The sequence below is a fragment of the Ixodes scapularis genome, unplaced genomic scaffold (assembly GCF_016920785.2).
Source record: "Ixodes scapularis isolate PalLabHiFi unplaced genomic scaffold, ASM1692078v2 PGA_scaffold8__174_contigs__length_109621045, whole genome shotgun sequence".
Classification (NCBI taxonomy): domain Eukaryota; kingdom Metazoa; phylum Arthropoda; class Arachnida; order Ixodida; family Ixodidae; genus Ixodes; species Ixodes scapularis.
The window spans coordinates 67,782,742-67,846,320 of record NW_024609883.1 but is presented as its reverse complement, the minus strand read 5'-3'; the positions used below and the strand labels follow the sequence as shown (position 1 = coordinate 67,846,320).

At 43.8% G+C, this 63,579-nt stretch overlaps 5 protein-coding genes across 7 annotated transcripts; 3 read left to right on the top strand and 2 right to left on the bottom strand.

Moving 5' to 3' along the window:
- The first annotated feature begins 2,874 nt into the window (after nt 1-2,874).
- LOC120849822 (ras-like GTP-binding protein Rho1) lies at nt 2,875-14,186 on the top strand. Of its 2 annotated transcripts, none has more exons than XM_042286785.1 (5): nt 2,875-3,027; nt 9,531-9,756; nt 11,153-11,281; nt 12,208-12,393; nt 14,018-14,186. In XM_042286785.1, exons 2-5 carry the CDS (start codon nt 9,574-9,576, stop codon nt 14,054-14,056), a joined length of 537 nt encoding a protein of 178 aa, XP_042142719.1. In that variant the 5' UTR covers nt 2,875-3,027; nt 9,531-9,573; the 3' UTR covers nt 14,057-14,186. The 2 variants fall into 2 exon arrangements, with proteins under 2 accessions (XP_042142719.1, XP_042142718.1); XM_042286784.1 differs by having other exon boundaries at nt 2,878-3,027; nt 11,081-11,281.
- Nucleotides 14,187-21,767: 7,581 nt separating this feature from the next.
- Nucleotides 21,768-33,076, top strand: LOC120839670 (ras-like GTP-binding protein rhoA). 2 transcript variants are annotated; one of them, XM_040209992.3, is made up of 5 exons: nt 21,768-22,413; nt 28,850-29,163; nt 30,834-31,034; nt 31,794-31,988; nt 32,978-33,076. In XM_040209992.3, exons 2-5 carry the CDS (start codon nt 28,996-28,998, stop codon nt 33,050-33,052), a joined length of 639 nt encoding a protein of 212 aa, XP_040065926.1. In that variant the 5' UTR covers nt 21,768-22,413; nt 28,850-28,995; the 3' UTR covers nt 33,053-33,076. The 2 variants fall into 2 exon arrangements, with proteins under 2 accessions (XP_040065926.1, XP_040065927.1); XM_040209993.3 differs by having other exon boundaries at nt 21,770-22,413; nt 32,762-32,988.
- Nucleotides 32,942-45,882, bottom strand: LOC120839671 (transmembrane protein 234). The gene is made up of 5 exons (XM_040209994.2): nt 45,666-45,882; nt 44,502-44,653; nt 43,121-43,187; nt 35,599-35,691; nt 32,942-33,861 (listed from the first exon to the last, which is right to left on the bottom strand). The coding sequence occupies exons 1-5, from the start codon at nt 45,676-45,678 to the stop codon at nt 33,785-33,787; spliced, it is 402 nt and encodes a 133-aa protein (XP_040065928.1). The 5' UTR covers nt 45,679-45,882; the 3' UTR covers nt 32,942-33,784.
- A 257-nt stretch (nt 45,883-46,139) lies between these two features.
- LOC120839672 (eukaryotic translation elongation factor 1 epsilon-1-like) lies at nt 46,140-56,678 on the top strand. The gene is made up of 7 exons (XM_040209995.2): nt 46,140-46,217; nt 46,894-46,993; nt 48,677-48,783; nt 54,179-54,274; nt 54,763-54,822; nt 55,261-55,341; nt 55,407-56,678. Exons 1-7 carry the CDS (start codon nt 46,140-46,142, stop codon nt 55,587-55,589), a joined length of 705 nt encoding a protein of 234 aa, XP_040065929.1. The 3' UTR covers nt 55,590-56,678.
- A 703-nt stretch (nt 56,679-57,381) lies between these two features.
- LOC120839674 lies at nt 57,382-58,658 on the bottom strand. The gene has a single exon (XM_040500765.2). The coding sequence runs from the start codon at nt 58,656-58,658 to the stop codon at nt 57,528-57,530; it is 1,131 nt and encodes a 376-aa protein (XP_040356699.1). The 3' UTR covers nt 57,382-57,527.
- Nucleotides 58,659-63,579: the final 4,921 nt, after the last annotated feature.

The window sequence follows — 63,579 nt, the reverse complement described above, 5'->3', positions numbered from 1 at the left end:
CAACTTGAAAGCTCACTCGTTTTAATTCTAACCTGAGTATGCGTTCATTACGACAAAGGCAGATGGGCGACCTGAAAAGTAAATAATCGCTGAACACGTCTGTCGAACTCCACAGCTGGGAATGTACTTCATCCAGCAAACACAATAAGGTTCGATGGTTGAACCTTCTAGAATCGTGTACAGACCGATTGCAAACCCGGAAGTTGCCAATATGGGAAGGCACGTAACCCATTGTAAACTTGGAACTTTAGAAGCATAAAGAGCAAAAAAAAGAGAGGGGAATGCCAGATTGACAAGCTCTCCCTGAAGCCGAACACTGCCGTTCCTTCGAGAACGTCAGTAGACCGACTGTTCAGCGTCTCCGGAGATGGATTTTCGAGGAACCGGGGAAACGTAACTAACGAAAACTCGGAGAGGCAGCTACTGCTTAAGTGCAACGACTACCGAAAAGAAAGCAGTAAACCATGAAACAAAAACAGTAGTGTATTTGGTCGTAAAAGTAACGAGAAAAGTAACCCGTTACCTTTGAGGTAGTGTAACTCGTTCCTTTCGAGAATCGGTAACGAGTAACGTATTTAGTTACTTTTTGAGCGAGTAACAAGTAATGGCATCAAGTTACTTATGAGGGTAACGTGTGTGTCATGTCTGATAAACAAATCCGGTTATTTTTTCTTCCAAGCGGTCGGTATCTTCTGCTGGCTGTTTTGCATATCAAGTACGAATAGTTCTTCAGAAGAAAAAAAACAGTTCGAAGCTTGAAAAATGACCCTTTGGGGCAAGTTCGATTTATTTGACGCACAAGCGTCAAATTTGACTGGACTGTTCAAAATCACCAAGTCATTGAAATGGTTATGCGCTTAATGTTGTCCGAATATTCGAAATTTCGAATAGTAATTTTGAATAATAAGCTATTCAATATTCACTTCGAGATGAACTTTGATATTCGTACTTTTCGAAATGTTGATCGCGGCGAGTTAGCCCCTTTGAGTGCGCTTCTTACCGAGCATCTGGGCAATGCGGGGAAGCAATACCCGCGGAGCCTCAAGTATTGCTTTCCCGCAGCGGACAAGTGCTCGGTGAGAAGCGCACTGAAAGGGGGCTCATTGCCGCGATTATGCCAGAGTATGTTGTCAACCCGCGCTCATCATTCGTGCTTGTTTTGTTGTTGTTTTATAGTCGAATTTAAGATTGAAGAAAAAATATTTGTATATAGTGAGCGCATTTATAAATCTACATTAGCACTATTGCGACAATTCTGTCCTGTACATAGGCCACTGTTCATAAATATAGCTACATAAAAGTTGACCGAGCTATGGAGTGGACAAGAGGAAGGTGGGAAAAACCTTCGCAAATTCAGCTCAATTTTTACTTATAATGGTACACGGTGGTGAAAGGATTGGAGAAAGTATTCGATATTCGATTCGAAAATATTTGACCGAAACAACTATTCGCTTCAAATTCGTATCAAACTCAAAATACACTATTCGCACATGACTACCCAATTTCCACTCACAAAGACAACGGAATTGTCAGAAGTGCGGTTGTTCGTCAAAGAAACCTTCTGTGACGGCAGTGAAAACTTTCACTAGAGCCGCTAACTATAGTCAGCGTACAATGAGTGACAACAAACACGCGGCTGACAAATCTCCCACATTGCTTTCATCTCTTCTTTGCTTGTTGTTGCGTCCACGTAGTTTTGTTTCTACGCGCGTTACGATCAAAGAACAACACTGCTTGCTGTTGTTTCTTTGCGTGCTTGTAATGCATCTGAGGAAAATATTCGCTCACTATCGCGTATTCCAAGAGCTTCCAACAATGAACTGGGGCTTGCGTCAGACTTGTTTCGCGCTATCCTATTTATGGGTGCGGCGTAACTGTCGCTCCAAGTTGCTAAGCGAAGAAAAATATGTGCTTCGATTACCACAAGTGAAAGGTTGTCTCCATCGACTGCCTATCTTCGCACGCAGTTATTTCAGTACACTTATTATTGCACGCTCGAACGACGTCGACAGGAAGCTCGTCAATGCAGGCGCGACCATACCACATATATTCCCGTTGCAGAGGCAACGCGCCAAAAATAACATCCTAACGGGCGAATCATTCCAGCGTAGTGTTACAGTTCGATGTCCGTCAGATCCTGTACGAGGTTCGTGAAAGAGACACGGTGCGTATTCGCCTTGATCCCAGCTTCTTTATTAATTTCGCTGCCCGCCCTCTTAGCCAGTGGCACTTTATTCAAGAGGCAACACACTAAGAGTCATAAAGTAATCCCACGCTTCATGCATGTTTCAGTTTCACTATCACCGGGCCATTACAATATGTAGGCTCACAGCAGCGCCCTAACTGCACTCTCGCCAGCACGCACACACGCGAAACAAGTCGAACGTTGACGCAATACTCGTTTCCAATTTGTGTACGGTGGAAATTACGCCTAAAAAACACGGACGAAGAAAGAAAATTTGCGTCTTGCTCGATCTCAATGTCATGACGTCGAAATTCCAGTACGCATGCTTTGATGATTCCAGGCGGGGTTGGCAGGGTACGCTTATATAAATCACGCTCTGCTCTGTTGACTCGAATCGCGGGCCCGCGCTCTCGCTCGCACATTCATCATATATCTCCCCTTCTAGCCCAACGTAGCTGTGGAGTGGGCACAGTGCACAGGCGTTGTTGTGTCCATTCGGGTATTTCTGAGCGTGTAGACCCCTTCGTAGCGATGAGGTGTCCGTTTGGAGAGTGATGGGGGAGGGGGGGGGCTTTCCGGGAAGTGGCTTGAAGCCCTCGAGCTTCTTCTTATCACCGGAAGTGGGCTGAAGCCAGCGGAAGTGGTAATCAGACTGAAATATCGTTAGCGAGGCCGGACTTGGTTCTGTGTACATAGCGAAATCAACTTTCTTTTCTCAGACAGGGTTTCGGGTTCATTCGGCGGAAGCCCTTTCTGGTGTCCAAGACGACAAGCCGCCCAAGCTGAAAGGTTGGCCATGCGACGCCGCCGCCCAGTTGGATTCTCGAACAGCCTGGAACAAGGTAAATGAAGTGATCAGTGGCGTCAATGTGTAACGACTGAAAAAATTAAAAAAACGTCCCGTAAATTCTATATAAAAATAGAACTGTAAACTTATGTTACGTGAATACCAAACTGATACAACGGAGAAAAAAAAATCTCGTGATAAAGTATCTAGACTAGGCCATCAAATGACTTCACATGAAGTGCTCAGATATATTGTCGATTCAGTTATGAGGATGGAACGAACGCGACTTTTATTTGTTTCGTTAAAAACGACCCCAAATTTAAAATAACATACACTTTTGGCCATGTGGTGTTGGTATAGACTGGGGCACGCGTTATAGGGAGATCCTTTGAAAACGACCTATTTATACAGTAAAAGAATGCAGAAAGCTGACTTCCACTTTTTTCAAGTGACAACAAATATTGGTTTTTCCGGTTAGTACCATCGAGAAATATTGGTGTTCATTCGCTAGTCGGCCAAGCACTTTACTTTTAGGACGTTCGCAGGGTATTTCCAATTGAAACTACAGGTAATAATAACTTCTTGTACTTTTTTTTTTTTTTTTACTGTGCACTTGGGTGGAAAGACTACGTGCTTAGAGTAAGGGGACACTGCACGAGGATAGGGCTTTGTAATGGCCAGTTTTTTTTATATATATAAACAAGTTGTAATTTTTGTAAATAAAAGATTGCTTGCACACCAATATAAAAAAAATAGTGAAATCTTTCCCCGTTGCTGTTCACTTTCGGAGAAAATCGGTTGAGACGTTTTTTTCAGATCAACAAAAATTAATAGACACAAAGAAACTTGGCCCCATCTTATCTCAAGGTGTGTGGCCTTTACGTAGGATTCCGCGAAAATCCCATCTACTAGGGAATCTGGACAGCTGTTCATACTAACAGAGGAATTCAATATCGACGGAGTTGACAACGATACCTAGGATATTTTCTTTTTTCTTGAAAGGGGGGGGGGGGGGGGGGGGGGAGGGGATACAAGCTCGGTTAACAGGGCCTGCCACGTGTTCAAGTACTGGGATAAGAACGACACCTTTACTTTACCTCGGTGTTGAGTAGTTTTCGCAACACTCTCCTTGAAGCAAGCATTTTGTTCCCCTGTTTTAACACACCAAAAGTTGTCTGAGAACAGGAGCAGCCCTGCAGAGATGACAGGTGATCCTCTGCATCATCTTTTCTTGTCGGTTTTCGGCAACAACCTTTCAGATGAATGAATTCGGCGTTTACCTCGTTCACGCGTACGTCTAGAGTTAAAACCAGACGTGAGTTAGGGAATGTATTTAAATCAATATTTTGTTCTTATTTTGCTTCGTATTATATTCTGCTTATTTGTTATGCGTGGCGATGGTCATACGTACTCTTTTTCCTTTGTTCTAAACGCCTTCTGTGTTTTAGTTTATTATTTCATTTATTTACAGAGAAGCCTGAATCGCCGTGAGGCATTTCAGCGGGGGGTGGGTTACATACGTTCATACAAAAGTCACTGGTATATATATATATACAATATCGAAACTATGCAGATAATTTAACCGTACTTTTTCGAATGAATGAATGTTTTGCGAGACTGCCGAAGCCAAAATAAACCGCGGAGCCAGGATTTGCACTCCGGGCCTCCCAATGTCCGGTTGGGCGAGCTAACCACTACAGCACTACACTTTTTTTTTCTTCTTTATTGCTGGGTAAAAAAAAGAAAAAGCACACAGTAATTCACACACGTAAAAGTTGCCTCAGAGCGAATCAGCCACTTAGCGGCGGGTGCGAGTGCAATTAAATATTTTTAAACACACCAACTCATCTAGTATTGGCAACCAATCAGGGGGCCCCGAGAGTGCACGGTATACCTCACAAATATATGCCACACTTCCGATTAAATTTTCTGTTACTGTTTTGGTACTCACATCAGCATTATTAACAATCATTCTTGTCCTCTACAGACTGCGGAGGCCGAGAAGTATGCACATATAGTATAGGAAGTCCTCCCTCGTTTTCCAGGGGCAAAAGGCGGATGCCGTGCGCAGTTAAAGGTAGATCCTTCTTCGGCGTGCGCTGAAAAATGTCCCAATGAAACACCGCGTCCGAACACTCAATAAGTACGCGCTCTATTGTCTCATGTTTCTTGCAGAGGATGCAATTCATTGACCACGGTACAAAAACACCTGTCTCTTCTAGATACGTTTTTACAAGAAATGCGTCGCAAAGCAATTAAAATAAAAAAAAAACGATTTCACCGAAGGTTTGATTGGCATTTTCTTCACCCTATTAAGCACATCCAGGCCTGGACATTAACAGTACAATAACCTATAGGGAGTTATCGGCCACAGTACATCTATTAAATCTTTATGTAATCGTTTTCAGGAAACTGAACTGAGATACTCTAAGGAAAAGCGCACCTTGAGTATTCTAAAAGAAAGCACGACTTCACACAAATAACTTTGTACACTGCAACGTAGTTGATCCCAAGACGACACCACAAACTCAGGAAGTGCACAATTCAATCGCACCTGCATAACAGTACAAAAAAATCAACCTTTCTGGTCACAGAAATACCCCAACCTAGGCGCAATTTGTCGTAGAAATAAATAGGTCCAATCCTAGACCACCATTACCAACTCAACGGAAAATAATTGTACGAGCAGAACGCTTTCAGCTCGAATTCCAGGTGAAAACAGCTAAAAATTAGTGCAGTCTCTGCACGTTGAGACGCGGCATACACAGCACTTGCAAAATGTACCAAATTTTAGCAGTTAGAAATAAATTACAAACGGTAGCGCGCGCAAACATGGAGAAGTCTCTGCCCTTCCAGCTCTCCGCTTTGGCCCTTACCCTCTCCGTCTCTCCACTCCATAATTACCTGCTGTCCCGGTGGTGCTCGAGTGGCACCCCGAGGTACTTCGCAGGTAAGGCTGTCCAGTGAACATTCACAAGATCATCGGGTGCGGTGGCCTAGAGTTACCGTGCCAGAGATTTACGTTTTTGCCCCAGTTGATAGCACTACCCGTTTTCATTCAAAAGGAGGAGGCACTGCGCTGACTACTTCATGAACTCTGTCTTGGTCGACACAACAAACAGCAACGTCATGTGCATACCAAAATAACTTTTACTTCGCAAGAGTGTAACCTAAAACCATGTATACTGTCATTTTTATTCAGTTAATCAGTAAAACAAAAGGGTTCCAAGTAAATCGGAAACAGCAGGGGAGACATTGGACAGTCTTGCCTTCCAGAAGACCGGACCTGTACACTTTCACTGACGTTCTTATTTAGAATGATTGACATCGAACATTTTTCGTATACCATTCTTAACCCGTCTAAGTTCACAGACCCTACATTAGCATGCTCCAAATTAAAGAAACATACGTCATGCGACACACGATCGAATACCTTGTCCAGATCTAGCTGCAATATAGAATCTCCGTTGAAGGCGTCGCAACGTTTTAGAATGCTCCTTACCATATATGTATGTTGGTAAAAATAGTTCGGCCTTTCATACCACGTATCTGATGCGGTCCCACAAGGTCTTTTATAAATCTATGCAAACGTCTAGCCAGGACTTTTGTGTAAATTTTGTAGTCGGCATTAGTCAGACTTATTGGCCTGTAAGAGTCAACAGACAGTAGCTTCACAAGGTCATCAACTTTTGGAAGGAGGACAGTGTGGCTTTTCAAAAAGGATGGCTGTAACTTACTTATGCAATACGCTTCCGATAGCGCCTCGTACAAAACGTCACTGAGGCCATCCGGCCCAGGCATTCTGCCCGCGGTTAATTCGTCTAAGGCACCTTCAAGCTCGCGGACGCTGATCGGCTATTCAAAACTTTCTTGAACATGCTCTTCAAGCGTGGGCATGAGCGACAAAAACTCGGCGTCGAAACCGGCATCTTTTGGTACTCTTTGACCCATCAAATCGGTATAAGAATCAACGAACGCTCGATCGATCGTTTTCTTATCAACGAACGCTCACTCGATCGTTTTCTTATCAACGAACGCTGGGCATACCTTTTCTCGTCGCTCAGCGCCCGCCTCGTAGGTATTTCGCCCATCCATAGCCTCTGGGACCGTGTGCTCATGATCAATGTTGCGCACGATAGCCCCTCTATATCTTTCACATTCTATTATTTCAAGTTGGTTCTTGATATCTCTTATTTCTTGTACAAATTTACTCGGTTTCGCACTTTCTTCGATTAAAAACAAAGGCAATTGACGGCGCAGATCTTTTTTTTCTTGTGTTTCTGATAATTAAGGACACTGCTGCTTTCAACTGCGTTAACTTTTACTTCTTCGAAAAGTTTCCACCTGGCACACCACATTCTCGTGTCGTCCTCGTAACATTTCATAATTAATTCATACACTTTAGATTTAAAAACTTCATCCTTCATAAGCCTACTGTTTACTTCCAAAAGCAACCATTCCCTCCTTAACTTTTTAACTTTTTTTTTTTTACCAAGGGTGAAAATAATTAGTTCATGATCACTAAAAAAAAAGAGGTTGAACGTAGTAGTCACATAGCGGGACAAGACTAAGTGAAACATAGACCCTGTCAAGTCGAGCATGACGCTACTTTTGGCGGTGACGTTAGCGACGTCCTCTTATTGCGCCTTGAGAGCGCACTCAGGGAAAAGGAACAGGATGATGTAGTTTTGGTGGATGGTTTACTTCGACTTCTTCTTTTTCTCTTTATCCGCTCCCATGCTCGCACGCGAAGAAGGATCGTTTTAACCTTAATTTTCAACACTCTAACGCATTTTCAGCGACAATGTCATTCAAATAAAGAGCAATTGAGTCGCGAACCCGGGTTTCATTAGCATGATCCTCTGGCTCAAAAAGAAAAATCGCAAAATACAAAACGGCCAGACGCACACGAAACCATGGCCGTCTCAACGACGCCTAGAGACCGGCGTCGTTGAGGCGTCTTACACGCTAAGGGGCAACCTCCGGAAGTCCCCTTAGCGTGTAAGACGGAAGCATTGAAGAGTTCAAAAGGGTGCACCATGCACCCTTTTGAACTCAAAGGTGGCGGCATGGTGCAGCCACGTTTGAATATATCACTTGCACTTGTTATCATCGCACGTGATGTGTTCAAATGTGGCTCTTGATTCTCGCAGATTATGATGATGCCGTGTCTCTAAATCTCATAAAAAAATACATGTACACGTGACGAGACTAGCAGTGAGAGGATTTCTAGAGCATAATGAGCACTACGTGCTAGCAAGCATCGTACCACGTTCCACGCGGCGGCGTGTGCTTCCAGAACACCACTGATTGGATACATTTCTTTTTCTGTGCATTACAAAGACAGGTAGGAAACGGAAGAAAGTCAAGGTGGAGTGGTGCAGTCGTGGAGTGCTTAGCACACTCAACCGGACGTTGGGAGGCCCCGAATTCAAATCCCGGCTCCACCGTTTATGTTGTCTTTCAGCGGTTTCGTAAAACATTGAATCATTCAATTAAGTACGGTTCATTCATCTGTATATTTTCGATTATGCCGTATATATATATATATATATATATATATATATATATATATATCTACGGGGTGTTTCACGAAAGGTGGACAAATTCGATATTGCGAAAACTACGCGCCGCAACAAAAAAGGCTTATGTCGTTCTGGTTCTGGGCCAGGGGCATATATAGGAAAATTATTAAAGTACGGGATAATTAGATTGTTATTTATTTAAACTTTAAAACCCGTCGAATTTGTACGGTTTTTCAGAAAGCCGTAAAATGCTTCGCGTGCCTTCTATCGTTCTGCAACTTTTTTTATTTACTGTTTTTCGACGATGCTGAGCAATTTTCTAATTGAAACCATGCCCTTAAACACAATATTAAAAAAAAGTTAATTACGCAAAAATAATTAACAACTTAATTATCCCGAACTTTAATAATTTTCCTAGATGGGCCCCTGGCCCAGGACCAAAACGCCACAAACCTTTTTTCGCTGCGATGAGTAGTTTTCGCAGGAGCGATTTGGCCTGCGTCCTATGAGACACCCTGTATATATATATATATAAAACTGAGAAGAAAAAAACCCTTAGTGAAAAACAGCAACAACGGACGATTTAATCTTCGACGTTTCGGCCGGAGTCCGGCCTTCGTCAGGAAGGTTCTTCCTGACGAAGGCCGGACTCCGGCCGAAACGTCGAAGATTAAATCGTCCGTTGTTGCTGTTTTTCACTAAGGGTTTTTTTCTTCTCAGTTTTATACCCACGCCTTCGGCCTCCCGCCACCATGCCCGTTATATATATGTATATATATGATGTTTGCAATTCCGAGGCTCGATCTAAAATGAGCCGTAAAAATCAACGCCTGCACGTAGACATCCAAATTTTTCGTGAAAGGTATATTTCTCAGGTCGTTTTTCTCTTGTAAAATTACAAAGCGTAGCTCCCTTGCTGTAAAAAATAGGGCCAAGAAGATTGCCAGGGTTAACGGCAGACGGCGACGCAGACGACCGAGTCGAGTGGCGGGGCGCGATAACACTACTTCTGTGTTGCTTTTGGTGCATCCAGGAACAGCGTGTGATCACTGCTCTTCGTAACACGGAAGGTGATCATGACGAAAACGAAGATGGCGGACGGAGATCAGCCCGTGGACCGAAAGCTGGTGGCCGTGGGCGACGGCAGCTGCGGCAAGACCTGCCTCCTCATCAGTTACTGCAGCGAGGAATTCCCCACCAGCTACGTGCCCACCGTCTTCGAGACGTACAGCTCAATCGTACAGTGGTGCCAACAAAGGGTGTGCGCAGCGAGCCCTTATTGTTTCTGAAGGTTTCTTAACTATACCGGACCTCTGAGAAAACTATACAGTCCGTTTCGCCTTACGACAGACAGCAGAAGGCACAACGAGCTATCGCGGGAACCAATCCAATGCCGTGTCAATGTCACGTGATCCTCAAGGGGTTGCGAGTAGGCACGTGGTACGATGACAGCACTGGATTGGTTGGATGTCTCGCTGCTACCGCTGCGGTTCATCGTAGGATAAAGTGGAGTATAGTTATCGCCTTAAACTTTTTTTTTTGCTATTTCAGTTTACGAAGCCAACATGAAGCCTATAATCTGACATTCCTCTCGTATTTTCGTAGTTGAAGACAAGGTAGGCACCGAATTCGATTGTTACATCACCGAAGACTAAAAGTGGAAATGGGAACATTACTTTTTGTTGCTGATGATTTTTCTATGACATTTTTCTTGGAATTACGGTATTTGTTTCTATCATTTTATCACGGAGATATGAGAAAGGCATAATACTACTTTCTTTGTCAAACGATGAAAGGCGTATCGAAGTTCGTTATAGTTTGTTTTGTTATTCTCGCGCATCGTCAAAAAACGTTTTTATTAAACAGTTTCCAGTAGCTCTTGAAGACTGCCTAGATATTCACAGCATAGCATTATCCTATGAACTTTGTGAAGCCAAAACGAGCGAACAGTATTGCTCTGCGGGACATATTTTGTGATATTCAATTCTCGTTCGTCCGTCTTGACACATTTTTAATAGTTTTTACAGACACCCTTATCTCTATTGAAAAGACACCAACGTTTAATTTTAAATGATAGCTAGAACGCCATCTTTAATAATCAATATGATCACTTTAATGTAGACAAAGAAATATTTCGAACGAACTATTAGTTGGACCCATGCTATCTATTTAAACTTTCCCACTCTTTTACCCTAGAAATCTTGATGTCAGCACCCTTTTCACTTTAGTACATGGAACTACTTTTAATCCCAGATGTCTCCTCAGGGTTGATATTGCCAGCCGGTCACTGGCCCACTTCATCTCAGTTACACATTCTATGCGGTAGTCACGAAACAAATAACGATAGTTCGAAGTTTCCAGGCTAAAACGTCGTAGCCAGGTCTTACCGAGCGTAGGTGTACTTTGAAAATATACCTTTTATACAAAAATATATCAGACGTTTTGGTTCTGGTTTTATGGAATATATTCAAACCTGTAAGATTGCGTTGCAAGAAGACTAAACTGCCAGATACCAGAAGCCCTTCTTGCGCCCATGTTTCCCAACCTCTTTCGTTCTGATCTCGGACGTGCTCTTATATATAGGTGCGGCTTTCGCTCTGGGACACCGCGGGCGAGGAGGACTACGACCGACTCAGGCCCCTGTCGTACTCCCAGGCCAGCGCGGTCCTGGTGTGCTTCGCGCTGGACAACCGGGACAGCTTCGTCAACGTCGAGTTCAAGTGGGAGCCAGAGATCCGGCACTACCTGCCCAAGGTGCCCATCGTGCTCGTGGGAAACAAGCTGGTACGTGGAGCCCGCCAATTCTTCAAAGACAAAAAAATACAGTTGTATTATTGTGCACACTGCAGGGAAGGCTACAGGTGCCACCTCGTAGCTTTGGTAAATGAACCTGCTGCACGAACTCGCAAGCAGCCAACTAAAACGCGATAGAACACTGGTTGTACGCTGAGGTTTGAGGCAATATAGTTCGTGCTAAGTTGCGTTCACACTGATCATAAGGAGCCGTACCTTATACAGTGGATTCTTGTTAATTTAAACTCTCTTAATTGAAACTCGCAGATAATTCAAACTAACATGCAGGTCCCGTCCTATGTGTTTCTAGGAAGGAAACTCCAGAAAATTTTAAATTTTCATTATTCCAACAAAGTTCAGGTCCCCCTCGGGTTCAAATTAACAACATTCCACAGTATATATATGTATAAAAAAAGACACTGTGTTTGCTGCAGATACGATGAAGAAGTACTTACGCTCCGAACATGTCTGCAGGCAGTTTTTGAATAACCAATGTGGCAGGACAGTCACACAAGGAAGAGACGCGCTTCGGACAGTGGGCAATGTCTGTAGAATATTTGGTATGATGCATTGGACCGCTGCAATCTACGGAGAGAGCTAGGCGAAGAACGAGACAAAAAATATATCTACAGACTAAAAAAAAAAACACTCTGTGCTGTGGCATGACGTTTCACCATACCCAGCGCCACATGGCAGACTGTATTCTTAGGTATAAACGTATTTCCGCACGACCTCAACCGATGAGAGCGCACTCTTGGCTGCGTCGTCATCGCGCGTTCCCTGCACGGTCCACGTGTTGCCTTTTTTGACATTCCGATGCCTCAAAGACGTATTTTTAGAACGCTTGCTCGCCGTATGCATTCACTTCAAAAGTTCCTTCGGTATCGACTTTCATTCCGGTTCCACTGTACACGCAGGATCTGAGGGAGAGCCACATGGTGCCCGAGGTCCGGCCCCGCAACTACAAGCCACCGGTGTCGACTCGAGAAGGCCGGTCCCTTGCCGAGCGGATACGGGCCTCGGCTTACGTCGAGTGCTCCGCCCTCACGCGGCAGAATATTCCTGAGGTCTTCGACGCCGCCATCAAGGCGTCCTTGCAAAGCGTGGGTCGTCGCCTCGAGAATTTTTCACCGCCTAAATGACGCTTTTAAGATGTTATCAAGTTAATTAACACAAGGGCTCACATCAAGCAAAAACTCTACCTGTTCTTTTTTATTTATAGTTTTTTTAATTACAGTCGTCTTTGAACTCCAGTGCCTTAACCAACTTGGATTCTAACTGGTCAAAACTAGGGCTCTGTACTGATTACGTTTTAAAGCGATAGATGTATCCCAACCATCCATGGAAGCGGCGTAGCAGGGAGTGGGAGCGGGGGGGAGGGGGGGGTGGGCTTATGGGGCTTCATCAGCCTACCCCCCCCCCCCCCCCCCCCCCGAAACCAAGGCACATGCATTCTGATAGCCCCTACTCCACTCCGCACCCCAAGTCATGGACATCCCTGCCACCTCAACCCCCTTCCCCCCCCCCCCCCTCCAAAAAAAAAAAAAAAAGAAAATTCCTCGCTACGCAATATAGCTTTACGGGCCATCCTTGCTCGCGTTGGTCTCACCTAAGGCGTCGCAATGTCCTGGGACATCAATTCTCCGCTAAATGTAGTAAGAAAATCGACGTCACATTCGCAAGTTGGGTTGTCTCGTGATACACTGACGTCACGTTACCTGAGGTCACGCGCTGTGGTCACGTTACGTGACCTGACATCACATGAGGTCATGTCAGGCGACATCAATTTCCCCGTTAAATTAAGCGGGCAAATCATTATGGTGACATTTGACTTTCCAGTGTACCCTGTCGTCACAGTGTCGTGTGACATGAGGTCGCACTTTCACCGCTAAATTTAGGGAGGGGGGGGGTATATCCGCTAAATGCCGATAGAATGTGCTGGCTGAAATCCCAGTCAAGTGTTATCGCACATTCATTGCATTTGGCAAAACGTCTAAGCCAGGCGACATTTTTAACCGACCAGTCAGTTACCCTAGTCGATTAATCTGTCAAATGTGGAGGCTGACAGATATATTAGAAGTATCGAGAAACCAGAAACTTATCATTAGTAGGCCATTTGCGTAACACCACAAACCCATTTCGAAACCCCATCAAGCAACATTGGCGGACGCCAAATCATGTTTGTCTTTTTAGACTTAGGCTAGGTGGCGCTAGCTACCGCCCGTTACAAGGGGTATAGCCATTAACATTCATCCACCCTTGGGCACAAAGCGTGTGATTGGATCCGAGTCATCGCCGCATGCTGACGCAGCACTCGTTCTTGATACGAGCAGACCCGCGTTTACGCCGAACGCTGGCGCAGTCCTTGCATCCAATAGTTAGAAAATGTCTTTATTTGCTTCAGGACAGGAAAGGTATGAGTGTTGTCGGTGACTTTCGGGCCGGGACAGGGTGGCATGATCAAACTATCTCGAATTATCAGCACAGCAATCACTAAACGACGCCCACTTTTGCTAAAAAAAAAAGGAAGTACTGGCTAGGTGACGCAAATCGCCGCCCGATTTACAGGCTTCAGCCTCGTCCATCCGTCTATTGCTGAAATTCGTATAGCGGTGCGTGAACGAGTGAACAAAACGTTTCAATGCAGTAAATGTAATTTATTGGTTTGTAAGGCGTTTTCGATCTCACCTAATATGTCATTTTGCCTTTTTTTTTATTGATTTTCAGGTAAAGTACAAGAAGACTTTGCGGTGCACTCTTTTATAGCTACAAACGAAGAAGCGGAAAACATGTAATTCAGCGCCTCGAGATTCATCGACATCTTCACGCATACTCCATTGATCACTCGAGAGCTCTCCTCTCGATCCATGACATAGAGAATAAATCATTAATCAAGTTTCTTATCTGGGAATGACGTTGTAATAAAAAAAAAAAAAAAAAAAAACTTGTCAGGATTTTATGAAGACATAAAAGACAACTTGACACTCAGGAAAAGGTATGTCAATACGCATTTTTTAAAGCGTGTTCATGGGCGTAGATTAAAGTCACCCTACCCACCTTTGCAAAAATATGTTCAGAACAAACATATATGCACCACTTCATGCAAGGTTACTTCAGAAACCTCTATGCCTGTTGCAGAGTTTTGTTTCTTCACAAATTAACCTTCTTCGATCTTTTTTTTTTTTTTTATATACTCGCAGCCTTGAATAATTCGGAGGGTTTGTATTAAAGGGCTGCCGGAATAATGACCAGCGGGAGCATCCAGTCGGCCCTGCATATATATATACGGGACTTTTCAAGTCTCGCTTGAGGAAGAAGGGTCCCCCTTCGAAACGTCGCGGTTTCCGTATAACTTAGACATGTTGAATTAAACCTATATATGTGTGTGTGTGTGTGTGTGTGTGTGTGTGTGTGTGTGTGTGTGTGTGTGTGTGTGTGTGTGTGTGTGTGTGTGTGTGTGTGTGTGTGTGCGTGCGTGTGTGCGCGTGCGTGCGTGTGCGTGTGCGTGTGTGTGTGTGTGAAGGAGCCTCGTGCTGTCGTTTAAGGAGGGAACTCGGCGAATAGCAACTTTTTATACATTTAAAAAACTTTTTATACAAACTTTTTATACATTTAAAAAAGAGTCTGCGATGTGACATTGACCATGACGTTTCATCGCGCTCATTGACGCAACGTAAATTTTCCTGTATTTTTTTTTTTTTTTTTTATGAGACTTACAGCTTTTTCATTCGCCGAAAACCCCTCCGTTGATTGCAGCAATCGTCTCACCGAGGTGCTTCACGGGAAAGTATATAGAACCTCCAGACTTCTTAGGGCCTGCATAAAAATGACTTATGATGTGGAAATTACAACCCCTTCAACGTAGTGACTGACCAAGTGTTGTTGTTAATTATCGTAAGAAAAGACTTCTGACCGCCTCCAATGCGCGGAACGCCAAATGGATCATCCAGAGTCGTTTTTATATTTGTGCAGTTTATATATCGTTCAAAGCAAACAGTTTTTCATACTAAGCGGAAAAGCGTGAAAGTGTAGCGCATTTGTTACCGATTATCCTGTGAAATATTTGAAATTAACGCTAACTTCTACGCTTCCCAATCGCTCCATTCTTTTCTCTTTTTTTCAGCCGAAGGGTTATAAGTATATGTATTGAAAGTGGAGTGCGGCGTGTTTTGCGCACTCTTCATTGATTGGAAATAGGCCAACCCTATTCCACAGCAGCGAAATGTGTATGATTGGTTTAGATTTAAAAGAAACCCAGGGGTAATTCGTCCGAGCTTAATCAAATTAATTACCCCACCTATCCTTTCTTTTTTTTCTTCTTTTTGAAGTGTGTTTAAAATGTTTTTGATTTGAGTTTCAACCTTTCATAAATTTGGAGAGATCAAAATGTCACCAGAGCACTATAGGTACGCGGGATATCTGTCTTTTTTAGGGCGTATTTGTGTTTATTACCTTAAAGCAAAATAAATGAATTCGCCTGGCGTTTTCATAAAAATATATTTTATGAACGTAATTATTCGAAGTATAAAAAGTGACTTGGTACGCGCTGAGAAGCTGACCATTACTAAAACCATGCTTACCTGCCGGTTCTACGAGTATCCACAGTGAAACCGACGGATCTGACCAAACGTTTCAACAGTACTTTAAAAAAAAATCTGTTTCTGAGAGATTTTTTGACGCCCCGTGAGCTCTAAGGAAGCTGGGCATGAAGAACTCTTTCACATCAAAAGAAAGACGTTTACAACTCCCTATAATGTCGAATTGGAGCACAGCTCTTGAAGAGGAGCAGGAGGATGGTACGGAAGGGAGGGTGTGCCACTCCTCTCCTCCTCCCTTTACATTTAGCGGGAAATTTTCGCTACATTTCCCGGTAAATTCAGCGGAAAAAACTTTCCCGTTAAATTTAGCGGGGAAATTTTTCTGATAAATCTAGTGGGGAATTTTTGCCGATAAATTTATCAGGGTAATTTTTCCGAGTTATTTGGAAGGGAATTTTGTCCGCTAAATTTAGCGGGGAATTATTGCCGCTAATTTTAGTGGGGAAATTTTCCCGCTAAATCTAGCGGAAACTTTTTTGCCGCTAAATTTAGCGGAAAGAATTCCCTCATCCTCCACCTCCTTTCTCGTGACGTCACGCGTGACGTCACAAGTGACGTCATTTTGGGAAACGTTCCATAATGCAACTTGCGGTTACACCGACGCCGACGGCGACGCCGCTCAAGCCGGAAACGGGCGCCTGAAAGCTACGCTCTAAATAACCCCTTGTAGGTTTCTCACAAACAACCCTTTTAGGGGGTGCTTAAAGAAACTTTTTAGGGCGCAAAATATAGACAAGCCGACGAACCCCTGAAGGTTCTTTTACGACCAGATTTTTTTTTCTTTTCTTTATAGTGTAGAGGCACACTGATTGCAGCCATCGCGATTTGCGAAATAGATAATAGAAAACACTTAAAAGGGCACAAATATGGATATTTATATCGTCATCTTATGGCGCAAACTCAACTTACGCGTACTATGCCTCCCCGGAAACCCTGAAAAGTACAATCTAGCATGGCTTTTTTTTTATTTCATAAAAAGCATGATTAAATTTTGGGTTACGCCTCTTTTTTAATATATCTTTCAGAAAAGGGAACATTGCGCTAAGTCAGTTCGCGTTTTTAGTAGAGCAAAATGGCACTCATGATTGCAATTTAAGGTTTTCTACGATGCTTGGGGAGCGTAGGTTTGGATTTGTTGTGTCGCTTCTCGTTGCCATGGTGACGCGTAGTAGCATCTCGACATCAGCAATCGTAAGCGGTCGTAAAGCAGTCGGCTGCACTAAAAAGGCAGATGCCTGAACCAGTTACCCTTACTATAGGTCTGATTGGTGTCATGTAGGTTAAGTCTTTAATTTTTCTTCGCTCCTCTGAAGGGAACTACATTTTTAATTGTTTTATATTTTTGTTAAATGAGTTCCGAGTCCGTGAAGCTCCGAGGCATGAGCAAGACCGTTTTGGTTTCAGCATATACCATCTTCCCTACAGGTAATCCTTTTCTCATAGACAGGACGCAGATTCAGTCTTTTGTTCTGAATTTTGGCTCATCTGGTATTTCCGGTAACGTGCGCATACTGCCCCTAAGGTCTGGCACCAATGTTTAGTATTATGGAGTACCTGGCCTTGCACAGCCAGTGCTAACATCTCCATCAAAACTCGTTTATTAAAGAAGATGCCTTAATAAAATTCTGCGGCAGTCAAAAGCACGCTGTGCATGGCCTTTGGGGAGTTCATGTTTCTCCACGAATGCCCAAGTACGATCCTTCGATCCGCTCATGGGATCAAGCGGCCGAGGCTCAGGTGTACAGACAAGCCTATAGCACGTAAAATGAGTAGAAACATTGATGACCTAGGTTGGATACGAATACATATTTGAATAAAGTTTCAACTAAACTTAAATCAAGTTTAAATCAAATATGAATCAAGTTTCAATCGAGTTTGCTGGGGTGGATTCAATCAGGAACAAGGTATGTGAATGGGAGCTGTATCTGGATTTAAAAATATCACCATCGGCAGTTTAATAAGTCTACTTAGTTAGCCCTTAGTTAACTTATATCCATTCAATAAATCATTATCATAATTAATTTATGCCTTTCTCTTTCCCTCAACACAAACGGGGTCCTTCACTATCTGCGCTGATCTAAAGGGGGTCTGCGAAACATCAATGGTTGAGAACCACTGCTTTGCGGCATGTCCAAGCAGAGACTGTTTTCTAGGGGTTCACCAGTGATTATCTTTCCGTGTCACTCGAAAAGATAGCTCCGACCCTGATTTCAGAGCCGCAAGCTTACTGAGAGTTCGAATCCTCATTGACATTGATAGCCCGCCAGACAACAAGACATCTTAACTCCAACCACGTGCATATAATCTCATCTCCTCCTTTTCACATTCCGGCCGCCAGGCCGAGCCCGTTTTCGCTGCACTCTTCAGTACCTCAGTACCCGCTCCTCTTCTTCACGTCTTTTGCATCGCGAAATATGTAGATTACTTGGACATTATAACTTACGTCAATTAGTTCAGTTACCATGAAGTTGCAATGCTCCTCGCAATTCAAGAGCACGAAGAACTCAAGGACTTACACGCACCCTCGGAAGAGGCAGAACCCATGCAAACTTCTAATTAAAACACGCCCCTCACGCACTCGACTCCTGGATAAATCTGAACTATTCTCGATCCTTCAGATACGTCCGGAGAGCACACGAGTGTGTTGTAAGGGCGATGCATTCGAAACTCCCTCAAGCTCCTCGTAAGTTCGTAAGCAATCATAACGAATTATAATGCGGTGGATGCATAATGCCCGCACGACGCATTCTAGGCTCCCCGGATTGGTCTGAAAATGATTGAGCCAAGTTTAAATTTTTTTATTGAAAATATGACGTTGTAATACCCTCACAATAGAGAGTTTTAGAATAGGGGCCCCCAAAGCTTGGGGGCCCCAAAGAAATAGGGGCTCACCACTGCGCATGCGCAGAACCCAAAATCTGTTTGGGGCTTTGGGTTGGCGCTTGGGGTCGGGTTGCGTCGGCAAACATGGCGGCGCCCTTTCTGCTCGCTTCGGAGCAAATTCGTCATGGTCGCTGCAGTATTAGCCCATTTAAATGCCAGTGAATAGTGCTACCGGCTTTCGCTTTGCTTGATCTGGCTCAAACCACAAAGAATGAGCAGTGGGCTCGCCCCATTTTAAAGATCGTCCCCGATTTTGGCCGTTTCTAAGCCTAAACATACGCGGTAACCGTTGACATGGCAACGTATTGCTACTCGGTGGCACGATACCTGCATCTTGAAAACAAGGCTTCAAAGTCGCTCCAGCTCAGATCTAAATAGTGCAACTGCCCGCAGAGTATGCGCGCTCGCGTTCGTCTCAGTCTCGGCATAGTTGAAGGCCAAAATCTTCGGCTGCATATGGTCAAAGCGCACTCCCAAAAATATCGAGAACGAGCCATACCTAAAACAGCGCGCAAGCAAAGGAGGAAGAAAATAGAACACAGGAAAGAGCGCTGACTCCCAACTTATGTATTGTGAAAGAAAGAGAAAGAGGAAGCTTCAGTCATGAAGCCCACGCGCACAAACAAGGTATAAAGAAGAAAGAATAAAAACATATAAATTACTAAGTTGCAGTAGAAAAGGAGAAAACTGGCATTATAAGGTCACGAAGAAAAAAAATATGAGAAAAAAGAAGAAAGAAAAACAACAACGTGGGCTTCATATCTGAAGCTTCCTCTTTCTCTTTCTTTCACAATACATAAGTTGGGAGTCAGCGCCCCTTCCTGTGTTTTGTTATCTTCCTCCTGTACTTGTGCGCTGTTTTAGGTATGTCTTCTATGTACAAGCTAGCTCAACTCTCAATGTTACTACGAGAACAAGCGCGAACTTAGAGCGCTACGGATTGGATTGTTTCGGCTACACCCGAAATGGGATGGCCGAACGAGTCGAGGCCGATCCAAGGCCTCGACTCGTTCGAGGCCTTGGATGGAGGAAGAGAAGGCTTCCGCGCGTTCGCTTCTCGATCGACGATGACATTTATGTGCTACGCGAAATGTATGCCACTAACTCATTCCATTCCAGGAGATGGACTTGAATGGCCGAAAGGGTCCCCGAAGCATTCGGAAGAAATTTCCCCACGCGGGCCATCCGCGACCGGGTCGACCTGCTGCTGGCAGAGTTTAACACGAATGACAGATTTCCCGGTTACTTTTCGTAACTTAACGTGAAAAAAAAAAGAAAGAAACGGGTCTGTGTGAACGAGCCTTTAGCCGCGGAGTAGCAATACGTCACCATGTCAACAGTTACGACGTATGTTTAGGCTTAGGAACGGCCAGAATCAGGTACGATCTTTAAAATGGGGCGATCCCACCGCTCATTCTTTGTGACTTGAGCGAGATTAAGCAAAGCGAAAGCCGGTTGCACTATTCATTGGCAATGAAATTGGCTAATACTGCAGCGACCATGACGAATTTGTACCGAAGCGAGTGAAAAGGGCGCCGCCATGTTTGCCTATATACAACCCGGCCCCAAGCAATTGGGGGCCCCACGTTATTTCTCGAATTTCACGTTGGGGGCGCGAGCCAACCCAAAACCCCAAACGGAGTTTGGGTTCTACGCATGCGCAGTGCTGAGCCCCTAGTTCTTTGGGGCCCCAAAGCTTTGGGACCCCCGATTATAAAACTCTCTATAACTGTCATGCTGCTTCAGCTACAGGATGAGCTAACAGCAAGCTACACCTACCAGCGTCGTGCCTGTGACCGGGGAATGGCCCGTCCAGTTCTCAGATAGTTCCATTGGCTCACATGATAGCCTGGTATTTGAGGGCGTGCACTCTCTTGTTGACCAGAGAAGTAAATCTTTTGATTCAGAGACGGTCGGCAGATGGGCCTTGCTGTGCCGTTCCAACTGGTGTTACCCTCCCTATTACTTGAGCCGCAAGCCACAATAAAGTGTCGTTTCGGCGGAAATGTTTTGCGTTTTAATAATTTTTCACTGTTAAGAAGTTCGTTCGTTGTCCGTAATGGCGTTGCATGCGAAAAAGGCGAGCGTGCCGCGTTGCGTCGTCACAAACCCTATTCTATAAGCACGCTGCGTGAGGTGTCGTTGCGTTGGGTACCCCAAAGCTTTGGGTTACCCAAAGCGTTGGGGCCCCCTATTCTAAAACTCTCTAATATATCACTGGCGCCTATTTTTGGATGGGCAATCCTAATAATAAGTCGCACGCTCACTCGTTGCCGCGGGCAAATAAAAAAAAAAAAAAAAAACGCGAGAATTTGAAATTTTAGTTAGATTGCTTTGGTATGGGGATTTCCCATACGGGAGAACATCCATTCTAAATTAACTACACCGCTATTGCGGGGTCATTTAGACGTTTGCGAACATGGCGTCCCGACTGGTGCCCCATACGTGCAAACACGTGGAGCATGCGTGTGAACGTAGCTTGGGCAGGCTCGAAGTTGCTAGTGCTTGCTCACACGAGCGGAAAAACGGCGGCGGCCATGTTTCCGCTCTCTTTGAAGATTTGTTTGTCCTTTGTCCTCTTTGTCGGATGCTTTGTTTGCAGTCATCTATAAAACTATATTTGTTATTTGTCTTTTCTTTTCTTCAAAGCTATATTTAGGTCTTTCGATAACCTAGCATTCCGATCTCACCAATTCCAAGACCTGACCTCTACCGTGTTGTACTTGCGAACACCACATTCCGCAGCGAAAGAAGCTCTGGCCATTGTTTCGAGCGCTCGCGCACAAATAAAGATAGGAACGAAGAAGAAAACCTACACAACGCGGAAGAAGCTCGTTCCTGTACAGACACGGTCGCCCCACCAACATGACTCAAAACCACGCATCTAGACATCGAGCTCTGGAATGGACAACTGAGTCACACGCGCGAACCGCCGCAAGGGGGTGGAGCGATTAGCTTCGGATTCCTGATATCAGATAACATCTCCGACCGGGCTTTCCGCTTTCTCCCTCGCTGGTGGTACAGAACTGATCGACTGCTGGAGTAGATAGAGTTATCATCGGTTTTATCTGTCAAGCTTCTCTTTCGGCGTAGCGATGACCTCCAGTACCGACCCGCCAGCCCGCCCTCCGCCGACGCCAACATAGACTGTCCCGTCGTCAAACTTGAAAACAAAGCAAACGCAGTGTGCCTAGATTAGAGAGTGTTTCCAACTGGTCCATTGGAATCACGTGGTTGATAGCCGCGTGTGTAATATGAGCTGCGAGAATGTAGTGAAAGCGTCCCGTCGATTGTTTGCAAGTGCCTCAGCTTTGCTCCGTTCGCTATCCTTCTCGTCATGTTACAGCACATGCATTCGCACATCCAATGTACGTGAGAAGCAGCCGCCATTAGACTGCAAAAGTTTTCCATGGTGTGAGTTGCTTCGTCTCTTAAATTTATAGGCTCTCTGAGAGCACGTAGCGTCACAAGGCTGCTCGAGACTGACTTGGATGGAACGAGGATTGTTTCTTCTTGTCCGCATGACAATTCGCCGCCGCATTGCACAGTAACTCTCGAATCACGTGTGAGGGTTGTTTCGGGAGTGGGGCTGGAACGGCGGAGCCGAATTCACCTAAAACAAGCTCTTCCCTGGAATAATAGGTGAGTTATTTTTTTTTCTTCTATCTTTTGATAGCTATTAGCTTTGTTTCACTTGACAACAGAACGACCACTTTCGCGCTTTTTTCGCGTTCAGCTAGCGGTGAGATTTTGAGCTCCAAAGATGGCAAGGTTCTTATTAACCTGCGTTCCGGTTGTTTATTTAGTTTCTTTACTTTCTAGTAACAAATTGTGATCAGACCAGTGTTGGGGTACATATAAAAAGTACTTCAAGAGAAGTACAAATAAAAAGAACGGTTATGTGCTTCAAGTAAAGTAGTAAGCACACTGAGTGCAATGCACTTGAAGTACTATAAATACAGGGTGTCACAAAAATAATGTATATGGTTTCTTTCACCGCAAAAACAAACTAGGCATCGCCGAACGCTCATTTTCCGCCCAAAGGTAGCGCTAGAGGTCACAAGCAGATGCCAAAGTTTCAGCCCGATTTGATAACTTAATTAAAAATTATAAGTGATTTTCTGAAAATTTCAATGGGAAAATGGAGCGCAATTTTTCCCCGTTTTAGGTTTCTGGTGCCATAGAGCCGCCATTTTCGAAAACAACGTCGGCCGCCATTTTCCCATTGAAATTTTCAGAAAATCACTCATAGCTTTTGATTAAGTTATGGGATCGGGCTGAAACTTTGGCATCTGGTTGTGACCTCTAGCGCTACCTTTGGGCGGAGAATGAGCGTTCGGCGATGCCTAGTTTATTTTTGTGGTAAAAAAGACCCTGTCAATTTTCTTTTGTGACACCCTGTACAATGTACAAGTAAAATACAAGTACCTTTCACCACAATCTTTCGTGATGCCCTTTCATTCCCTCATGCAGTGTTTTTTCTTAGGCGCGTGTTTCCGGCTTTAACAGCGTCGCCATTGCCGTCGGCGTAACCGCGCGGTGCATTATGGGTGAATTTCCCCGCTAAATTTGGCGGAAAATTTTCCCCACTAAATTTAGCAGAAAATATTTCTCCGCTAAATTTAGCGGGAAATATTTCCCCGCTAAATTTATCGAAAAAATTTCCCCACCAAATTTAGCGGAAAATTTTCCCCGCTAAATTTAGCGGAAAATATTTCCCCGCTAAATTTAGCGGAAAACATTCCTCGCTAAATTAGGCGGGAAAATTTCCCCGCTAAATTTAGCGGAAAAAAATCCCCCACTAAATTTAGGTCACGTGACCCCCTAAAATTACGTGACCCCCCCCCCCCCCCCCCCCCCCGAGGGGTCACGTGACCCCTCTCCCCTGAGGTCACGTGACCCCTCTCCCCTTTAGGTCACGTGACCTCAGGGAGGCACCTATCCCTCAGTTCCCTTCCATCCTCCTCCTCAAGAGCTGCGCTCTAATTCGGCGTTACAGGAAGTTGTAAACGGCTTTCATTTCTTTTAACTGTTATCTATTGTTCCAGGGGTAATCGGAGCTGTGCAATGTAAAAAAATCCCCCCTCAAAAAAAGAAAAAAATATATATATAGTGTTTTTTTTTTCTTTAGCGCGAAAGTACAATATGTAACGGTGAACGCTCCTTCTCCACCCAAATGTAGCACTATGTCTGAACCAGATGACAAGATTTCAGCACGAACCGATATCTTATTAAAAAGTTCTGTGATTTTCGAAAAATTTCAATCGGAAAGTGGGGTCCTTTTCCGCCTGTTTTCGGTTTCGGGCGCCATAGAGCACCATGTATTCGAAAGTTCCGTCGGCCACCATTTTCCATTAAATTTTCAAAAAATCGCCTATAAATAACTTCTGAATAAGATAACGTTTAGAACCGAAACGTTGGCTTCTGGTTCGGACGTAGGGCTTCATCTGGGGGAAAATGAACGTTCGGCGATACGTAGTTCATTTTTGGAAGAGAAAAAATTGGGGCGGGGTCGAGTTTTGTATCTTAAGCGGCACTGACACGCCAAAGGTCATATTTGTTTTTGTTGCCAAAAAACGGTGCAAGCTATAATCATAACCACATGCAAAAAAAAAAAAATACCAGAACGCTAAATAAAAAAATTTGCGCGCTCGCCTTTTTATTTTTGGAAGAGGGGGAAGGAACGCCAACCAAAAATTAAAAGGAGCCCAACGTTTCGAAACCTGCTTGGTCTCTTCTTCAGGGGCGACTGTGTGCGCGAGGAGCAAGTGGTCTTCTTTTACGGCGGTGGACGTGATGTTTTCGCGATCGTAATGTGGCTGAGCCCGCTGACGTAGTCGGATGGTAAAGCGTTAAGCGACCGATTGATGTTTTGCTGTGTGGTTTAAATGTGCCATGACTCGACGAAGAGCCTCTGCCGGGAATTGGTCACAACGTCGAGGATGCGTGTGTTGTCGAAGTCAATGCGGTGGTCATTCGAGTCACTGTGTTCCGCAACCGCGCTGCGGTCATGATCGAACTTTCGCACGTCGTTTTTGTGCTGGCGAATTCTTTCTTTAAAGTTTTTGGTTTCGCCGATGTATGTGGCAGGGCAATCCGCACAAGGAATCTGGTAAATAATGCCTTGCGCTCTTTCCTTGGGGGTACGATCTTTTGGCCGGGGCATCAGGTGTCCAAGCGTTGACACTGGTTTGGGGGACATCTGGATGTCTTCTTTTGCCAGCACACGCGCGAGCGCTTCGCTGGTTTCCTGGGACGCAGACGCGCGTGGTTGAGCGGGGATGTACGATTTCTTGTGGTCTTAAGGGGTGTCCAAACAGGACACTACAAAACGCACGACTCCGACAAATCGTGAAAATTGAAGCGAGCGCGAAGCGGGCGGGTCCGCTTCAATTTTCACGATTTGTCGGAGTCGTGCGTTTTCTAGTGTCCTCTTTGGACACCCCTTTAGGCGTCGATCAGACTTACGTTGACGACGGGCGATTCGCTGAATAAAACTGCGTGTGTAGCCGTTATTTAGCAGGTCGGACAAAAAAAAAACACTATGTTCCAGAAAGCACGCAGTGCAGTATACTGAATGTGTCACTGATGTCGCGTACGAGATACAGCTAAGTTGTGGAAAAGCTTACATCGGGGCAAACTGCAACCAGTAGTTTTAACGATAGAGCACGAGAGCAAAATCTATGTGTGTGAGTGTGCGTGTGTGTGTGTGGGGGGGGGGGGGGGGGGGGTGAGGCATCTTGCAGATTGCTGTAAGAGATGTGCTGGCTGTAAACCTGTCTTAAAGGCCACAAAGTTTTTTTGTTTTGTTTTTAAACAAAAGATAAAAGTGACAGATTATAAAAAAACCTATATATATATAGATATATATATATATATAAAACAGATGACAAATGCGTTAGCGCGCCTTCTCTTTATCTGCTTCAAAAAGAGTGGCTCTTCTGGATGCTGCTTGTAAGAGTGGCGATTGGTTGTGATGCAAGTCGGGCAAATGGGTACGTGTATATAAGTGACGGTGGTTTCTAATAAAATCAGTTGAAAGTTAGCGCTTCTCCTGGTTTTGTTCGCGCTTTTAAGCTTTTAACTTTTTTTTTACATGTTGCATTCGTTAAATCTAAACTTCAAAAATGCCTTTATCGTCTGATTGAGTAATACTAAAACGATTTTACGACTTTTGTTAAGTGCTAAACTCTTGACATGCTTAACACACGAAACGTGCAATAGCTTTTTTTTTTTTCCTTTCATCAGATGTTTTAGGATAAATTCGTGAAAAATCGAGAAGCACCCACGCTGCGATGCGATGCGGTACATCGCATCGTATCGTATCGTATCATATAAACCTTCGCATCGCTTATCACCCGGGCGAAAAATGCTGAGTCACTCAGCTGCGGACGCATGCGCAGGGTCTGGCACGGTGGGGTCCGGTCTACCGCACAGCAGAGCAACAGCGCATGCTCAGAAGACGTTCCTCAGCCCAGCAGACAAAGACGGCAGCGCGCAGAAGGCGATTTTTGAGGAGGTCTATACGATGCGATGTACCGCGACAGATGCTCCAATCATTAGCCAGCCCAGCGCCTCACGCGTCACGCGTGCCACAAGATTTCACGCTCCGCACGTCGCTCCGCCCCACCTGTAAGGTCGCCTGACACGCGCTCCCGCGCTAGGGATCAGAACCACCAGAAGAAGTTTTCGTAGATGGTTTTCGCCGTTCCACAACGCTCCCCGCAACCCGCTACGATAACCGGAACTCTACATCCAAGGTCATCGGCGCGCAGGCGCAGTAGCGGCTTCTTCGTTGCGGAGGGCTTTGAGGAGGGGGAAAAGTGGTCCACGAAAAACTCCCTTATATTTTCACACCCCAAGTTTACTGGAATGGTTTATGGGGCAGTCTCCAGAAAAAGAAAGAAAAAAAAAAAAAAGCGTCGTAAAGACCAGGGGTCTTTACCTGCTGAGGCTGAGGCTGAGGTTTCGGTCGCCCCAGTCTCAAACGATTCTTCTTGAGATTTCGTTAGATAAGACCAACTGATTTCATTTCGAAAAACACTCCGCGGTTTCACCGTATTCCGTTCCGCACCAAGTCGGAGCGCAGCCGACGTCACAATCTGATAGGACCAATCAAGCAGAGGGAAAGGTGTATCGTCACGGTGCTATCGTCGTCTCGGTGCCGTCGCCACCACCGGCTAATTACCAATCACACACAATTAATGCGCTTTTCTCTGTGCGCGACTGGTTTAGCCGATGCTACCAAGCGCATAATGACGATGCACTTTTCACATTGCTTGATTGGCGGCCCCGTGTATTCACGGCATCGGCTGACCGTGGTTCACTCTCTTGCATTTGACTACAACCAACTGCGCACACCGTTTTTTTTTTTCTTATTTTTTTTAAAGCTTTGTGGCGATTGTTTAGGACCGGCTGCGCTGTTATAAGAGGCCGGTTTTTAGGCCTCTCTGGTCGCAATAATCGAAGCTGCATTTGATTTTTCGTAGCAGGTTCTGTGTAGCAGGCAAAATGTTGGTCTGGAGCAGGAACTGATGCTTTTGGAACAGATTCCAACATCTCTTAGCACATCACCTGAGAAGGAACAAAAAAAAGTCACTACACCTCTAAATGAGTTCATTTTATGATAGTGATTGAGGATTTCTCTGTGATACTTAAAGATATTACTCATTATTGTTTGTGATAAGCATAAAAAGAGCATAAAAGGAACGCGAACTTCTTAAATCAGGCTCTAGTCAGAGTGAGTTTCATTTACAATCAACATTAAAAAATGACTAAAAAGCGAATCATAGCGCAATGCTTCAATGGAATAACTCCTATCTCCCCTCTCCATTTTACACTCGATAGTTTTTTAAGCTTGTAAATATAATTTCTGTAAAATTCCACCAAGAACCAGAATTTCCGTCTCGCTTGCACCTTCGCATTAATTTCACTATCATCATATCCGCTAACATGTATACCAATAAAGATGTCTTACCAACCTACCTACCAAAACTCAAGGCTCTAATATCATAAAATTGCAAATACCACCACCCAAAAATATTAAAAGCCTACACTCTTACTTTAAAGGTGACACTGCTCTTGAACGACGGAGGAACCAGAGTTGCCTCAAAGTTCGCTGCTCTTTCGATCGACAGCTGCACAGGAACTCCTGTGACTACCGTATTTATCCATATATATATATACACCGGTGTTTTCTTCTCTCTCCCTCTCTCTCTCTCTCTCTTATTTTCTTTTTAATTAGAGATTAATTTACAATTAGGACAAGGAGTAATAATCCTCAGCATAATCTGCTTGCCTACCGCGATAATCCAGGCGCTCCCCCAGCTCAGTCGCTGCTCCTAGCACTCCGGTGCAAAACGGTGAAGCTCGACGCCTGCATGCTGGTGACAGGCGGTGTAGGTTCACGCGAGCGGCGCAAGTGCCACGGTACTCTGCAGCCACGGAACGAGGGCATGTGACAGACATAATGATCACAAGGATCTTATCAGGAGTGGAATATTCTGGCTCTGTTTGATCACAGTAGCCGCAATCGGTAATCCTACTATTTTGCAAAGTTTTCTCGGGACTCTGACATGTTGATTTGCGGCATCAAAGCGCAACATCATGGCGTTCCTCACCTCATTGTACATGTTCTTTTATCGGTTAAGCCAATCAAATGCCGCGAATATCCCGTGACTTGCGCTTTTAGTGTGTTGTTGGTAGTATGTGCTTTGACCTTCGACTGTGCTTTGCCCTAAGACGAAACTGTACGGTGAGTAGAGACGCTGTGAAATTCGTATTTATACAATTTTTCTCTCTTACTTCTTTATATACTAAAGTCCACCAATAATAAAATATTGATTTTTTTTTGCTTTGAGCCCTTTTTGGCGCAGGTGTGGCGCAATTCTTAGCAAAAACGGCAGGGCGCAAGATGTGCAGACCTTCGTTCATGGCGCAATGTGGTTCAAATGGCGCAGCACTTCCATCGCTGTGGTTGCAAGCAGTCGCAAGTGTGTTAACCAACCTTTACTGTGAAATGAAGTATAGACTCCAAAAACGAATGACAAATTTGGCAACTCCTAATTCGACGTTCCAGAGGCGAATCAAGAGGGACTGCAGGAAGTGCTTGAACCGGCAAAGATATGAAACGGCGCAGAACCGGCCCACACCCGAGGACGTGAGCGGCTGAGCAGTCCTTGACCTATCCGAGGTGTCTCAAGACTCAAGGGGGCGAAGTGGACCATGTCGGTGAGGAAGGACCTCCCCGAACTTCGGCTGGTCGTGGTGGGCGACAGTCAGTGCGGCAAGACAGGACTCCTGAGCACCTTCGTCTACGACCTGTTTCCCACGACCCACGTGGCCACCACCTTGGATAACCATGCCACGCTCATCAAGTGGCGCCGGCAAATGGTACGCAGTGAGAAGTGTCATTGGTATGACAAACACATCCCGGATAGCAAAGCACTAGTACGAAAACAACGGAGGGACATAGAAGATAATGCGAAGAGCAAGTCGTCTGCTTCTTTCGCAGGAGTGGCGGTAACGTCAAACTCTGAACTCCGATTGACTTTCATTGAAAGGATTTGGGTAGACCTCATGCTAGATGTCTTAAGGTCTATCCACTTTTTTTTTTTTTAATTGGGTAATAAGAGCTCGGCGTTCTGACATCATTGCAACCCCTGTGCAAGAAGCAGACAAACTTGCGCTCCGCATACAGACAACACAGGGCCCAGGCTTTCAACTTGCATAGAAAGAAGGACATAGAGAACAATACACAGTTACGCGGCGCTGCACATATTAGATGCGAACGCTGCGTCGGCGTTCGGCTGGGATTCTTGTACTCACTAAATGAACGCGCGAGTTCCAGCTGAATGTTGACGTAGGCCTCGGTAGGTGACGTAGAGGGTTCAGCCCTTTCTGCCTATAGTAGTCACTCTGTCAGCTTAAATAGAGGGTGTGGACTATTATGTTCACACTTCTTGCTTTCTGACTCGTTCTTTGGTCTCTTTATGGGCTAACACCCCGATCTGATTGGCTGCAGGGAGAGATAATAAGACGTTCGGGAATCGTCCCGTCTCGCGTTTTCTCAGCCGTTGGTGAACATGGGTGGTGTTTTCGCTGACTCGGAATCGTTTGCCTGGGTGATAAGTGCTGCAGCCGGGAAGGTGTAGACATGGCCTCCATATCCGACATCACTGTGCCTTCAAAGAAGAAAACATTGCGCCTAGGGTGACCACCCGTCCCGCGACTCGCGGGACTGTCCCGCATTGAGGGCTTGTGTCCCGCGTCCCGCAAGCGAATTCTCAAATCTTCAAAATGTCCCGCATTTCATACTGTCGTAAAATTCACTCTGCATGCAACTTATGGCGCTGCCGAACAATAAGGCACGAGGAAGCCCGGAGGTCGTTGGTAATCGTGTGAATCGCACTAGTACACCATTTTCTATCCAAGCATTCCGGGAAGCGACCGTCGTTCTTGAAGGAGAACCGACGCGCATGCTCCGTTGGGCCTCTCCCCTTGGTGGCAAATTATTCTAAGAAAGATTGCTCGCCAAAAGTTTCAATATAAAATATTGTAATTACTTTCAAATCGCTCTGTCAATGCAAAAGGGTTGCTGTGGATCTTTGTTTTAGTGAACACAGCCACATAAGGCAGAGCCTGCAACTCGGAACGGTCGAAAAAGAACATCATGTTAACACTTTGCGTTTGACTATGTTGATAAAAGTAAGCGTTGACAGGAAACAATAACCCGTAAGAGATTTAATGTTTCTTATTTTCATTTGATGCATTGAGTTCTGCTACGGTCGATATTTATGTTTTCAACTTCGACACATTTAATAACACATTTACCATAAGAGATATATTAATTTTAGTAAAAATTAATTGAGCTTAATTGCTGCAATACAATTAGCAGGTGTATAAACAGCACATGATGTTAAATGTATTAACAATCCTCGGTTCGTGGTGTGTGTGTTAATAAACTTCCTCTACTCGACCCCCCCCCCCCCCCCCCCCCCCCCCGTGTCCCGCATTTCGCTAGCAGGAAGGTGGTCACCCTAATTGCGCCGCGCGTCGTTCAGGTCCGGCTTTCGCTGTGGGACACTGCCGGGAGCAGCGAGTACGACTCCCTGCGGCCGCTGGCCTACCCGCAGGCCAGCGCCGTGCTCGTCTGCTTCGCGCTGGACGACCGGGACAGCCTGATCAACGTGGAGCAGAAGTGGGTGCCCGAGGTTCGACGGCGCCTGCCCCGTGTGCCCATCGTCCTCGTTGGAAACAAGCGGGTGAGCGCGAAAATACAGAATTGCTTAAAAAAAATAGATGGTCTCCATAGCCACCAAGTAGCCTCGGGACTAAGTCGATAGCCACGTACGCCACTACACACCGGCGAGCACCTCCGAAGTCACGCCGCTGCGGTGGTGTTGCTGTTGGCATGGCACATGTGCAGAAGCTTCACACCACGTGTATCAGGTTTCTGCGCACGTACAATGCCCACACCTCGTGTGGACAAAGGCGGAGCACTATGTTCTTCCATAGACCGACACGTCGCTCTGACGTCAGGTCGCTACAGTGACGTTGCTGTCGGCTTGAGTGAAAACAGAGTGTAGGCCCGTCGTCACTGATAGCCTAAGAAACGCAGGGCGTGACTTCCCATAAGGCTCGCCGTAGGACTGGTGGGAAGGGTGGTGGTCACGTGTCAAACGCGATCCAATCGAAAAGTGGAGGGACAGGCAGCCGTAGAGAGAGGAGTGGGCTTCGAGGAAATTTCACTTCCCCTGCCCAGACAATAGATTGCGCTACCCTCGGTATAGAGGGGCCTTAGGTGAGTCCATCCCCCAGCCCCAGCGTTTGTTCTGCTGAAGTAAAAAGTCTAGAGGGCTTTGCAGGAGCAGCCAGGCGCTGCCATGTTTCTCTTAACCTGCAACAAAGCATATGCGCGATAATAGCTATCGTCGTCACTTCTCTGCGAACCATGGCGAAAAGCTACTGGGTTTTCCAGTTTCCTTGATTCGATATCTATCGCACGTTCCAACGGCACGCAGGACCTGCGAGAGCACCGGGCACCCTCGTACCAGCTCAACCCGTGCCGCGGGCCTCTCATCACAACACTGCAAGGCAAGATGATTGCCGAACACATCAGGGCCTCCGCCTACGTCGAGTGCTCTGCCATCATGCAGCAAGGTCTGGACCAAGTCTTGGAGGCTGCCGTCACAGCCGCCATCGGAACCACCGAGCAGGTAAGAGAAGCGAAGATGTTCACCTCTAAAGCAACAGCCTAAAGTAAAAAAAATATATATGTTGATGCCCCTGTTTTAAGTTTTACTCAGATAATCATGCAATGCTGTGGATAAAGACCTTGCACGCAATTCAGTGAGCTTACTTTACGGATTTCCATTAGAATAACTACTTAAAAAACTTATACAATTAGTTATTTGAATACTTGTGCAGATAGACATTAATGCTCGGCATATTTCAGATTACTACTGCATTTTCTGGAATATAGCTCATCTCCTTCAGTAGAAACAAAGAACTCTCCAAGAATAAGAAAAGATGCACTTGGATATAGGTCGATAGAAGGGAAAAAAATATTAGTGCAAAAATCTATTTCACGGCATTCCTAGCTAAAGGTCGTTCATTTACCGCAGTAGCTACACCATCGTCGGAACTTCTAGGACGGTCAGTCACTTGGCTCCACGCCGTGGCACTCGCGTTGCGCTGCTCGCGTCAAGCTTCCCCGCTTTGCACCAGCGCTCTCGCCTCAAGCTTCCCCGCTACGCACCCGTGTGTGCGGAGAAGCACACCGCGGCGCACTCCAGTTTTGCTCACTATTCTAAGACTACCTTGTTTGGATGTGATCATAAGTTAACCCCTTAGATTAAGTAAGTGCCAAAAAAGAGAATGTCGGTATATCTTTGCATAAATGTGGTAGATAATCTGGACCCTATTTCGAGACACATACACGACAGCGAGACTCGAAAAAAGTGGTCATCATCCTTATTTTTTTTTGCAGGGACCAAAAAAGTCGTCGTCATCAAAGTGCCCCTGCTGTTCCATCTTGTAAATACTCAAATGCCACAGGAAATAATAAAGCAAGAAGTTTGTTTTATATGCACAATTTTTTATAAAATAAAAAGATTTACACGAAAAGAAGAAAAAAAAAAAAAAAAAAAAAAAAAAACCCCTCAGAATGCAAAGTTTTAATTTTAGAGATTTATTTTCTTTGCAGGCACCAAAAAAGTCATCGTCGTCAAAGTGCTCCTGCTCTTCCATCTTGGAAATACTCAAATTCAAAAGGAAATAATGAAGCAAGAAATTTCAATTCTGTATGTACAATGTTTTATAAAATAAAGAGGATTAGACGAAAAACAAAAAACAAAAAAAAACTCGGAATGCAAAGTCTCGATTTTAGAGATTGGTACCACATAATACCGAATGCAATACGTCGCGAAAAAGCACCACATACACTCTTTTTCATAAACAGCCTTTAGAGTAACAATACTCCATTTTACACATAATATATAATGCTGCCAAAGCTGCTGGTGTGGGCATGGGGTTGGATCTCATTGATCATTTGCACATGCTCTCGCGCAGACAAAACCATAGATGAAAATAGCTTTGACAGCGTTGTATATTAAGTATGAAATGGAGTATAGTACGCAATTACTAGAAGTGTAACAAAGAAAACAACTCCCCCAAGTTCTGAAACCAACATGCCCTAGAAGAAAGAAATGCCACACCTTTTCTCTTCTATTTCCCGTAACACCACCTTCATTCTCACCAGAAACGAGCTTTCAATCGAAAAACGGTCCCAGAACAACCAACAAGCAGATGGCACCAAATGCAGTTCATGATGACATCCTCAACGTTCAGGCAGTCTTCAATCGGATGCAAGTGGATGTTGCATCTGAGGCACCTTTGGGGAATGTAGACACATTTTTTTTCCCATTTGTTTTCATCACCTTTGCCATTCCACTTGCATTCACTTGTTTGTTCAAAGCACTTTCTAAAGCCTTGGTTCTCACATCACGGCTCTCTAACCTTGATTCCATGCCCTGTCTGCTATGCACAGCGTGACCCCTGTCGTGACGAGTGCCATCCCAATGTAGGTGCCTGAAAACAGAAGCAGGAGGATATAACGCCATTACAAAGGAACATGGCTACAATCACTTCACTGACCCCGGAAAACTCTATGAAAAACATTCTTTACATTTGGTTATCTGTTTTAGTATCAAGGGGAAAAAGTAGACATGTCATCAGTTGTACTGAATGAAGGGTGCTCGCTATATATTGATTTAAAATTTAAGTGATGCCAAGTTTGAAGGTATAAAATGGCCACCGAGGGGATTGCTACGGAGATGAACAAATGGTTTCAGCTTTGTTATGCATTTGATTGCAAATCGGTCTCTTTGAATTCAATGGAACTGGAGGCAACTTGGAGATTTCCAACATACATACATCTGGACATTCCATAACTCTGATCGTTCTGATAAAAATGAACCAAAAATGATTAGGCTATAGGAGAGGCCATGAAAAATATCTGACTGTCGGTACCTGCCAAACGATAGTGTTGTATGCTCATTTCATTTCAGGGGCTCTAACTCCTTAACCGCTTTGGATGAGCTTAGCTCATTAAGGTGGAGCCGTCCCCAGGTTGTTCAGATTGCTCGTCTGCTTTCCCCCATTCACGCACTCAACTGTTTTGGACGAACGAGGCTCGCTCATGGTTGAGTTTGCGGCTGTTCCAACAAACGGGAGCAATGAATTTTTTTTTTATTTTTGCTCCCATCCTGTTTGTTGCTAAAAATTTGATTTTCAAGGCAATAAATGTAATTTTGAAGACAACAATTAAGCAGTTGAGGGTCAGAAATTCCCATAAATTAAAAACGGTTAAGGGGCTAATGTTCCCACCTTGGTGAACCTTGACACACCCTAATGCCATTGCTATCTGAAACTGCAACCAACCAATCTTAACAATTTGTTGACAGCCAGTTCACATAATTGTAGCCCCAACCATTCTACGCATGTGCTTGTCTTGGTCACCGGTTGGTATCAGCAAAACATTAAAGGGATACTACAACGAAATTTCAGCGCTCATTTTTTGGTCTATATGTGTTCAAAAGAGCAGTATCACATGGAACATACCAATATCTTGTTAAAAAAGTCTCGAAAAGGAATTTTAAAACGAATTAAACGATTAGCAAAGAGCACCTGGTGGATGTCGCTAACGCCTCGTTTGTAATGCTCGTCTAGGAACCTTGACAGCTAGTGACGGAGGTTGTCTCGCCTCCGGCCACGACGAGAGAAGGGAGGAAGGAGGAACTCCCCTCTTCCCGAGAATCCCTTTTGTGTGTCGCAGAAGTCGCTATTGTCCCCCTAGAAGATTATAAAAGATTAACCCGTCACTCAAAATTCATACAAAAGCAGCCGCTTCGGTGGCTGGAACGACTAGGCCATCCTCTCGACGTCAGCCTCGCCGTAGCTTTGCTCGTCTTGAGACGACCTACGTCACGATTGCGTTGGATGCCACGTGCTCTAAGCTGGGCCTTCTCCGAGCGCTTGCCAAAGTGGGCCATTTTTAACGAAAAATACAGCCGCCAGGATCAAAATACAAACGTGCGATTGTCATTTACGGATATTGTGGATCATATTCAACCTATTTTTGAACACGACGGAAATATTTCAAATTTCGTTGAAGTATCCCTTTAAAGCACTGCAAGAAAGAATTTTTCATATATCCGCATAGAAATTGGTGACCATTGGGCCAGTGGGGCTAATGGGCTGGTATCCAGTCTGCATAAATGCGCCGATTCAGGGTGCGTTTAGCTGTTTACAAAGTTAGAAACTCACTTGCGTTTCCCGTAGTCTCTCCGAGAAGTCGTCCAGCCACAGTAACGAAAACGAAATTGAGGGAGTTCGTTAGTGGCACCGCTAAAGAGAGATCTGCAAAGTAAGCGTGCGCGAATTGTTTCAGCAAAATTGTTATGGGCTAGTTTCTATGTTGCTCTGAGGAAAGCGGCATTAATGAAAGTAAATACAGCCAGTGGTTTGCACGGGCACATATTAGTGATAAGCATTAGATCGCAAACTTTGCATGGCGTATGTGATGTGTATAAAGGCTAGCATATGTATGGAGGACTCTGTCAATGAAAATACAACATTTGTGGCACACCTCTCCCTCCTCATTTTATTGGTGCTATTTTCCCTGAAATGACCTTGTATGAAAGATTAGCTGCGATTTAGTGCATTGTAGAGATTTTATGAACTCTGATCCTGCAACTGTGAAACCTTTTTATTATATGTAGATGCTGTACCCTATGTGCAAATGCTTGCTGCACGGTTTGTTTAATTAAGGTGGCCTAAGCCCCTGCAGAAAATTTAACACTTATCCCCGAGGTGTTTGTTACATCAGTAGGTATGTAGCTGTAATTGGGGCTACCAATACAAGAAGATTGCATCATAATACAAACTGCGGTGACACTTTTGAAATCAGCGTGAGTTGCAGCGTAAAAAGAGGTATAGTGTGTGTGCTGTCATTCTTTCCCACTCCTTGGCTCTAGATTAAAAATGTTCCAAACAATTAGAAATCCTGTCTTGTTGGGTGCACTAACACAGTCGGTCTGGTTTGTGACACTGGGAGAATATTCCCTACTTGTCGGGAAAAAAAGGTGGACCATTCAGCACTAAGGAATCTCTTGACATGACATTTGGGGAAGTCACACTAAGCAAAAGCTTGCAAGCTTTACAGTGATATTAGCAGCAGACCACTAAAGCAAAAGTCAGTATGAACCTCCTATTCCAAGTACTCTGCAATTCCAGCTCCCTGTTCCCTCCCTCCGTCCTCTTCTTACATGGCAAAGCCAAATACTTTACCAGGAAGAATACATTCCACTCCGCTTGTCTGCGTCGACAGTGTGCCTACATTACCAAATCCTCTCCTTGCGCACCCGTTTCAACAGCACAAAGCCTGCTGTCTGCACCAAGGCCATATTGGATTTTTGCAGAGCAAGATATCTTCGCCAAGCAAAGTATATGACGAGGCTAAGAATACCAAGTTTCCAGGTAAGCATCAGCATGTGTCAAATGTAGGCAGATTTTGCCCCTTCCTCAAGCGCAGTCATTGCAAAAAACAAAAAAAACAAAAAACACGCTTACTCTTTAGGTGAAATCCTGTATATGCATGTCATCAATTCAACAATACCATATACACTATAAACTCATTATAACAGACCTTGATAGTCAAGAATATTTTGGTCTATTGTAAAAGGAGTACGCAGAATGCAAGACACTCTTACTTCAGAGGCTGACGTGAATCATGACTAGAGTCTGACCTAACTGGAGAGACTGATGCAATGTGAATGGATATCAGGAAAGTACTGGTTTACTGAAATTTCTTAACTTTGAAAGGTAGTAATTTTTAATGAGCTGTACTGATGACCGTCATCACTGCACGCTTTGGGTTCTACAAGGCGCGTGGGGCACCAAGCTTGACAACAGCTATTTACAAAATGGATGCCACCACTACCGAACCAAAGCCGCGTAACGTCTGAAACAATGAGTGCTGTCGAAGAGTTTGCTAGAATGGAATGGTGAACTAATACTTACAAACTCCCTAATATAGTTTATTATCCCCGAATGTATATTATAACCAAATCTGTAATAAGCGAAGCTGGCTCAATAGCAAAAATAGAAAGAAGAGCCAAACTTCGCAAACCAATTTATGTTATATCTAGGATTCCATGTTTTCCAAGTTTGTACACAAACTTAGCTCTGTCACGTCACGGCGCGGTGGTGGCGCGTCAGGCACACTTCCGGTCTGGGGCTGTGGGCGGAAGTCACCTTGCGGGACGTGCATTTCTCTGTTGTTTCGGAAGAAACCGGACAAAAACCTGCCTCCTTGTCAAAACCCCGCGACTGGGGCTGTACCAAAAGAGTCGGGAAAGGTTTGAAGGTCAGTTTTTATGTATTTTCCGCCTGCTCAATCCGTCTGAGAACTTTGATAGGTGCCGTAAAAAACAAAATCCAGACGCCACCAGACCACGATTGCTTGAGCGGGAAGCACTTTGAATTGAATTCATAGATCAGGGTTGGGCAGTATCGCGATACAAATGTATCGCGATAGTATTTCAGGAATACATTTCGTATCTGTATTTCTGTATCGTGATAAATTTTTTTCGCCAGTATCTGTATTTCTGTATTGAAATACATTTTGAATGTTCCTTTGTATCGCGATACAATCAGGGTGAAATGTATTTCGTTACATTTTTTTAGAAATACTCAACCCCCCCCCCCCCCTCAAAAAAAAAAAAAAAAGTCCAAACGCTTTTTTTCTTATTTTTGAGGGCACCAGGGCCAAGGAGATGCTGGGGCATTGTTACCATGCTGACCAAGGTTCCTTCCGATTTTCTAAACTATTTTTCTATGCGTCCTCTTCTCTCTTCTGAGAACTGTTGCGCAGTCAGGGACTCGAACCAGGAGGCGTGCCAGGAGTGGAGTCCGAGCATCTTATGCCGCAGGTCCTTAGGTAGGGGTTTTTTGAGTCATTGTTTGCGGGCATCCAAAGCCCGCTGCTTACCGTCTCTTCTGCCTTAACGTACTCAGTACACCCATGCGGCAAAGCTGAGTAACAGTTCGTTGCAGAACGAGCCTGGTGGTGGCTGACTTAAAATTGTAGGATAACTCGCGCAGTAAAGTTCAACAGATATTTGAATGCGTCTGCGGCTGCGCCCGTAATATTGCACGGCTCAAGGGTACGTCATCAGCCGACGTTAAAGTGGCCCGCTGCTGTGGTGATCCGAAACCCAGGAAGGAGGTCAGACGTGGCCTCGCTGTGCCGACCCAGACTTTGTACACCTGCGACTCGTCTCGAGCACGCTGTTTCTCGGAGAGCTCGCACCTCTGCCGCCAATATCAGGTCGCAATCGACGACGTCTTATTAGGAGTATGCAAGGCAAAACTTGATGACTGCAATCCATGCGTCGGTGGCGCAGGGTCAGCAGGAAGCACCTTCACAACAGGGATGCCACCGTATCGTTTTTTCAACCGTAACAGAAGATAAGACATGTGTTCCAGTATGCTTCAGGTGGTCCACTATCTCGAAAATCCTGCACAACCTTCAACGAGGTAAACTACAACGAAATTACATATTGTCCTTTCATACAGCAGCGCGTTAAATTTCATGTTCAAGGCCATACCTACAGATAAAGAATACCAGTTCATTCCACCGTGACGTCATGTGATAAATGTTGACAGGGGCGTCCTTATTTGACAAGGGCGTGGTGGCGTTTTGATGGGATTTAGGATGACAGAGAATTTATTTAGAGGTCGAAGTCTTTTCGCATCCCTCGTCAGAGACAGGATGTCAGGGAAGGGACCACGGTCAGTCCTTAATGGAACGTTTTTCTGAGCCCATTGAAGACTCCTTGCCGTCCGAAATCACTACCTTCAAGGCAAAGTGCCAAGCCTACGGAAAAGTAATTTCAGGATCAAAAATTTCCACTTCAAACTCCAAGCTTCATTTAATTTGGTCTCAAATAAATTGGAAAAATGTATTGCAGTATCAGTATTTCTGTATTTGTATTTCTGCCTTCCCTAAAATGTATTCCAGTATTTGTATTTCCAAATACTTTTTGCCTATATTTAAAATGTATTTCCGATACGTATCGCGATACACATTTACAGATATATCTCAGTATCAGTATTTTAGGTACTATTTTAAAGTATCCCAGTATTTGTATTTCCAAATACATTTTGGAGTATTTCTGCCCAACCCTGTGACATAGATAATGTAGTCATCAGATTTATTTGTTTTGTTCCAAAATGAACGCAGAAAAACTGCCAAGTTGTACGGGGACCACTTGTGGACTATGTCAGTGCATACAAGTTCAAACGATCGCCTGATCATTCGAACTGTCATCTGCTCTTTCAAACTTGTCTGCTTTTTGTCGTCAGCTCATTCAAACGACAGCAGCCTGTAGACCAAACATTGACCTGGTAATTGCGATAAAAAGTAAGTGCAGGCCTCAAAATAATTTTAAGTTTGAAGATAGATAGGGATATGTAGGCTCGGTGTATTAAAGGGATACTGAAGCGAAACTTGAAATACACCTATTATGGTCAGAAATAGGTTCAATATGATCAATGATATTCATAAATCATAATTGCGCGTTTGTATTTTGAACGGATGGCTATATTTTTCACCCTAATGGGCCCGATTGGGCGCGCGCTCAAAAATCGGCCATCGGAGAGCGCGATGCGTCTTGGGATATTGGGCGCATTCGTGACGTCACTTGTGCCAGTCGGGAAAGGCTACGGCGTGAATGTTGTGGTTACGAGCGTTGCCACTTGGTGGCGCGTCGACGATTTACGACCTGTGACAACGTGGCCGTTTGAGATGTGCAAGGGCTGCACGCACGCTGCACCACGGGACCACGGCAAGTCGGCAACCACGGCAGCACTGACAAAACCAGCTCTGAGGCCGGATTCTCAAAGCGAATTCACGACGAAAAAAGTGCGTACGACAAATTTGAGACAAAACCCGTGCTCTCGAAACGAAATTGTCGTAACCTTTGCGCAGGTTACGACAGAATCCTACGACAGCTCCGAAGCTGTCTTACGCACTTTTTACGATCAAATCAACAAGGCCGACAGCGTCGCTCAGTTACTTGGTATCGGCCACCAACGGACATTTATTTTTCTTCGTGCTCTTCTCGTGCGTCTCGACTTCAACCAGCAAGAAAAAAGGAAGGAGTACTTAAAACAGACCACGACGATCAAGAACGCAGGATCCACAAACACACGAGAAGAGCTACAACAGCCACGATTCTGCCGACCGAGCGAGCTCGGCAGAATATAGTAGGCCTAGCAGCAACATCGACTCGGCGCACCGTTGCTCCGGCGGTCCTTGGCCAAGACCGTCTGTCCATGACCGGCTGAATGGAATATGCCCGCTCGACCCTTGTGGACCCTTACTGGATGAGTAGTTTGATCCCTGAACTAAATTTCAGAGGTCAATATTTTCCCCTTGTCATCTCGATCTCCTTGTTTTCCGAGACAGCGGTGACGAACGCTGTCGTCGAAAAGGGACTCTCATTGATTCTATCTCCTTGTTTTGTGTGATATAGAGCTCAAATAAAAGCCATACGGATTACCTTGGCAACTCGGTATGTACACTCTGTTATTAGTATGCCATTTTTATTCTGACTCGACGCTACGTCAGTGTCGAGCTATAGCAGTTTGTGGGAGCTACGCGATGTCGGTCTAACCTTTCTTTGCCGAGTGTCATGTCAGTATCGAGTTGCAATCGTAAAAGATCGGTCCAGAAGTGCTTACCGAAACGCGGTCTAACAGAGCGAATCCAGCACTTCGATCAAACGCGCGTGTCCGCTCCGAGTGTGATCAGGTATTTGGCATTTGCGTGGCTCTTGCTGACACCCTCGTAGTTCAAACATATCCTTTTTAACGTCGGCTTGCAGCTCGCGACTCGCAGCAACTAATACCGGCCGTGCCAGAAGCATGCTCGGGCCGTGTCGTGCAAAGAGCCGCAACGAGAACGAGCTCACTGTGGCAAACTACGCTTTGGCTTTCTCCGCCAAGGCTTTGCAAACACGTTCAGGCCTAGGCGAATTCTGCCGGCACGCCGTATTGCCGCAGAACGGCGCTGCTATTTTGGCACAAGTGATGTCACGAGAACTTCCCCCCATCCACCAGATGAGAATTTGAAATCGTTTAATTATGTTTAAAATTAGTTCTCCTGTGTTTTACAGCGCAATATTTATATTTCCGAGGTGGTGCCTGTCCCTAGCCCATATTTATGCAACAAGATCGGCGCTAAAGTTTCGTTTCACTACCCCTTTAACAGTAGATACAAGTGTGCAATGACCTGTAGTTCTGAATGAACCTTAACGAGATAAGCGGTAAGATCCCTTTTGTCAATGGTCCGAGGTTTGAAAGAAAAATGGGGTGACATTTTCTCAGGACCATTGACCCCTGCACTGATCAAACTTAAAACACCATCTTTTTTTTTTTCTTTTTAACATCGGTACATTGAAATTCGGAGTTTTCTAATAAATCCGAATTGACAAAAGTTTTACCGGCGGGCATTTTTTTGAGTTTTCCGGATTTATCTGAAACCACGGAACTCTAGTTACAACCGAATGTCTGCTATGGCCAGATATGCTGTAACGTAATTATACCATATAAGGATATTTCTCAACATTGTGGTTACACTCCCTCCGTAGTGTTGATAGGATACTGGCTTCTAGACCTCAAATAAAGTATGGCACCCACTAAGAATGAAACCTATGGTGCCTGGAACATGTCTTCAACTGGCATCATTTAACGCCCCGTACTATCCATGCAACAAAAATGATCCTGAAGTGGCAACAAACAACACTATCAAAGTTGGTATGTAACGCGGTGAGTTGTCACAATCCTGACAGCTTGTCTCGTAAGTTACATAAAAAAATAAGACGAGTAAACGCCAGAGTCGCCGTCGTCACAGCGTCCCAGGCCATCACTGCAGAAGCCTCAGTGGACTGCCGAGCTAAGAGGAAGCCAGCCGCACAGAAACGCAGGCGCCTGCCACGCCTACCTCTACTGCCGTGCAACCACCGGGATGACAACGGGCAACAGCACGACTCCTCTGTGACATTTGAAGACGCAGTAAACACACATGCCGGCGACGCGCTACAGGCACCATTACAAAACAAAACTTTGACTAACGGAGCACTTATGATTTGGGTTTCGCATCTTCGAAGTTTATTTTTCTTTGAATGTGGGGATGTGTTTTTTTTGGAGTTTGTCTTTTCCCACAGATTCTGCATTTTCCGGGGCTCATTTACAGTGTCGCAAAGAAATGGACACATATTAGGGCTTATGGCAAAGAAAAGGGGATACGGTGGTAAAATTCCCCAACCTCAGGGGTACATATGAGTGATCGCGCTTGGGATGCTTGGGAGGCATCCTGACACGGGTAAGAGGAGGGAATGTGACAAGGGGTGTGGAAAAGCAGACTCGCAGACAGTTCCGAGTAGGCCTTGTTCCGGGTCAAGAAAAGTGACACTATAGATAAGGATTTCTTCTCGTGAAGCTTGAGTTTCCTTGCCCCTCAAGGGCAGCTCCTAATTAGGGTTTCTCGGTTTTCCCCGACTCTGAGCAAACAGGTTCGGGGACCACTTCTTGGGGTTTATCGGTGTGTGCCGAAATATGAATTCTTAGGGTGTTGTAAGGAAGTTTGAAATGTTTCTCACTGAACTGTCGATGACCTTGGTTCTCCAATGCAAGCTCCTACAATGTAACAAAACCACTGCTACAGTGGTTTCGCTACTCTCAATACGAAAAAATCAATGCAAGCTTAGGCCCGAAAACTTACCAGTCGACCCCAGGGCAAGGGCATAGATGGCAGATCCGCTCTGGTTTATGAGAAACGGAAGTATGTACTGAAATTAAAGATACAGAAAAAGCGTGAGAGAAATGCCTTCCTGCCTCGTGAATGATTTACAGAAGGCAAGAGCAACTATATTTTGATTCACCTTTCGATGGACCCCAGAGGCGCTAGGAGTCATCCAAGCCAATCCCATACCTAACAAGTGTCAGACGGCCTCTGCGAGGGGCGCAATAAAGTGTGGGACACATTGTCATGTGACACATCCAGAGAGCTGGATTGGCTGGTATGGCTCCTAGGCCTCTGCTGCAGTTCATCGGAAGACGAAACGGAGTAAAGACCATTTCTAAAAATTCAAAAAGAAAGTCTCGACTCCCTTCAGAAGTGCATGTTTTTGTCCTAAACTGGGGAATAGAGATATGCAAGCAGACAAAATAGCAAAAACTACCTGCAACACTTCACTTCCTTTCAAACAAATAGAAAAACTACTGCCCCCTTTCCATCCACTATTGTGGCAAAGGCAGTGGGATGCAGCGTCAAGCTAGATGCTCAGCTGCACCACAATCTTAGATGCTTTAATGCAGTACACAAAGAAGTGGCTGTTTCAGAGGTGCGAACCAGAAAGGGTTGAGTTCCAACGATGTAACACATTCTACGTTAAAAAGACAAGGAGTAAAGACAGATGGGAAAGTAAGAATGTAATCTCGAGCCCTTTGGGAATGAACTAGGCTAAAATAGCTGTGAGTTTTAACAGAGAAACACTGACTGCTAGAAGAATTCAATGGAAACATTTGCAATTTTGAGCTGCACAGTGTTTCGAGCTTTACGATTTTTGCCAGCTTTTACCACGACGAAAAGCAACCAATGCGCCCAGAGTTCTGGTTTGAGCGATCACACTTTCTGCGCGTATACTCGTGCGCAAAAGAGAGGGACCAGGTGGCCTATTGTCCCAGCAAGCATGTGGCTTCCCCAGTTGTGTCAGCTTAACTGCATATGAAGCATATGAATCATTCGTGGCCAAAGGCATCGCAAGTAATTGCCTTGCATGTATACTTATTTATACAGCCAGAAACTAGTCAGCCCCAGTGGGCATCTGGTGTTTCAGCAGTAGTTGAGCAACTTAGCCAGAGCGGTACAACCTCTAGCCCAAGGTCTTCAACGTGCACCACACAGTAGTGATACACGACTGCACGCCGGTACAATGCTCATCCAGATGGAAATGGCCAAGAGTGGGGATTGAACCCAGGATCCTTGGGATCTGCAGCACGAATTTTCGCTCCACTCGCTCCGAGATACGGCACAGTAGCACACTCGCCCACCGATCCCCCTGTGAGCAAGGAAAATGTAATAAAAGAATGAAATCACATACTTGTGGTTTGGTTGCCAGAAACTTGATTTCGGCGAACCACTGGTTGAGGGCGCCAGACCGCTTGATGTCTTCCATGCCTTTACTGCCTCGTCGAAGGAGAGGTGTTGAGAAGCCCCACAGCGCTGCGACGGCCACCAACCACAGGACAGACACTGTGGAGACGAAGGCATAAAAAACGAGTTGTCAAGGAACACTTGTGCTTCGAGGGAAATGAAAAGAAATTGGCAGAACATTAAATGTTGCATTACGTTATGGTGTCCTATGGCACCGAAGACGTCGCGTGACCCAGTGTCACGTAACGTGACGCCGCAACGTCACGTAACCTGACGTGAGTGGCGTCAGGTTACGTCAGGTTACGCCATGTCAGATTACCATAAGGTCACAAAGCTGGTCACGTAACAACATACGTCACCCAACCTGAAGTCACGTAACGTCACATGACCAGACGTCACGTGATACTCTGACGCCACTGTATCACGTCACGTCATGTGCCGTGGCACATGCGCGTACAGACCAATCTCTGGAGTACGAGTTTCCAGTGTAAAGAGTTCCATGCTTTAAAAAGCAGAATAGATCATCTTAAAGTTCCACAATTTCTGGGGCTGAATTAATACTAAAACTACTACTAAAGGAAACAAACCTTACGACCAGTCAGATTGGCAATCGACGTGTTGTTACTTAAATTCATCAGGTTGCCAGTTCATCGTTGAGCGGAGCAGCTTGGCCCCACGAGCCAGAAGGCCTGAAGGTGCTGCATCTCTGAGCCAAATGTAGACTTCCTGAGTAAGGCTCCCCAGAAGGCTTATTTCCGTGCTCTTTCCACCAGTTTATGCAACATCCGTTTTATGACTAAAAATGCCACTACTAAAGAGGCTCCAGCACTGAGAGAAAGCTTGGGTTGGAGCTAAGCTAGTTGCTTTATATTTTCAAGTGGTGTTCGGCTGGTGGTGGCGTTCAGCTGGCACCACCCAAGAAAAAAGCTTCGTTCCGTGCTGATAAACACCACTATGCAGTCTAAAAAGGGGGAAAAAAAAGCGTTTTAATGAAGAAACATTGTCTTTATCAAGTATTGTAAAATCGACGTACAAAGGAGCCACAAAGTTTGGCGAAATACCCGTTCGTGAAGTTTTGTCCAAGGTGCAGCGAAGTTAACGATGAGCTTACCTGGGTCGAGCATGTTGGACTTTTAAGAGCCTGTCCGCTTTGTATTGAAGGGCAAGGGTGAAAACACCTCCTCGTATACAATTTAAGTTTTCTTTTTTTTTTTTTTTTTCTATCGATAAGGTTTTTTGTAAAAGAGCTACAATACGCGCGTAATACCGCATGCACTTCTCAGAACTCACAGGGACGGCGCTAAGAGAGCCGCCATTTGTGAGAACGTGTTGCTAAGCAACATATTCGTGAACGCCGCACTTTCGTAGGTATATTTATTATCCTCTACATTAATAAAAATGTTAATTAAAATTTATTTTATATAGTTATAAAAATAATTTAGGTGTTTTATTGTTTTACCCCGTATAATTTGCAGTGAGTATCTGCCCTGCGGCTGCACCAAGGAGGCTGCACGGGTCGCAAAGTTACGCCGTTACGCCTCTTACCGCTGGCAGCCGACACGTAAGTGACATCATTTCTTTTAAGATGGCGGCTCACATGGACATGTTTCTCCGGTTCCTCGACGTCAAGCCGGAAAGCGTAAATTTGCAGATAAAAAAGAAAGTAAGCGCCATCTGTTACTAATTTATCGAGTTTATCGCGTTATACTTTTTTTTTCTTTTTACAGAACTAGTTAATACTGTTTCTTTTATCTAAATCACCAGATGCGGCGAGGCATTTAGCCCATTCATAGCCCTCATCCCCCTTTTTGCCTAATCAAAGTCTTTTGTGGCACTAAAATGATTCTCTTTACAGTTTGACTCATAGAAAAAAGAAAAAGAAAAAAGCAATCGTAATTGTGTCGTGTGTGTATAGCGGGGAATCCAGATCAAAACGGGCAGGGGTGTGGATGGAACGCACATATTGAAGCCGGTATTGTGTATACATAGCTTGAATCGCCGGGTACTGACGGTAATTTCTGCTTACTGGTTTCTTCGAACTACGATTAAAGCGGTGTGAAACACAGCGAACCGAACGCTCGTGGCCCATAAAATGCTAGGATGGCCGCAAATGACATCACATGCAAGCTATGCATAGTCGATGTTGTCTTGTGGAGCAAGTCGTGATTGCCGTCAAACGATGTTTGCAACGTGGCTGGTGGCATATGGTGGGCTTGGGCGCTTCAAAACTTTCCCCGCCGAGATAATAATAAAAGAAAAGGAAAGTAAAGTGAATTAGTAAACTTTATTTTACACACACACACACACACATATCACTTTCTTTCAAAATTTTGTTTCAGGTGCCGAAAACGACGACAGAATCTGGGCAGGAACTGACGGGCTGTGCTCCCATCAGCAGGTACTTTGCTGAACAGTCCGCCAAGGACAAAGAAATTTGGGGTGAGGAAATATCTCTACATTCTGACAGTACCAAAAGCGTGTGTAAAAATATCTACCCGACCTGGTATTAGACAATGTATGTCGTACACTAATGGTGTGGTCAACTAATAGGTCGCTGTCGGGGACAGATAGTTTATAGTCACTGGCAGGCTAAGAAACAGGGCGAGTCTCCGGGATCTCATTATCGCCCTGCAGCCAGTGAGATTGCATCATTAGCCAATAAAAAAGACAATGAACGAATTGCGAAGCAAGGAGCGTAAGAGGCCACGCCCTGCATTTTTTAAACTCTCAGTGACAGCACTAATCCTTCAGTTGGCTCTCAATTAAATATAAAAAGATTAAGAAATAATATTGATTAGCTCGTACATAATAAGGCTAAAACTAAGATTCTGTGTTTTCAGAGTTTATTTTTCGTCAAAATCGGATTGTGTTTTTCAGAGTTTATCTTTTGCCGAAAATTCAGAGTTTATTGGAATCTGTTTTTGTTCCATTCCCGATTCTCTGAAATTCAGAGCTAAATCTTGCCGTGTTTTTTATTTTCCAGGAATAAAAATAAATGGTATCCAGGTGTAGATGTATGCTAGATTCAAGAAAGCGTGCTTGTGTCAATTTATATGGATTCAACTGTACTTGGCATTTGCTCCCTTGCAAGTGGCAATACTAATTTGTTCCACGACAAAAGTTGCTAACTAATGTTGCTTCGGTGAATGTCGATACCTTAAATTCAATAAACTCCTATACTCTGCGACAACTTTTCTTGGCAATGCAGTGGAAGGTACAGGCCCGCGTCCCCTCTCCCATTTTGAGTGTACGCAGGCTCTCCTCCTGGACGCCTCGCTCCAGGCAATCCAGCACCGTGAGCTTAGTAAAATTAGTGCTTTTTTAAAGCATTTAGCTTTTTTTCTTTTTTCTTTTTTTTTTTTTTGCATGTCTTTACGCGTTTGACAATGTCAGCTTTATGCTGCTTATGCCGGAAGCATTGCGAAATGTAGCTGTCAAGTCCCAATTTTTACGTTTAGGAATTAGAGGAATGGAATGGAACGATTGAGCCATTCCAGGAGTGGGAATGGGCCCAGTGTCCCCAATCCTAGGAGTTGAAAGGAATTGAATTATCGAAAACTCTAATTCCCGGAATGGAATTGGAATGGAATGGGGGGTGCCTATTCCACAACACTGCTACGCACCATTGTCGAGTTGGCGTGGTTGTCCGAGAGGGATAATGTAGTGCAGATTCTCAGTTCTCGAATATTCGGAGCGGCGAAGTGGCGATGCGGTAAGGTCGCAAGGGGTAAGGCTCGTTACCAGGCCATAGTCACGACTGCTTAAGAATTGCGGGCGAGGCTTATTGTGTTCGCACTTCTTGTTTTGTGGTTTATTCTTCCTCGTTCGTACTAACTAACGTTGGGATCTCAATAGCCACGGACCGAAAACAGGATGCTTGGTGCCCGCCGCACTCTGCGTTTCTTAAGCTCTTGGTGACTGTGGCCTGAAGATGCCGAACCGTTCCCTTTGACTGGATCAAGCCTCCCTGAGTGATGCAGGGGAGTGACTCGGTCAAATAAGCAGGCACTTTAACTGCTTATTTTTAGGGTGGTTTTGTTGCCTTACTACAGTAGGACGTGAGATTAGAGTGTGTCGACATTCTCGAAACAACAGTTCACAAGGTTCCTGTGTCCTTGGCAGGAAAGACTCCGCAGGACCGGGCAGAGATCCAGCAGTGGCTGGAATACAGGGCACTGCACCTTGACGAGGTGGTACCGACGCAAGAGGCAGTGCACGAAATTCTTCAGGTAAGGATTGGATTGGATTCAGTTGTGTGCAACTGTGTTGGCAACATTGTCCGCCTCCATGCAACTGAGTACAACTAACTTGCACGGCTGAGGGATAGGCGGGACAAAGGAAAATTTGGACTCCCTCCCGCACGGCTCGGGCCCAAAGTCTCAACCCTGTCCCCCCGTGGGTCGGGTGTTAAGTGAAGCTGACGAGGATCGACCAGAGGAACATTGGCAATTCCCTTGGCGGGGGCGGGGGTGGGGGGGGGGGGGGATGTTTTGGGTTTTTTTTGCCTGATCCCCCAAAGGTCTGCGTGGCGATCATCTTCATGACCTTGTGATAGTTAGAGAAACGCATTGGCTGGAAAGGAAAAATTAGGTTTTTGTTATTATTTTTAGGCTAGGTGGCGCAAGCTGCCGCCCATTACCAAGGGTACAGCCTTTATCATCCATCCAACCTCATATTGCAGCTCCCCAGACCCTCCCTATGTGTTTCCAATGGCAACTTTTTAATCCAATTGCTCAACAACCATTCAACAAATAGACTTCAAGATGGCTTTATTAAAAAAAAGAATAAAAAAACAATATGTAGGGCGGTCACACTTTTCCCCAGTTTTGGGGCTAGAGATTTTCTACAGGAGCTTGAATTCTTTCAAACTGCCCCTATTTTCAACCTGCCATTCTTGAGCAATTCTGAAGAAAACAGAGACACTATACTCACGGTCAGCTTTCTGTGGCAATCCAAAGAGAGCAGGAAAGCGCGTGCACAGCGGTTGGTGCACCCTCTCCCCTAGCATTGACCGCTCTGTCGCAGAAAGCGGACTGCGAGTATAGTAGATTTTTTGATAATGCATTGTGGAAGGTAATTTCTTAGCATACCTTTCTCCAACAAGATCTTTGCTTCATGTATTTCAATAGAGGAATAGGAGGGTCAAATTTGCACTCCAGTGAAAGCCTGAAAATTGCTTTTCTCGATGGATTTCACCCTCTATTCCGTGGCGCCATCTGTGAGCAATTTTTCGCAGTCATTTCACAATCGCGGTCACCTTGTGTTAGTGCGCAGCGACGTACTGCTCGCATGACCCCGTTTTTTCAGTCTTATTCAAGGTTTCAGGGTGCGTGCTTCACAGATCATATATTTTTTTGTGTTTGTGTTTTAGTTAGGGATGTGGGCAGAGCTGCGAGTAAATGACGCAGTCGTCGTTTTTTCAAGCGGAAGTTTGTCACATGGGGTGGAAGTTCGTCACATGGCACCACTCAGGTTTAAAGTCATTGGCTTTTTTTGACCAGAGATAAAGGACATGAACGTCTACAGAAGCTCGAGATCTGCGAGGGAAAGTGTCAGACTTTTTCTATGGACTCGAGCTCTTCACCGCGTGTTAATGAGGTCCTAATCCTAAGCTTTGTACAAATATTTAGATGTGCACAGTTCGTAAAATTAATTTCTGCCAAATAAGCCTTCGATAGCACCACCATCTGCAATCTCCAATTTGTCCCCGCCTCCCGCTTCAGTGTTGACACCACCAAAAAGAAGCATGTCTTTTGTCACACTTTGTGAATTTCAAGCACATGGAGAGTTCTCAACTAGAAATATTTCAAACTTTTATGGAGAATGCAAATATTCACAGAAAAATTTAGAAAAGCTACGTTGTGCCTATGATTGTGATTTTTATGTTTTGGCAGCAACTTCTGTACCTATCGGTTTGAGTGCGCATGTTTTTTTGTATACCTGTACAAATATGTATGTCTTCGTACACGTGTGTATGATTGCTCATATTTTCGTACATGTGTGTACTGAGGTAAAGATGCGGTAGCTGTCTGCCTGGTCAAGAAGCGACATAAATGGCGATTAAGAACTCTAATCATAAATTTAATATACAGAGTCCTGACGTTTCGGCCGCGCATAAGACTTTGACAACAGCACAACACTGGTCTCCCAGAAGACTTGGAGAAAGCAGCTTTTTGGGAGTCATAGGGCTCATCCAACGTGCAAAAGGGAAATGAACCTCTCTTCAGGTTCTTTTCCCAGCAACTATGCGTCGGGGCTGCTTGACATCATCAAAGCTCCGCACTTCTGTGTGTATATAAACGAGGCGTGTCCTTACGTGGACTTGAGCGTAAAGCGACCTGGTCCCGATTCGTCACTGTGTATGGTTGGAGTTCTTCATTGCTGTCAATGTGTGTATGAAAACATGCAGTGAGTGTCAAAATGTCCCACCATATAGCCTTAGGACTGTTTTGTAAAGCTGAAAAAATCGTAACATATGTAAGGCGCGGCAGCAACGATCATCACATGCAGGCGACACTGCTTTGCGTGGAAACCGGCAAGCAATAAAATAAAGCTTGCACGAAGCGCTTCAGCGTCCAGGAGCTGTAAGAAATAATTGTGAAAATTCAGCATTCAAAACATCCTGTCACGGTATTGGTGAACTGAATGAAGAATGAGAGCGCAGGCAAATCGCAAACGCAACTAAACCCCGATACCAAGAAAATACTGTACAGTCATAGGAAGAGGTGCTTACATGTATAAACACCGTGTGTAAGTGATTTTTCTGTATTTTTTTGTTTTCGCATTGGTATTGGACTTTGGTTATGGTTGCACATGAATTTTATTATTAGTTTACGCACCCTGGTGGCCATAGAAGAAAAAACTCAGCACTCGAAGTCACTTTTATTGAGGCAACAGCGATTAGCTGAGGACTCCCTTGGTATCATCTGCTCCGTAATCGAACGTGGAACTAAAATGAAATTTCGGTGCTCTATGATATAATTCAGATGACGCAACTAAGGCTTTTTTTTTCTTTTATAAGTTATATACTTTAACAGTCAAGACCACATCTCTTTTTTGCGTTTTGTACATCATGTAGTTTGGGTAATATTAAATAAGATTTGATTACATCTAGCTTTGAAGTACGATCTTTGTGAGAAAGAAATATGTTCTGTGGAGCTTTGGGGTGCAGGGCAATCTAAACCTCTGCTAGTATTACGACAAGATATCTGTTTCCATGCATCTTGCCCAAACTCACAAAACACAGACGGAACAGACAAAAGGGCTCAATGCCTCCCCCTCCAGCAGTCTTCGTCTTTTTTTCTGTTCGATCCGAAAAAAATAAGATTATCTTCTCAACCCCCCCACCCCCGCATCCAGCCCTCTCGTTTCTAGGTCAAGTGTCCAAAGATAAAAGACTTTTTTTTTAATTTATTGATGGAAAGAAGGAACTCTTTTGCAACTAGCGCAGTCCGTACGGGAAAGAAAGCATCACCCTCAGTGCCACCTGAATTCGTAGAATGTTCCTATTTTAGTTCTAAATCAGCTGCAATATCCTCTTAATATGATAATTTAGGGAGAAACGTCCCACGCATTCCAGCCACTTCGGAACGCCGGGGAATAGGCGCGGACATTGGTGGTCCCGACAGGCCCATGTTGCTGGCGGTGCCTTAATATGCACGATGAAGCAGCAAAGCATCACCGGTTAGGTCTGTGCCTAGCTCTATTCTGGCTTACTTTGCAGGAAAGCAGCTGCGTCGCACATAGCATAAAGATATACAAAGTTGACAAGCACTCAAACAACTTGAGCTCGTCGCGATGAAACAAGGTCGCCTAACCTACTGTCAGACTTCTTTTTCTGTTGTTCTGTCGCTTTATTTCTCATTCTTTTTTCTCAGAACCTCCGATGTCAGCACTTACGATTTGCCGCGTTCTGCTCTCGTCTTTACCCCCCCTGCTGTGCAATGATGTAGTTTGTAGACATGTATTTAGTTCGTAGCAGCACGAAAGTAAACCATTTGGTGTTTGACGAGCTGCATTTTTCTGAGGGTGACTACCACCAACCTCTAGCTTATAACGAGTCACCTCATTCGAAGCAATTTGCAACTCCAGCCCGCCACTTGCCCTCTCGCGGACAAACAGAGAACCAGAGGAGCGGGGACGGCGGCGGCGACGGCGGTGGCACAGAAGCGGTGGCCGAGGCTGTCGGCCTTAATGCGTGAAGCCATTCTAACGAAAAAAAACTGAGCGCGTTAAAATAGGAATTATTGCTTCGCCTAGCAACAGCGTCGCACGAAGGACCGGGATGTCTAATTTCATTAGAGACCTTTCGTATATCGCATACGCTGTGGATTTCTGGTCTTGTTGTCGCCAGCTCAATCTGTGCTTCCTCTGACGGCAAACACTTTCACTAGTGTTTGCAGTTAGATCACGTGTTGCAACACACTAAAACCGAGACGGTGAGCAGCGAGTTGTGAGCCTGTGACACGAAGGCATCAATACTGTGAACGCTGCTCTTCCGGAGCTTGACGGTAACCGTGCGCGGCTCACATTTTTTTTAGCACTAATGGCCAGGCAAAGCGCAAACAAAATATTTTCATCACCCTCAAAAATATTCTGCCAGGAACAGTGATGTGGACGGTTCCTAAAACGCGCTTGCCCACCACAAAGCCTTGCAAGTTGAGGTTTCTGCAACTTTTGGATATCAACATGCTTGTTTTCCTAAGGCGCAGCAACATCTCCGTCACCTGTAATAGGATCCTCCCCTAACCGTTTTGCGTTTGTAGACAAATAAATCATTTTAGCACACTGACCAGCGTCAGCGAGCAGGCCCACGGAAATCCTGGAGAATCTATCCCCGTCTTTTCTGCCATCTTGGAACTACTGCCCCGCCACCTATAGGGCGTTGGAGTTGCGAATAGTGTGAAACAAAATAAGCTTCTACGAACTGGGCACGACGCCTTTATTTATGGTACAGTCGGCTCTCGGTAGTTTGAGGTCGCTTTATTCAAATGATTGATTTCAAGGTGAAAGGTGGAGTGCAACGATTCTGACGTTGAAAAAATTTGCAGTCTGTATTTTATATATTGTTTATCTAGGCACAAGTGAGAAGAAATATGCCATTTTCCCCCGAAAAATGGCTATTTCGCTGTGTAATTGCAAAGGAAAATCTAATCATTTGCTGATCTGCAGCCGCGCGTGGCTGTTACGGTAACTACGGTGACACGTCTTTGGAGTGCATACGGAAGTCGACAGGACCTGTCCCCGTCTGCTGCTACTTACCGTCAGTCCCGTGGTGAACCATCTTGTGTCGATCGCTCGCTGCGACGTTCGGCGATGCTAATCCTTGAAGAGTCAACAATGGCGGAGGGAGCACCCAATGGGAAACTAAGTGGTCCCCCAGGGACGTCACTCAAAAATGGCGTGACATTTGAGGGGCACTTTGACCTTCCATTTGTTTATTTTATTTTTTTTTAAATACATACTAGCGTGCACAGGAAAACATGGTTTTCTGTTCTTTGTTCTATAGGTGACAGAGATTAATTCTTGCAGTTAATTGGCCAAAGTCCAAAAAATCTTTGCACCACCCCTTTGAGGTGGGCTTTAAGATGACTTTCTTTTTTTCACCCAGTCACTTTATTTCAGGAACTGAACTGCTACATGGGAGATCGGACATACTTCGTGGGCAATGGCTTGACTGTGGCAGACATTTTCATGTACTACAGTCTTCATTCCTACTTCGTAAGTGTACATTACACTCTGCAAAGACTTCGGAGAGATTCTTAAAGTAAAGCTGAGGCATCCTTGTTCTCCTTATTGCTGTTTGCATGCATGCAAGCAGTCCTTGTTAGAGTCCCACAAGATGCCTACTTTTGCTGTTAATATATTTCAAAGTATAGGGTTAGGGTCCCACAAGATGCCTACTTTTGCTGTTAATATATTTCAAAGTATAACTCCGGTGCAATCGTCAGATTTCCCCACAAAAGACCATTAGAGCTGTTGACGAAAATCGCTGAGTCTTTGGGGTAGTAGCTTCGTTATTAACGTTTCAGCTCTGAAGTTCCTGTGTCGAATATGTAAACAATGTATGGTAGTGTGAAAATTTGTCTATACACACTCAAGAAAGTTGTTGTCTACCATTCCTAGGGCCTGGGCTTGGCTTTTTGTTCATCTAAATATTTTCTTTTCACTTGCTCTAATTTTAATTTTGTCTTGCTTTTCCGTGCCAGGTGGCATTGACCTTCAGGGATAAGGAACGGTACCACCATCTCTCCAGATGGCTTGCTCTTGTAAGTTCTGTTGTTGCCGACTGAATCACTGTTGTCAGACTGATATCTGTTTAAGCCACACTTACATGAAGGACATAGTTTTCAATTTGAGCCAAAGACACGTTCAAAGTATACTCCGTGTCACTAGTTGCGTACAGTACAGGCGAAGCCAATGCCAGGTGAGGAGAGAAAGGGAAAGTACTAGGAAGGGTGGGGAAAACGAGAGCAACCTTCTTTTTTCTCTAACATTCCTGGTGCTCTCCCTTTCTCCCCTTGCCCTCCATTACCCTCCTCTCCCATCCCACCTTTCTAGTGCTCGCACTTCCTCTCTTCGCCTGGCGTTGTTTTCGCCTGTATTGCACGCAACTAGTGACACGGAGTATAGTGCCCTGCATTTTTAGTTAATATTTTTGTGAAATTCGTTCTATCTATATACGTACGTCCTTACTCTGATGCTAGACGACGGATCCAGCTTCGACGAGTACAAAGTCCTTGCGGAGCTTTTTGCCGGAGTATCCTACGACGAGGAAAAGATGCGAGGTAAGAGTTCTACTTTTTTAAAGAGTGTGTAAAAGAAACTTTATAGCTTTATTTTTATCGCGCAGGTGTGGATGCTATCATGGAAGATGCTATCATGGAAGTTGTTCCCGAAACAGAATGTTCTTGTGCTGATGGCCAAGTGGAGAACGACAACCATAACCATAATTTGCAGGAAGCTGTTTTACAAGAATTTAGAGAATTGCTCACGGCAATGTCAAAAACAGTTGAGCCCAATGCGCAAACCATGAAGAATAGCATCAACGACAGCGTCAACAGAAATAAGACGCCTGCCAAAGACGATATCTTCATCGCAAACACAGATCTTAGAGAATGCCTGCTCGTCGGAGATTCCAATAGTTCTACGATAAGCACAAACGGCGATTACATCCACAGCGAAGACGAATGTATACCTGAAGGTGTCGAATTCGCGAAAATTGAAGATTCGAACCACGAAGATCTCAGCAAAGTCACAATGTACAACATTGAACAGGCTGTTGCACGATGTGATTTTACTAGTACCCCCGCCATCAACATGGATTACGGTGATAGTGCCGTTGACGATGCATCCTTTCCAGACTTTTGCAACAAGTCGAAAGGCACTCAATTGCCAGCCGGGACTTTCATACGTACTCACCGTAACATCATTCCGCTCAAAAAAGCCGAAAACGTCTTTAGACACATGATAAATTTTAACAATCCGTGTCTTATTCACGGCAGTGTGAACTGGGATAATATCCTCGAGTTATTTTCCCTAACTACAGAAAGTGTCGAATTGTCTAAAAACACTGAAACGCCTACCCTATCGTGCACAAGATTAATCCTGAACTCCATAGAGTATATTGAAAATCTGTCAAAAGACGTTGAACACCTAAAAATAACCATTACTAATTTATCAGATACTCTCTTGCACAAAATAGTAACCAAAGCGCCAAGATTAGTTTCTCTCGAAATTGCCGATGCTTCGATGTTGTCCTCTCAATCCCTGCAACATGTGTCGTGTTCTTTAAGGGAGTTGCAACATCTAGTCATTTATCAATACTTTCGAATGACTAACAAAGGAATACGCTACTTGGGGCGATCTAACATGAAATTAAAAACTCTCTGTCTAATTGGTGACAAAGTGAATGAAAAAACTTTTCACAGAATTGTCAGAAACCACAGAGAACTCCTTTGTGCATTCTGTAATGTGATCGAATGAGTCCCCCTACATTTTTTTCTGTATATATATCAGCCACACATTCTGTACAAATGCATTGAATGATTTTCCTTTTATATGTATAGTATTGAACAAGTGTCTTTTTTACTTTGAACATGTAATAAAAACTATATATCGAAAAGTTCTTGATTCTGTTTTATTTATATTAGTTCTTTATAACAAAAATATAAAAACATACCTGGAGATGTGGCGTATACACTCCCCCTCTGGGATGGCATGCCCCCTGGTGGCATGTATGCGTTCACCTGGCGGTAAGAAAGGCAATGCGATCCTAGCGGCGCTTTTTATCCGTGCGCCGAACGGACTGACTAGAAATGAGTGGAGCAGAGCGACATAGGAAAAGTTACCCTAGCGGCGGCCATGGCGTCAACGTTGCGACCTCTGGTGGCAACATAGCGATCTTGGCGGTATCTCGTGGTGGTCTGAAACATTTATAAACACGTCCTGATAGGGGAGTCGGTTTACTATCTCTCAACAAACACCTCACGTCATATAGATAAAAAGAAATATGAAAAAACATAGCATATTCTCCACTGACGACTAGCCTAAGAATGTGTAAATAAACCAGACTTTATTACACCCCCCCCTCACGTGTTGTTTTTGTCTGCGATTGTTCAGGACGTCCTAATAAAAAAGAAATGTTTTTTTTTTGATGAGAATTTGTTCCCCCACGAGAGTTTTTTCAATGCCAAAATAACAACCTATAATCTTCTACACAATGTTTTAGTTTAATGTATATGACGCTATTCCCTTAATCGCAAGGTGACTAACGAAGTATAGTAAATAAAGATTTCATTTCAGTTATGAAAGAACGAATGTTTGCTGTTGATTGATCGTTTTATTCACACAATCATAATACACTCCATTATAAAATATTTCAATAGATGTAAAAACAAACCATAGTATACAAAATTTCCATAATGAAATGATATAACATTGCAAAAAACCATTACATTATAGAACAATGCAATCAAATAGTACAATATGCACAAAGAAGTTGCTTCTGGATATGAATAAGTCTTTGGAAACTGTTAAACTTCATGTTCTTGCTTCCGATTAAACAAAGCGTTCGAAGCGTAGGACGCGCAGCTGCGAGACACATCAATGCTACATTTGTCATCAGTTTACAATTCCTAATGTACAAATGTTCCAAATTAAATTTGTTAGCAATCATTCCCATCGCCTTGTTTGTTAGCAATGAACCGTCTTGGATATGAAGCAATAAAAGATTCGGAAATGTAGCTGCAATCATCTGCAAAGTGTGTTCATCTACTTGCAGCATTGCCGACAAATAGATATAACGCGTAGTTGTTGGAGTGTCGATCAAATCCAAAACGTTTGTTATAAAGTTCAAATTGTCATGTTCGTTAGAATCCAAAAACAAATTAGTCAAATCACACCAATGACTTTCTGGATGTTGCAAGCATAAATTAATGCACTCTACATGCTGCATAACCAACAGGGAAACCTCAAATGGAATACAATTTTCGTGAGTACGTATAAAACTTCCAAGTGGTAACGAATTAACAGAAATACCAGAGCAAGTTGGCTCCGCCTCCTCATCGTCGTCGTCGTCGGCGACATCAGACCCATCGTCGTCGTCATCCTCATCATCCTCAAGGATGTTGTCAGTCTCGGAAGCAGCAGCAAACGCACCGTCCATTTTGTCGGTGATGGAACGTACCTCTTCGTCGAAGACCTTACGAAGTGATTGTAGATCTCCATTGCACGATGATGGTTCGCAGATAGAAGTTTCCTTCGTCATGGCGATAGCAGTGGCATAGTCCCTTTTGTAGGTGGCAGGAATCTTTTCTTCTTTCTTGTCCTTGATGGTGGGGCTACGAGGTGATTGTAGATCCCAACAGGATGGATCAGGAGTAGAACGGCCATCTTCGTCCATAGCGTTAGTAGTAGTCACCGCATCGGTATCGTGATCTCTTTTGTAGGTTGTAGGAACCTGTTTGGTGGGTGGGTTGTCAGGTTCTTGTAAACTCCACGAATACGATGGTGATGGACCGGGAGTAGACAGCGTATCTTCATTCATAGCAGCAGTTGTAGCGAAGGCTACTTTTGCAGAACGTTTCTTGCGAAGTTGTTCCATGTCGATGTTATGGGATGTGTGTTGTGGTGGTGGGTGGTGGTTATATATCCACTTTTTCCTTCGCCTGTGGTAAGGGTATAGTTACCTTTCCACTCTTTCTGTAATGTTGACATAAATAAGCCATTGCAAAAGAAACCGTTTCATATTTTTATCTCTTCGCACATTCTCTCTCTCCCTCCCCCTCTCTCTCGCCCTATCTCTATATTTCTTTCACAACTACAAACTAAGCAGCGGTGCGAACGGTACAATAAGAACATAACATATTTGTTATTCTATGCATGACCATTTCAAAAGGAAATGATTTTACATCTCCTCCTGAAAACGCCATTGTTCTCAATTTATCTTCTAAAGTCGATAGTAACATCCAGGAAATACAAATTCTCTAGCTAAATTAGGACGATAATATTTATACTCATCGTTAAACGATGAGAAGCACATTATCTAAAATTAAATTTAAATATGCAAAAAATGCTTAGCTGCACCGTTTCAGAAATATTTATTGTTAATTATGCAATATTTATATCTTTGAAAAACAATTAGGCAGTTCTATTTTTGGAAATTCCTTTCATTTTTATTTCTGCACTCATTCAGAATAATCTGGCAGCGAGGGTATACACAAGTGTATATATAACAACGTCGAAGTCGGAAACCTTTCTCGTCACCTGCCCATGCCAGCTAATTGGGGCTAGGCTAACCTAGGTGACGTAAAACCTTAACGGCGCACCACCACCACCACGGAAACCTTTCAACTGGGTCCTCAGACTCTACAATTTGTTGTACTACCGTGGATTCTAATTTCACTGCATCGGAATGTGTCTAACATCCATGAATATACGGTAGATATTTTGTTTTCAATGAAATGTGTTTTAAATACTGAGGGAAATGGGATTTCTAGTCTATTTTTTTTTTGAAGCTAATGTTTTTGTGGTTTTTTCTTCCAAAAAATGCAGACTTGCCATATCTTTTATATGCGGATGAAGATATGATGTGGCAATTGGACACTGGTGAAACTCAAGATCAAGCAGCGTCCTATACCATCACTTTTCCAAACTCGTGGCACCTTCAAGACATCCAACTCCCACAAATCAAGATAAAAAAAGGATATCGATTTACAATACTATATAGTGTTAAAGTCTAGCGGAAACTGGTAAAAATACCATGTTGGCATAAGAATATCTAGTTGTTTCTACTTTTTTCTTTTATGCGATCTCTAAGATAGATATTGATATTGTTTTACAAATGGAAAAAATGGACTTTCGTGAAAAAGACGATAACACTTTACCGAAATGTAATGGACTACAGTCGGCAAACCTTCCAAAAGGGTGTTTTCTTGCACGTAATAGCTCAATTTTATGTGCGGAAGAAGTTATGAGACACGTTTTTATGGGAAACCAACATTGTGATTTGCATTGTTTCACTTTATGGTCAGATATTATAGATTCTTTTAAAATTAATGTTAATATTGGATTCGTAATTTTAGACGACACAAAGGAATGTTCTGCGGATATATTAGTTATGTTAAAGAATGAAAGAACGAAGAGAGTTGAACTTTGTTCTCCTAATTGGATTCCTCATTTACCTAGTCACATCAGACGTCTCTTCATCTATGGAGGAAAATGGTTAAACGATAACTTATTATATGACATAATTCTTAAAGTACCCAATATATCGACGCTAGAAATCGAAAATGGGTCGAAATTGACTAATAATGCAATTCAATTCCTAATAACGAAATGTAGATATTTAGAACATTTTTACATAAATTCGTGTGAAAAAATAACTGATGTGACACTGTTATCGTTAGCAAATGCATCTGCACACCTTAAAACAGTGTGTTTAATATGTAATAGTGTACCGTTTCGATACGATGCTTTCAAATGTTTAATTGCAAAACAGTCTAGTATTTTGTTTGCATTTTGTACGGTGCAATAAAATCAAAAAAGTTGTGTTAAAGTATACGTACATCTTTTTATTTGTCGTATAATATCTCGTTTTTCTTGGAATAAATATATCAAAACATTCCAATAGATATTTTACATTCTTCGTTCTTTGCATTCATTCCAGTAAAGGTGCAACATTCGTCAATTACATCATCGGTAAAGATAACCAAACGTCGCAACTTGTTACAAGATGCCACAAAAAACCAAATTTCGTCTCTGCTTGGTTGTGTAACAACACTAATGTGTAGCGTTTCTAGATTGTGAGAATGTCCATGAATTTCTTTAAGTGTGTCAAAACACACTGCATGAGTTCCCATGAGATGAAGAAATATTAGGCGAGAACCTAAAGAACGAATTAAAATGTGTAAAGCACGATCATCGATAAAGTAACAACCGTCTATACTGAGTACACATAGTTGATCTAATGTTGTCAAGAGGATTGCAGCATCGACGGTCATTAAATCCGATACTACAGAAAATGACAACGTTTGTAAATGAGGAAATTTCGCAACTATCACAGCCATGTCTTGATTGGACAAATTCGGGATGTTTGTTAACTTCAAAGCTTTCGTGTCTTCTCGTAGATGAGGAATCCACGCGATCGAGTCGATTTCAACTCTTTTGATGGGACATCTCGCCAAAACACCAACCATCGCTGGGTACGGTTCTAATCCGGTTAATTTGGTGACAGCCTTCACCATGACTATACGAAGCATAAAAACTCGCTACTATGACATAAGCAGTACGAAATAGAAAGGCACGGCCAAGCAACACGAAAATAGATTCGCAATGCTATCTATACTACTATTGGCGATTTCCGTTTGTGAGGGTTCTTTTATACACGATGCGTACGTGAACGGTTTAGTGGTTGAATTTTCCGACACAAACGAACTCGTATCGTATCCAGAATTGTTTTCTCAAGAAGATCAAACGGCTAAGCGTTTCTTTGATTCTTTACAATTGATTCATCACATACGATATCCGTGTGACGTTTTGCGTGGAAAAAAGTTTGCAATATCTTGCGTTTGGTTTAAAGAAATCAATAGTCGCTTGCAAAATTATCTAGGAATAGTATGCAACAGTTCTCTGACAGCGATATCGCATGTGTTGCGTCGATATTCGCTAATTGCCCATATACCAAACAATGCTGACGTACTTTTAACTACGTTGTCTAAGAGGTATATGCAATGCAGATTAGACGAAGAAGTATACGCTTGCAACGAATTACACAAATCGATTAATATAACAAGTTGCGCAGATGTTAGACAATTTAATCGTGTTGGCAGAGTACTTCTTCCTTGTCCTTTCCTCTTCAACAAAACAAACAATAATTTCACAGCGAGAGAGGCTGCGGATTGTTATAGATGGTTTAGTACCCTAAATGATTTGCGTACATCCACGTGTGGATCTGGTGTAATACAAGATATAAACAACTGGTTCGCTATATCTGGTAAGAGTAAGATATCGCTAGAACGATATAATTATAATATAAGAAATTTGGAAATGAATTTGAATAGGCTGCAAGTTGAACTCAACGAGAACAAGACACGTTTATTACAGGAAAAATTTGATTTACCTAAGACACAATTTTGTAATACTACAATTAATAATACTAATCAAACTAGTGGCGCATTAATAACAACGAAACATATTGATCTAGTTCTTAATCAACAAAAAGAATATTGGAAAAAACTAAACGAAACTTTACATACTAGTTACTTTAAAGCTATCGAAGAAATATCTAAAGAAACAAATAATAGTTTATTCCATTTAATAGTAGATGGGGAACGTAAGAAAATATTACATAACTTTTACAACAATACGAATTCTCAATTGAATTGGACAACAGCAAATAATTTATTACGAGAACGCGATGAAGCATTGGCGAAACGAGATAACTGTACGCATACCATAACAATGCTCACTAACATATCAAATAACATTGCATCTCAATGCGTTGTGAACGAGCGAACGCGAATATATGTAGAAAATTGCGAACGCGAAATACATATGAATCAAGATCTTTTGCATAATAGTCTGACTTACAGTTTGGCTAATTATACAAAGTTAAAAAAATGTAATCACGAATTAAATATTTGTATGATGGATGTCAAAAAATCTGCATTATCTTGTGTAGAATGCCACGTATTATCTAAAAATTTGAAATCCGAATTGTTAATGAAAGACATGCAAATTGAATCTTATAATACATTGTTAGAAGCTTGCCGTGAAGAAAAGGCGTCTCGAAATTGTTATGAGAAATTAGAAAATAGTTACGAAGATGCTTCCAACTTGCGTAACAAATTGCATTTATGTAATACTTTAAACGACGACTATAAATTCTTAAACAATAAACAAAGCATCGAATTAGAAGAATTGAGTGCGAATTACGATGACGTTGTGCGTTATAAACAAATGTTTCTAGAATTAAATGAAGTACGCATAAGTAAACAATTGGAGATGCATAACGTTACCTGCGAAACAAAAATAAACGAGGCTGTGAGTGTTGCGTTATTAAAATCATCAAATGTTTATAATTCGCATTTCAACCTTCTATATGGTTTGGAACAAACAGTTGAAACAGAAGATTGTGAAGAAGAAATAGCTAGAAACGTTAGTTTAGCAGAGGTGTATACACCTACGTTGGAAAGTTTACGGGAAACAACGCAATACACAGCTAACATAAATTGCGATGTCCAACGAATCGATTGGTGTATTCAATACATGTCCTCCGATATGCCACCGTCGAGTATAGACGTTTTGCGGTACTTTAACGTTACGAGAAAGGTAGTTCACCAACCGTCGTGTGAAAATAGAATCAACAGACTCAATGAGAGCGCTCACGTCATGCGTTTATTAACATACAACTTATTTGGGCGCGAAGAAAAGTACACCGGTGAAACATCTTCTGCATTAGAAATATGCAGAATATACATTGCCCAAGATAGAGACTTACTCGAATCCATAGATAAAAAACCCAT

Bases quoted from the DNA above. Each gene is read 5' to 3' on its own strand.
- LOC120849822 (XM_042286784.1), top strand. From the start codon at position 9,574: ATGACGAAAACGAAGATGGCGGACGGAGATCAGCCCGTGGACCGAAAG. The intron at 11,282-12,207 runs GTACGTGGAGCC...CTGTACACGCAG, and splicing joins TGCTCGTGGGAAACAAGCTG to GATCTGAGGGAGAGCCACAT. The intron at 12,394-14,017 runs GTGGGTCGTCGC...ATTGATTTTCAG, and splicing joins TCAAGGCGTCCTTGCAAAGC to GTAAAGTACAAGAAGACTTT.
- LOC120839670 (XM_040209992.3), top strand. From the start codon at position 28,996: ATGTCGGTGAGGAAGGACCTCCCCGAACTTCGGCTGGTCGTGGTGGGC. The intron at 29,164-30,833 runs GTACGCAGTGAG...CGCGTCGTTCAG, and splicing joins TCAAGTGGCGCCGGCAAATG to GTCCGGCTTTCGCTGTGGGA. The intron at 31,989-32,977 runs GTAAGAGAAGCG...TTTTCTTTGCAG, and splicing joins CCATCGGAACCACCGAGCAG to GCACCAAAAAAGTCATCGTC.
- LOC120839671 (XM_040209994.2), bottom strand. The intron at 43,188-44,501 runs GTATGTGATTTC...CTTTAATTTCAG, and splicing joins TTCTGGCAACCAAACCACAA to TACATACTTCCGTTTCTCAT. The intron at 35,692-43,120 runs GTAAGTTTTCGG...CTTACTTTGCAG, and splicing joins CCTTGCCCTGGGGTCGACTG to ATCTCTCTTTAGCGGTGCCA.
- LOC120839672 (XM_040209995.2), top strand. From the start codon at position 46,140: ATGGCGGCTCACATGGACATGTTTCTCCGGTTCCTCGACGTCAAGCCG. The intron at 46,218-46,893 runs GTAAGCGCCATC...ATTTTGTTTCAG, and splicing joins ATTTGCAGATAAAAAAGAAA to GTGCCGAAAACGACGACAGA. The intron at 54,823-55,260 runs GTAAGTTCTGTT...CTCTGATGCTAG, and splicing joins TCTCCAGATGGCTTGCTCTT to ACGACGGATCCAGCTTCGAC.
- LOC120839674 (XM_040500765.2), bottom strand. From the start codon at position 58,658: ATGGAACAACTTCGCAAGAAACGTTCTGCAAAAGTAGCCTTCGCTACA.